General features: G+C 40.1%; 1 protein-coding gene across 1 annotated transcript; it reads right to left on the bottom strand.

Moving 5' to 3' along the window:
* Window positions 1-14,079: 14,079 nt before the first annotated feature.
* Window positions 14,080-57,913, bottom strand: mlycd (malonyl-CoA decarboxylase). Its single transcript, XM_087995754.1, has 5 exons — window positions 57,366-57,913; window positions 29,602-29,714; window positions 27,437-27,593; window positions 23,912-24,064; window positions 14,080-16,466 (listed from the first exon to the last, which is right to left on the bottom strand). Exons 1-5 carry the CDS (start codon window positions 57,861-57,863, stop codon window positions 15,933-15,935), a joined length of 1,455 nt encoding a protein of 484 aa, XP_087851880.1. The 5' UTR covers window positions 57,864-57,913; the 3' UTR covers window positions 14,080-15,932.
* Window positions 57,914-72,089: the final 14,176 nt, after the last annotated feature.

Below are 72,089 nucleotides of genomic sequence, written 5' to 3'. Positions count from 1 at the left end.
ATTCAAAACGGCACCGGAGCATGGCAACTGTTAGAGCTTCTCATTATATTTTCCCTAAAATACAAGTGACAATGAATCATCCAATTCCAATTCCTTAGTTGGGCATTTGATTAGCACAGGTTTAAGATATCTGCAATCATAGAATTGTGCATGTGAAATATGTGCAGTGACCAACTATATTGAAAAAAATCCTGACCTTAAGGAATGTTGACCATGTCATTTGACATTACCAATTGATAACAGCCATTTCTGGAAAGCAGATATGGTCACGTCATAGGTGACCTTAAAATCTTAGCACGTGGGCTGTAATTCAAAAACATAAACCGAGGCCTCATACATCGCAGAAAGACGCAGATCTGGTTTCCTTCCACTTTGAACTATAAGCATATGATTACATGTTCTTATATGAAATAATGCATTTCTTAAGTGAAGTGGGGAGATGGTGGTGATCAGAGATTCAGTAATCCCACTGGATTTACCATCTCCTACTGGATTGATTGTGGCAGTTAAGTAGAAAGGTAATAATGTACAATTTACAAATGTGCAAGTTTCCCTCCCACTATGTGTATTGCAATGTGTTTACCCTGGCTGGCAGTGCTTGACTTAGTACACAGCTGGGCTCTAAGTATGGTGCTGCCAGTGCTAAAAATGAAAGGTCCCATCAGTGCTGAATAATTCTACCATTAATAAGTGCTTTAATACCATGAGCATGGTGCCATACAAGTATGGTGCATAGAGGTGAGAATTGTACAGCTGCATGAGAAACTCACCAGAACTCTCAGAAAGAAATCCTCCACGAAACTTTGCTAGGTGACATGTAGACAATGTTTGGTAAAATTTAGTCCAATATCTTTGGTACAACATCCAAGTGAGCTTCTAAACCTTTGAAAATTCCTCATCCCAAAATGATAGGAACATACATTGCAATTATTTTATCACAAATAGCTCCTAAATTGTGGTCTGAATGCTACTTTATTTTTGAGTATTTGAGTTTTCACGGTTGTAAAAAAATTAGTGATTTCAAGGTCTTTTAGAGATACTTGAGTATTTTCTTTGAAGGTTAATGAAAATAAAATGTTTTCCAAATAAAACATTTCTTGTGCAAGGTTTCAGCTAATTGCTGGATTTGTTTGCTGTTGGTTACCTGACTGGGCGTTATGGCTGTTTTGTTTGAATGGTGCTTTGCGGGCAGTTGGAATTTGTTTTACTTTACAGTGAGGGAAGACATGGAAAATAGGCTGTTCATCCTGCTTCTGAAAAACCCTTTTCTGAATCAAGTATGAAACCTGAAGGTCCTCTTGATAAGAACCAAAAGACTTTGCAATGATTTGTTTTCTGAGCAAGTTGCATCTGCTAAGGCACCAGAGTTATTTCTTTATTATGCTCGATCACCAGGCATCTGAACATTCCACATCTTATCCTTTTTGTTTTTTTCAAGTGCTAATCATTATTGGTCAAAAGTATTTTATTTCCCCAAGTTGAATCTCTGTAGAAAGAGTATCATTTTTTTCTTTTACCCAATGTGTATATGTGTGCCTATTTGTTTTGCATTATTTACAGGGTTAATCATACATATTGTCACCATATAAACTGCATGAAATAAATAATTCTGCATTCTCATGGAATAGATTTTGCTTTATAATGAAACAATAATTTGTACTTATTAAAGAAACCTAATCAATGGATCATTTCATTCTCAGTCTAATATGGAGAAATCACATAATTGACCGTATCAGAACAAGTTACAACAAATAAATTTAGATTTTGCCAATTGGTGGTACCCCAACACACTGAATACAGAATGGTTCAGCCAACACATTGAAACAACACCACCACTGAGTGGAGAATAAACAGGTATGCCAGGTTGTAAGAACTTTGGGAATGAGAGAGATGGTGAGAATGAGGGAGGAAGTCTGGACACTTCTCAATTCCCAGATTGAACCTCCTACCATCAAGTTAACTAATACTGAACTATTCAGGAAGTTGAACACTATGCCTTCATATTTAGATGCAGAAGAATGATGGGATTGAACAAGGCAATTCTCAAAATTTTAAGGAGTCTGTAGGGATAAAACAGAATGTACAACATCAGTCATACATATGCTATTGAAGAATCTTGTCTTATAAAACAGTGTCCTTATTGTTTAGGTCCAGAATATAGGCCTGGTGAAAGCATAAATTCAAATTATTTTAGAAAATCACCATAAGAGGGCTCTTGCCGCATAATGGTAATATCCTAGCTCTGGACCAAGAGGCCTGGGTTCAAGTCCCACTTGGTCCAGAGATGTGTAATATAATCCCTGAATATGTTGATCAGAAAATATATAGAAAATCACCTAACCAATCGAGGTTAAAGCAGCTGCTGTCATGTTAGAGACCAAGACTGACAGTTCAACCAGATTTTGCAGAGACCACCAAAAAGTCAATGTAGAAAAAAGAGCCCATGAGAATACTGAGAACTGTAACTGCAGCTTTAAGGTCAAGTAAAAACCTTACAATGAGTGCAGGGGAGATAATTCAGTAATAAAGGCAAACACAAAATCCCAGACTGTTTCAGTGGAATTTGCTATTATAGCCACCTTTTCTTTGGAACCCCTTGTCACAGAGAACTGTGGGGCAGAGTCTTTGAGTATGTATAAAGCTGTGATAGATAAATTCTTGATCAGTCAAGTAAGCGAGAGTTATGAGGGAAGAGCAGCAAAGTGGATGTGAGGAATTTTGGATCAGCCACAATCGTACTGAATGGTACAGCAAGTTCGAAAGCCAAACAGCTTACTCCTGTTTCTATTTCCTGTGATTTTATTGCCTTAACACTTAAAGATTGTTCACTTTGTGAAAATAAAAACAATGCAGTTGCGGATGTTTTGTCAGTAAAATAATTTTGAATTATATAAGTGCCAAAAAGATATCAGAGACACCTGAAAAGGTTATACATAAACAGTGAATGAGAATCAGTTGGTTGATGCGTGTTCATTCATATATAATTTTTGTCTACATTTTGTAACGAATTGCAAGCTTCATATTTAATTTGTTGAAAACTTGAATTTTGAAGGATTGTAGAAAACTGGATGCATTTCAAGTTCTGTAGAGATACCTGGAATTTTTTTTTTGAAATTATACAATGGAATCTTGTTTTAACAAGACATTTCCTGAAACCACATGATGTCAACTAACTGCTGGATTTGTTTTCCAGAGATCACTTGACTACATTTTATGCCTGCCTTAATGGAACAGTGCTTTGCTGGTCGTTGGAGTTTGTTAAAGTGTTTCAGTTGAGGGAAGACAGCTGAAAAATAAGCTGGTCAGCTCATTTCTTCTGTTTCTGAAGTACAGTTGTTGTGAATCCAGTGGGAAACCTGATCTTGAAAAACGTTTAGTGTCTTTACATAATGATGGATAAACTTGCCTTGGAAAGAGTGCAATAAAACTCAATGGGCTGATTCCTTGGATGAGGGAGTGGTTCTATGAAGTGATGGAGTAAACTAAGCCTCTATTCCCTTGAATTGAAACATACTGAGTTGATGTCATTCGAACATATCCGTAGAGTCATATACAATTATATACAGTCATATACATTCCTGATGAAGGGTTTATGCCGGAAAGATCGACTCTCCTGCTCCTCGGATGCTGCTTGACCTGCTGCGCTTTTCCAGTGCCACACATTTTGACTATAAATATTAAGTCAACACTGGGGATATGAACATAGACATGGAAATTAGGAGCAAGAGTAGGCCATTTGGTCGTTCAAGCCAGCTGCCCCATTTAACATGTTTATGGCTGATCATCCAACTCACTACCAAGTTGCTGCTTTCTTGCCATACCCTTCATCCCTTTAAACTTAAGGACCACATTTAATTCCTTCTTGAAAACATTCAGTGTTTGTGAATTTCGAGAAGATTTGTAGCTCAGATTAAGGTTCTGGAGGTAGGTTTGCTTGCTGAGCTGGAAGGTTCGTTTTCAGACATTTTTGTCACCATACTAGGCAATATCATCTCTGAGCCTCCGGATGATGCACTGGTGGGCATGGCCTGCTTTCAATTAATGTGTATAGGTTTCCTTGTGTTGGTGATGTCAATTCCTGTGGTTATGTCATTTCCTATTCTTTTTCTTATGGGGTGGTAAATGCAATCCAAGTCAATGTGTTTGTTGATAGAGTTCTGGTTGGAATGCCATGCTTCTAGGAATTCTCGTGCGTATCTCTATTGGGCTTGTCCTGGGATGGATATGTTGTCCTAGTCGAAGTGGTGTCCTTCCTTATCTGTACGTCAGGATATTGGCATGAACAGTTGATGTTCATGTACCCTGGTGGCTAGTTTTCTGCCTGTTTGTCCAATGTAGTGTTTGTTACAGTCCTTGCACGGTATTTTGTAAATGACATTAGTTTTGCTTGTGGTCTATATAGGGTCTTTCAAGTTGATTAGCTGCTGTTTTAGTGTGTTGCTGGGTTTGTGGGCTACCATAATGCAAGAGGTCTGATTCTGGCAGTCATTTCTGAGATGTCTTTGATGTAGGGGAGAGCGGCTAGAGTTTCTGGACATATTTTGTCTGTTTGTCAGGGTTCACTGATAATGTATAGTGATGAAACGTCTGACAACAAACCTTCCAGTTCAATGAGCAAACCTACATCCAGAAAATTCAATGTTTGGCCACAACTTTTTTCTGTGGTAGAGAATACCACTCTCTGAGTGAAGGGCTTTCTCATCTCAGTCCTAAATAACTGACACCATATCCTTAAACTGTGACCTCTGATTCTCCCCAGTCTTTAGAAAGGTCTTTCCTACATTTATCTTGTCTATTATTATTAGAATTTTATAGGTTTTTATGAGATCATCCATCATTGAAGATAATCCTAACCAATCCAATCTCTCTTTATACATCATACATTGGATGTTCTTTGGAACATCATGTAAAAATAGTAGAAGCTGTAACACCAACGTGTTTACTTCCTCCCTCCTCCGTATTCAAGTGCACAAACACATCTTCCAGATGAAGCAATGTTGTACCATAATCCAGCCTGCTTTATTCTCTGCCCACAACATGTTCTTCTCTACACTGGGGAAAGAAACCACAGGCCAGGTGACCGCTTTACATAACAGCTATGCTCTGTCCACAAACAAGACCCTGAGCTTGCAGATGCCTGCCACTTCAACACTCTTCCCTATACCCTTGGTTAACATCTCTGCCTCGGGCTTGCTGCAGTGCTGCAGCAATGCTCAGTGCAGTCTAGAAGAATAGTACCTCATTTTTCACGTGGAAACTCTCCAGCCTTCTGGACTCATTATCAAGTTCAACAGTTTTAGAGCTTGAGGTGCCTCCTCCCATGTCCTTACAACGTCCACATACCAGGCCTTACTGTTGTATGGTCTGTTACTGCACACCACCTATTGTTAACCACTGATAAGCCCCATTAGCAGCCATTCATTCTCCTCAGCTGACCTTTGTCTAACTATCCTTTAGGAGAAAGTGAGGATTGCAAATGCTGGAGATCAGAGCTGAAAATGTGTTGCTGGAAAAGCGCAGCAGGTCAGGCAGCATCCAAGGAGGAGAATTGATGTTTCGGGCATGAGCCCTTCTTTTATCTTAGCCTGCTTGGCACACTTTCCTCATTCCTGAAGAAGGGCTCATCCCGAAACGTCGATTCTCCTGCTCCTTGGATGCTGCCTAACCAACCTTTACTCCTTTTGGGCTCTATCTCCACTTATCATTTACTCCTTACTCCTTCCCACCACCCTATCTTTCCTAGCTACCATCAGTTCTGATGCAGGATCTCAGAACCCAAAACATTAACTCTGATTTCTTTCCACAGATACTGCTAGACTTGTAGCAATTTCTGTTTTTATTTCTGATTTCCAGCATTCACAGTGCTTCATTTCTTGATCTATTAAAAGAAAGCCATTAGGAAAATGGCTAAAATTATATTTTTCAGGCATTGGTGTTTCATTTTGTCATTTATGGCATAGAATGTTGAACTATAAAGAAGTAGACATGAAAAACAGAACTTTGTTGTTTCTGAAGGATTCTCATGGTGAAATGTACTGGTAGGCCAGGGTATATTAGGCTCTCAACCAAACACAGGAAATGTGATTAATGTAGCTTGGCATTTGTTGGTTGGCACTGACATGGTTGGCCGAAGAGTCTGTTTCTACGGTCTATAACTCTGTGATATATATTCAAATCTGTGGGTATAATCACCAGTGGGAGTTGGCCACTCGTATTGTTAGGAGAAAGTGAGGACTGCAGATGCTGGAGTATCAGAGTCAGGAGTGTGGTGCTGGAAATCAATGATGGATAGCCAAGTGTTGAAACATCTGCAGAATGTGCTACAAAGTAATGATGTAGAAAGGATGATGCTGGAACAATTGGTAGAGGAAAACATGGTGAAGATAGACAGAAGACCAGATGTAGCGATAACATCAAGGAACTGATATTATGTCACACAGTCAGAAGTCAATATATTTTTGAGAGACTCCCTATGTCAGTCGACCTTGAAGAACCATGCACATGATATCATCACTGTGAAAAGTAAGTGAACTGAAGCTATAAAGTTCTCAGTATCCGCCTTAACTCTGATTATTTTAAACATGTCACATAATTGATGGCTGCTCTGTCCTAATCTATTCTAACTATGGCACCCAATTGATTGCTGCTGTGTTGTAATCTGTTAGTTTAATGATAGCCCAGACACTGATGTGCCTGTGAACATAATGTTTGTGTATAATAGTTGTTTGTAATTAATGTCTTTTGGATTTTTTCACATCATATTGTCCATGTGATAGTTCTTCTGTTATAAGGGATGAGATAAATATTGCTGCAGCAGGTAAAATATTCCACTGGAAGCAAAACACAAGAAATCAGAAATTACAGATTTAAGGTTCATTAAATTAATGAGAGGGACACAAAAGTAATGTTACAGGAGGTTGCCACAGTGATAGCCTCACTGATTTATCTGCGTCACCATATACACAGTTCTTAAGGATTTAGCAGGTTAGAATATAGGAACTGAAATGAGGGATATTTTCTCTCCTCAAAAGGTTGTGCATTTGTAATGCTCTCCTCAGATAGCTGTGAATGCTCAGTTGTTCAGTATAATTCAAGATAGATTGACCAATGTTTGGAATTAAGGGAATATAGGGATAGTGAATAAAAGATCTTATTAAATGCTCTATTCCTGCTCCTACTTTCTTTGTCATTAGATGCTCAATGGTTCCTTCAGTTCAATTTGTTGATCATTATAACACTCCTTTATTTTCGAATAAATGCTAACCATACGCCGCAGGGTGGTACAGTGGCTCAGTTGCTAGCACTATGGCCTCACAGCGCCAGGGATCTGGGTTCGACTCCACATTTGGACAACTGTGTGGGTTTCCTCTAGCTGCTCTGATTTCCTCCCACATTCCAAAGATGTACAGGTTAGGTAGATTGGCCATGCTAAATAGCCCATAGTGTATGGCTAGGTGGGTTAGCCATTGGAAATGTGGGTGATAGGAAGAAGGTGGGTCTGGGTGGGATGCTTATTGGAGTATCTATAAGGATATGTTGGGCTGAATGGCCTGTTTCCATGGTGTACGAATTCTATCCATAGCTGTTCTCAGACATGTGTTTCTGTTAAAGCATAGGCTTTATCAAGGCGTCTAGTAATCTGCACCAAGCACTGTGTGATGAGGCAAGTTTAGTAAATGATGTTGTGCTCGGCGAACAGAACCACAACAACGAGCACCCAAGCTACAAATCTTCTCACAAACTTAGTAAATGATCTGAGAGTAAAAGATCCCCAAGGGATCAGTGACCATAGCATGTTAGAAGTTAGCATTCACATTGTACATGCATCAGAACATTCTCAAGATCCTGGTGTACACTAGCAGCTTAGATTAAGTGTGTCACTGCTCCAGATACTGGAAAACCTGGCCCATACTTAGCTCAAATATACTTCCCGTTCCTTCAAGAACCATAATAGGGTTGCTGTTTTTCTTCTTAACAGGCATTTAAACAGACACATGAACAGGAAGGGGAGTTGGACCATGTGCAGGCATTAGTTTAAAATGGCATCATGGTCAGTAAAGACATGGTGGGCCAACAGGTCTATTCCCATGATGTAAAGGTTGCAGCCTCCTGTTGTGCAAAGGTCCTTAGGAGTGCTCGGACATGAACTGCTAAAAGTTGATTTGCAAATGCAACCACTAATCAGGAATATTGGCTTTCATCGCTAGAGTGAATTTATGAGCAAAGAGGTTCTGCTGCAATTCGACAAGGTGTTAGTGAGGCCATACCTGGAATATTGTACACAGTTCTGGTCTCCTTACTTGAGGAACAATATACTGGCTTTGGAGGTGGTGGAGAGAAGGTTCACCTGATTGATTCTGGAAATGAGGGGGTTACTTCATGAGAAGAGGTTGAGCTGCCTGGAGCTATACTCGCTAGAATTTAGAAGAATGAGGGGGGAATCTTATAGAAACATAGATAAGATAGAGGCAGGCAAGTTGTTTCTACAGGTGGGTGAGACTAGGACTAGCAGACATGGTCTCAAGATTAGGGGGAGTGGATTTAGGACAGAGATGAGAAGGAACTGCTTTTCCCAGAGAGTAGTGAATCTGTGGAATTCTCTGCCCAAGGGAGCAGTAGAGGCAGCTTCATTAAATATATTCAAAGCACAGTTGGATGGGTTTTTGCGTGGCAGGAGAACTAAGGGCTATGGGGATAATGCAGATAGGAGGAGCTGAGCAAATGGATAGATCAGCCATGATCATAATGAATGGTGGAGCAGGCTCAATGGGCCAAATTGCCTACTCCTGCTTCTAAGACTATGAAACTCAGAATAGTATAGCAGGGTCTCCTGCTCTGCTGAAACCAGCCTGAACAGTTGACTCTGTGCAACCACTCATTTCTAATAGCTACCTTTATTTTCACTGTTCTGCGCGGCTAAATTGAAAAAGTAAAAAATAATTATTTGCTTAAAATGCCTTAATTCAGAAATATGGCCTTCCAATCATGGTAGGGCCTTTGATAATCAACTTTCTGATGTTCTCTGATTTTTGCAAATGCTGTTGATACATAGGGGATTTATAAGACTATAAGATGAGGACACAGAAGTAGACTAATCAGATCTGGCTCTACCGTTCAGTGTGCTTATGACAGATCTGCTAACTCTCAATTGCACTTGCCCACTTTATCTTCATAACTCTGGATTGTCTCACTGATTAAAAATGACAACCTCAGCCTCAGATATGCTTGACAACCCAGTCTTGACAACACTGTTTGGTAAAGAATTCATGGATTAACTACTCCTGACAAAAAAAAACTAATTTCTGTCTTAAACAGGTGATCCCTTTCTCTGAAATTATTCCCTCTCATCCTTGACTTTCCCTCAGGGGAAACAACCACTCTTCATCTACCTTCTCAAGCCTCCTAATAAGCTTTTATGTTTTAATAAGGTTTCCCCATTCTTCTAAGCGCCAATGAGTACAGAGGTATGGCATTGAGGGTGAGTTGGAGGTTTGGATTAGGAGTTGGCTGGCTGGAAGAAGACAGAGGGTAGTAGTTGATGGCAAAGGTTCATCTTGGAGTGCCGTCACTAGCGGTGTTCCGCAAGGGTCTGTTTTGGGACCATTGCTGTTTGTCATTTTTATAAATGACCTGGAGGAGGGGTTAGAAGGTTGGGTGAGCAAGTTTGCGGATGATACGAAAGTCGGAGGAGTTGTAGACAGTGAGGAAGGATGTGGCAGGTTACAGCGGGATATAGATAAGCTGCAGAACTGGGCAGAAAGGTGGCAAATGGAGTTCAATGTAGCTAAGTGTGAGGTGATTCACTTTGGTAAGAGTAATAAAAAGATGGGGTACTGGACTAATGGACGGATACTTGGTAGCGTGGATGAGCAGAGGGATCTTGGTGTCCATGTACACAGATCTTTGAAAGTTGCCACTCAGGTAAATAGTGCAGTGAAGAAGGCATATGGCGTACTGGCTTTTATTGGTAGAGGAATTGAGTTCCGGAGTACTGAGGTCATGTTGCAGTTATATAAGACCCAGGTGCGGCCGCATCTGGAGTATTGTGTGCAGTTTTGGTTGCCATACTATAGGAAGGATGTGGAGGCACTGGAACGGGTGCAGAGGAGGTTTACCAGGATGTTGCCTGGTATGGTAGAAAGATCGTATGAGGAAAGGCTGAGGCACTTGGGGTTGTTTTCATTGGAGAAAAGAAGGTTTAGGGGTGACTTGATAGAGGTGTACAAGATGATTAGGGGTTTAGATAGGGTCGACAGTGAGAATCTTTTTCCACGTATGGAGTCAGCTATTACAAGGGAGCATAGCTTTAAATTAAGGGGGGGTAGGTAAAGGACAGATGTTAGGGGTAGGTTCTTTACTCAGCGAGTCGTGAGTTCATGGAATGCCCTGCCAGTAGCAGTGGTGGACTCTCCCTCATTATGGGCATTTAAGCAGGCATTGGATAGGCATATGGAGGATAGTGGGCTAATGTAGGTTAGGTGGGCTTGGATCGGCGCAACATCGAGGGCCGAAGGGCCTGTACTGCACTGTATTCTTCTATGTTCTATGAGTATTGCCAGTGGTTAGCACTGCTGCCTCAGTGCACCAGGGACCAGAGGTTTGATTCTAGCCATGGAAAATCATCTCTGTGAAGTTTGCACATTCTCCCCGTGTCTGTGTGGGTTTCCTCCAGGTGCTCTGGTTTCCTTCTACAGTCCAACGATATGCAGGTTAGGTGGATCGACTATGCTAAATTGCCTGTAGTGTTCAGGGATATGCAGACTAAGTGGATTAGCCATGGGAAATGCAGGGTAATGGGGAGAGAGTTATGGGTTGAGTCTGGGTGGGACGCTCATTGGAGTGTCAGTGCCACAGGGCAGCACAGTTACTCAGTGGTTAGCACCGCAGTCTCACAGCACCAGGGACCCAGGTTTGATTCCCACTTCCGGCAACTGTCTGCATGGAGTTTGCACATTCTCCCCGTATCTGCACAGGTTTACTCCGGGTGCTCCGGTTTCCTCCCACAATTCAAAGATGTGCAGGTCAGGTGGATTGGCTATGCTAAATTGCCCCATAATGTCAGGTGCATTAGTTAGAATGAAATGGGTCTGGGTGGGGTTGCTCTTCGGACGGTCGATGTGGTCTGGTCTGTTTCCACACTGTAGGGCATCTAATCTAATCAGACTCGATGAGCTAAATGCTCTCTATCTACACTGGAGGGATTCTATGAGAATAAATGCAACCTCTCCTCATAGGAAAGTTCTTCCATATTTGGAATCAACCTAATATACCTTCTTTGGACTGCCTCCAACAACAGTACATTTTTCCTGAGATAAGAGGACCAAAATCGTTTACAGCCTTTTGTGTGGCTTGACCAATGACTTGTACAGTTTTAACAACCTCCCTATTTATTCTTCCCAAAGCTCAAGTCATTTTGCCTTCCCTATTATTTGCTGAACTTGCATGCTAGCTTTTGTGATGGAAATCTTGCTGCCAAAGGTTACTCTCTGTGGAGGAATTCAGCAACGTGGATACTGGTCCTTCTGCTTTTTCTAAAGAAAGTTGGCACTATATTATCTTCAGTTGCTCTTTGACTTTTTACTTTGCCTTGCATGCTTTTAAAATCCAATTTGGAACCAATTTGCTGAACAGGCTCACACATCAATTACTCACAATTTCCAGATGGATTTTTTCTGGGGTGCTAGTGTATATGTACGACACTGATTCATGTCTTGCCTGAGATCTCCTGCAGTTTTGAACCTTGCATGACTGATCAGTGTGATAGTCATTGGTAAATAACGCAGATCACCTAGTTTAATTGAAAATCTCAAAATAAAATACCTGACAGCCCAGACTACAATTTGAAGTTACTAATACCTATGAATACATCTTGCTTCTCACAGGATTGCACATGGCAATTGGTCACATGGTCCTGGTCCTTTGTTTATCAGTGTATTCAGCTCTTAAAGCAATAAAGTACAGGAATTTGTCAAGGGAAAGGTGTTCAACAAAGTAAGACATTTCTGAATGGACAGGTTAAATTCCAGCTGGATGTCAGCAATCATAATTCAGAGTATACATATCATTGCACCTTTTCTTTCTAAAACTAATTCACACTTTCCAGTGGTTCACTCTTGTTAATGCCTCAATTGACTGCAGATATTTTCAGTACTTTTTAGCAGCTATACTCCACTCCAGTAAAGAGTTTGCCAGTTCACCAGAATAAAATAAGTAGCCTATTACAAAGTTTTCTGCAGCAAAATGAATTACTTTCTCAATCTCAGAACAGATGTATCTCCAAAATCTTCAAAACAATGCAGGAACAGTGGCTCAGTGGTAAGCACTGCTGCCTCACAGCACCAGGGTCCCAGGTTCAATTCCAGCCTCGGGTGACTGTCTGTGTAGAGTTTGCATGTTCTCCGTGTCTGCGTGGGTTTCCTCTGGATGCTCCGGTTTTCTCCCACCAGTCCAAAGATGTGCAGGCCAGGTGAGTGATTAGATTAATTACAGTGTGGAAACAGGCCCTTCAGCCCAACAAGTCCACACCAACCCTCCGAAGAGCAACCCCCCCCCCCGCGACCCATTCCCCTACATTTACCCCTTCACCTAACACTATGGTCAATTTAGCATGGCCAATTCAGCTAAACTGCACATTTTTGGACTGTGGGAGGAAACCAGAGCACCCGGAGGAAACCCACGCAGACACTGGGAGAATGTGCAAACTTTTGGCCATGCTAAGTTGCCCATTGTGTTAGGAGCATTAGTCAGAGAGAAATGGGTCTGGATGGGTTACTCATCGGAGGGTCAGTGTGGACTGGTTGGGCCGAAGGGCCTGTTTCCACACTGTAGGTATCTAATCTAAAAAAAAGCTTTTTTCCAGTTCCAGTTTCCAAATCAATCTTTGTCTGTGCTGCTCTACCAAAGCAGCAGCTTGAAATACAGCCAATTCAAACATTGTCTGGGCTCATTTTTTTATGAAACTGGATGACTTGGCAACTCTTTCATCACCAATAATACAAAACTTATCTATTAAGATATAATTCAAATAGGACATGAAGTTTGGACCTACACTGCCTTTTGAAGATATTAATTTCAGCTCAGACTTTAACTATGATTTCAGGAGGCTCAGCTAACTTGTGGTCAGCTGTTTACTATAGCCACTTTAATTGTCAATGCTTCCGTTTATTAAAGAAAATAGTTTATGAAAGTCACAGTTATTATTAGATGATGGAAATTGAACATTACTAGTTCGAATTTTATCACAATCACAAGTCAAGTTACCGTTTCAAGGCAGTAAAAATATAAAAGTTGTAATGCACAATCAATTTTCCTTTATTAAACATTCCTAATTGGATAACTTTGTTTCAATTACTTAGTCATAGAGATGTACAGCATGGAAACAGACCCTTCGGTCCAACCTGTCCATATTCACCAGATACCCAACCCAATCTAGTCCCACCTGCCAGCACCAGGCCCATATCCCTCCAAACCCTTCCTATTCATATACCCATCCAAATGCCTCTTTAATGTTACAATTGTACCAGCCTCCACCACTTCCTCTGGCAACTCATTCTATACATGAACCACCCTTTGTGAAAAAGTTGCCCCGTAGGTCTCTTATATCTTTCCCCTCTCACCCTAAACCTATGACCTCTAGTTCTGGATCCCCAACCCCAAGGAAAAGACTTTGTCTATTTATCCTATCCATGCCCATCATAATTTTGTAAACCTCCATAAGGTCACCCCTTAGCCTCTGACGCTCCAAGGAAAACAGCCCCGGCCTGTTCAGCCTCTCCCTATAGCTCAAATCCTCCAAACCGGGCAACATCCTTGTAAATCTTTTCTGAACCCTTACAAGTTTCACAACATCTTTCCGATAGGAAGGAGACCAGAACTGCATGCAATATTCCAACAGTGGCCTAACCAACGTCCTGTACAGCTGCAACATGACCTCCTAAACTCCTGCACTCAATACTCTGACCAATAAAAGAAAGCATACCAAACGCCTTTACACTATCCTACCTGCGACTCCACTTTCCAAGGACCTATGAACCTGCACTCTAAGGTCTCTTTGTTCAGCAACACTGCCTAGGGCCTTACTATTGCTTATTCTAATATTTTTATTCATTCCTGGAATGTGGATGCTTCTTGTTAGGCCATCTTTTTTATTGCACCCCCCCCCGTTATCATGAAGATGATGGCTGGGAGCTGTTGTCTTGTAGTTCTTAGCAGGGTATACATTAAGTGGCGGGTTACTTTCTGCAAGATTCCTAGCATCTGAGCAGTTCTTGTGTCCACAGTATAGATGTGGATATAAAGCAACAGATTTAACAGACATTTTATTTGTGCAAAACATGACTCTGGTAAAGTGTCTTTCACTGGCTGATGTCTGGAACCATATGATTATAAGACAAAATAGCAAATTTTCCCTGACTTAATTTCCCTTTTGATGGGGTCTGTTCAGTTGCTCTTTATTCCATTTTCCTGAAACTTTCGTAGCTCATTTCCATAGGTTCATGGGGACAAATAGAAGAGCTTTCACAAGTACTTAACTCTCTACCCCAACTGTCTAACAGGGAAGCATACTGACATAACTGGGAGCCCAATATATAAATAATGAAAGCAAAATAATTGTAGTGTTCATTGCAAATTAAGCAAACAACAATCAGGCTAAATATTTAAACTTAATTCAATTTGAAAATTCATCATGGCGTTAAATTCTCTTAGAAGAGAGGTAACGTATTTTATTCTCTAATGGCTATGTAAAATAGTATTTTTCACAAAAACCTAAAGTCAATTTAAATAATTTCCATAGGTAGGTTGTAGATTAATATAGTAATAAAAGAACTTTTTCATGGATTTAAAATACATGACAGTAGCTACAGATTAATATATGGAGATCATGTAGCATGTTATAGTGCCCGGATCTGTGAGCCAGAGATGCCAGATTTGAATTCCTCTTCAAGACTTGCCAGCTATTTAAGATAAGCTCATAATGTAGTCAATCAGATTGATTATTAGCCTGTAATTATCATCCAATAAAGCTGATGGTAGGCAGTATAAGTGAGTGTATTTCCTAGTCAACCATTCAGTAAAAGGAATTGGAAAGTCACTCCAGTACCTTGCCATAAGTAGAGACTATTCCAAAGGAAACCCACAGCCCAATCCTTAGGAACAAGGAGAAAGAAAAGACGGATATGTTTTTGCAAATAACTTGTTAAACTGTTTCGTTCAGTCAGTTATAAGGCAAGGTGCAAGTCCAAACATCAGCAGATAGTACTTTGTGTTAGACTAAAAAATGGCATAATGATATCCATGAGTTGGCAAGAAATCATCTAGCTAAAGCAAACATTAGTAATGACAAACCACCAATGAGGCAGACTGCTCAGCAGTGGTATACTGATTGCTGTCACCATCATAGGAGAGTTTATGTGAAATTGATCATGTTTAAACTAAAAATAAGATAAAGAGCAGCAATATAATTAACAGTAAGTTGGTTCTGATGGCTTTTTTAAAAAATTGAAGTAGTACACTGATGCCCTATTGAAAATAATTATCTCTTTCTCTCAGGTTGGCAGATGTTACAATAACACTGGATGGCATTCAGAAGGGACTACAAATCAATATTATTTCACTGGCAGCAAGACATTCTGTGCCATGAAAGTCACCATAAAAAGTTCATTCTTTCTTTCTAATGGCTGACGATTCATCAGTTCGACAATCATAAATTTTGTTTTCATTTGGAGACTTCCGTATTCATGTAAATCTATTTAATGATGAGCTACATGATATATTATCAATAAAACTGGCAAAATAAAATTGGTGTTCCACAACAAATTTCATGTTTAATTTTTTTGTTGTTGCAATTTCTTATCTAAACACTAACGAGTAATAATGATAGTTAAAATTAATTCATTATTTTCAAAACAGTTCATTTTCCTGTGAAGCTCCAGTTAAAGTTTGCTGATTGTCTGACATTGAGCTACAAGACTCAGAATTTGCTTAGATGCCTCAATCTGTCTTGTTCTCAAATATTGGGCACTATTTCGATTGGCATCTTCGAGGAAGTATCGATAGTTTGCCATAATTCCAAAGGATGATGAAAGACCACGAGGACTTGTGTCAGCCAGCCAGTTTATTCGCCATATCACAGCACCATTTTGAAGATGAAAGTTAGCTACTGGATCAAGGGCACCCCCTCGATGTTTTTCTCCATATAGGTACCAGGCACAAAGTCGCATAAATGGTGTCTCAAGAATTCGAACTAATTTGTCAGACTTCACCCATTCATTGTTAGAAAGTAAATGCTGAAGTTTTTCTAACATAGGTCCTTCAATGATGTCCTGGATTTCTTTGTATTCAAGTTCTGTAAAGATCTGGTTCAATTTCCCTTCCTTGATTTTGAAACTGAGGGTTCCACGCAGCCACTTCGTGAAGTCGGGAATAGGGGACAGACTGGAGAATTGGCTCATATGAGGAAACTCAATCTGTAGATCACAGACAAAAAAAAATGAATGTTATTGCTTTGCTTCACCAAGTCTGTTCTGCTATTCTATTCAACATTGTGAAAAGAAATTAGACCACGGTGCTATATGTAAGTTTCGAAACAAAATGTTTCTTAATGGAAAAATGTTCTTGCTATCTAATTTCTTATACTGAACTGCAAAACATTCAAATAGTAAAACTGGGTACATTATTATTCTGAAACAGACAATATTCTCAATGGATGTGCTTCTTCTCAGAATTAGCTCAAAACTTGTTCAAGTTCCAACATTTGTAAACTGAGAAGTGAATTTTGTGGATTTTTCCAATGTTGCAATTTACTAAAAAGATGTGGACATTAACTGAGCAAAGTAGTCAGTGATACACGTTTGGAAATCATGCTTTATAATATTAATAACAAATATGGAATAATGACTGCAAAGGGACATCATAAGAACAAGTCTTTTATCTATATTGGGTAAAACCAAGGACTGCAGATGCTGGAAACCAGAGTCTAGATTAGAGTGGTGCTGGAAAAGGTCAGGTCAGGCAGCATCCAAGGAGCAGGAAAATCGACGTTTCGGGCAAAAGCCCTTCATTCCTGAATACAACATTAAAGTGTTTTTTTTAGCAGCAGGATAAAATGCAACTGTAACACTCTTAAGTGCACTATGAGTACTGTATACAGATTTATTCCCTACTTATTTCTCATCTGTGTGAACTACAAGTGAGGACAAAATTAGTTAGGTGTTCGAAAATAATGGGACTCTACACAATATTTTTTTCTCATATGCTTCCTTAACTGGAACTCTAAGATGTCCATATTTTTCATACATTTAAAATAGGTTATGGATTTATCAACTTTTTTTTGAAACAGAAAACTCACCAACTATCTTACTCTTCCTGCAGCAAGTGCCAGTCTGTCATTTCTCACCTACTGGGATCCTGCAAATACTTTCCCATCATAAACAAACAAACTAGTGCCAGACTGGACAGTATTATCGTATTATTCTGACGACAATAAAGAACTGTGGATGTATGTAACAACAATAGAAACAATACTGAAGACTTGTGAAACAGAAGCAAGTTGAATCACATGATGATTTATGCTACCTATCCCTTTAGCCTTCCAGTATATTAAATTAACATTTGCATTATCTGGCACTTCACAGACCAGGATGCATCACCAACAGGCAACTCCAACTACCCACCACCCCACTGAAGAACAACTGTGTACTTCATTAATTGGACACTATACGGACAATAACCAGCAACTGAGGGTGGGCATGATGGCAAAACAAGCTTCAGCTGACTATTCTTAGGATTAATAACAGCACAGCCAAATCAACAAATACTCTTTATTGTGCTCACTTGCTGTTACAGTACTCACTCAGCCTTGCTTTTGATCTCAAACAGCATGCATGGCTCCCCTGGTCAATTAATGTGTTAGGATTCAAATGACTGAATGGTGCCTGGTTACTATGCAAGTCAGTATTGCTTCAATTAACCAGAATTCTCACTTTACTGTGTGCTCTTCAAACAGTGTGCCACATAATGTAAATTTTACTGTATGCCTCAATCAAAGTGTGAGCTAGTGACATTCCAACAGGTTTCTGCCAATGTTAAAAATCATGATTTTTTTTTTGCTCTGCATGTGTGGAGCTTCTTTCTTCATTTCAACATTACTTCATTCCCAACAATCTCCACATAACAGACACCTGAGATGAGGAATGAAACATTACATAAGATTGCTCTCTCCTTAGAAAAAGACAAGTGATGGTGGTTTAACCCAAGGGTCATTATGTCTCAGGCAAAGGGCGAGATTGAGAAGGCGGGGCCTTCATGATAACCTCAGCTAGTACAGAAATGCAACCTGTGCTGTTGGGATTGCTCTGCATTGCAAACCACTATCCAACCAACTAAGCTAATTGATTCTCCGTGGAAAATAATGGGTGCATGTTGGCACACTATTGATAATTTTACACTCATGAGCTGGTGATCCTTTAGAACAGCCACATTTAAGTAGTTTATCTACATTCTTAGAAAAGTTGCGTTCCATTTTCTTTTAATCTTCTAGCCTAAAGCAAAGTTGACTAAATAAGAACAGGTAAAACACAGATTTGCTTCAAGGTTTTTCAGCAATGGGGATGGCAAAATGTGTCTCTGCCTTTTGAGGTAAAATAAACCCCAGAGTTGTGATTATGCAAGGGCAATGACTGCGTTGAAATGGGAGACGTGTTTGTAATATTAATGTCCTGTTACATTAAAGGTCAACAAGGAAATTCAGCAAAATCTCCTTACCACGGATAGGTGCTGCAGATTGATGGGAGAAATATTGGGAATAAGATTTACATTAATTACATCACAAAAAATCAATCAACACATTGATTATATAATCTTATTAAAAAAACATTAGTTATGTGGTAAAGCTGCACTGAGATACAGTATCAACCCGAAGAGATGCAAATTTGAATGTACTGCAAGTCATAGCACTTTTACATATCCTGGGCAGATTGTGGGTTTGACGGTGGGGATTTTAATTTGTTGGGAGGTGGTGGGAAGGGGCCTGATTTGAAGACCATTTCCTCTCTTTTGCTATCAATTTTCCCCTTTTGCCAATTCTCATGAATGACATCCACCCTGCCTCCACACTCTTCTCGGAGAAAGCGAGGACTGCAAATGCTGGAGATCAGAGCTGAAAATGTGTTGCTGGAAAAGCGCAGGAAAGGTTCCTGAAGAAGGGCTCATGCCCGAAACGTCGATTCTCCTGCTCCTTGGATGCTGCCTGACCTGCTGCGCTTTTCCAGCAACACATTTTCAGCTCCATACCCTTCTCTCCTACCATCTTCAACGTCAGCTCGAGACTCACTAATCCTAGGACTCTGGTGAGTGTCATACCAGCAGTCATTACTTCACAGTTGCAAAAAGCTGCCAGCCTCTGATCCTGAGCAAAGCGCACAGAAGTGCTGCTAAGTGCCCCTTGCTCTTGCTGGTTCTGTAGCTAATAGATAGGACCTCTATAAATACCATCCTTTATTACAGAATAACAATTTATAAATGATGGACAAAATTCTATCAATTAATTTCCTACTTTAAATGTAATCATGTCGTAGATGAAACAAAGCTTCTCATTGATACTGGAGCTGCAGATATTCAGCCAACCAGGGAGTATTTCATTGCATGCCTGATTTGTTCTTTACAACAGCTCGAGAGGCTTTGGGGGTTCAAGAGGTGTGTTACTCACTGCAAGATTCCTGGCCCTTTCAGCCACTGTTTATATAACTAGTCCGGTTTAGCTTCTGGTCAAAGGTAACTCCAAGGATGTTGAAAGGGGTGGATTCAGTGATGGCAATACTTAAAATTGGTCAATAAATGCTTACCTAGCCAGCCTCATGCATATCATGACTGAATTTTTAAAAATGCCCTATCTCAAAATGTGATTCTTTTTAAAAGACAAAATAACTGCAGGTGTAAATATTGTGACTTGCTGCCAAAAAAAATTGGAGAGTGACTAATGGGATGTGATAACTAAAGATGGTAATGAATTTTAAACAGAGTAACTAATCATTGCTTGTGAGTACAAAGAAATCAAACAGTAGACAACTGCTCTGTTCAATAGCAAGCCACCCCTGCAGATTACACCCAAACCTGCAGATACATTGTGTTTTTCCCTTTGAAAAGGACTAGGTTAAAAAAAAAAGCTGTTTCAACTCTATAGAAGGGTATTGTTGGGACTGAATATTCTTGTATGCTGCAATCTGGGTTCAATTGTTAGACTGCTATGATGATCGCACTAGGAGGACCATCCTTCAGACACCCCTGTGCTGCAGGTAAAGGAACATGTACCTGCACTCAAGAGTGCTGCAAACCAGAAGGTTGCAGGATTCCCAAGGGGAAAATGAAGTGTTGTTCTTCCAGGTTGCACTGAGCTTCACTGGAGCAATGTAGCAAGCCCACGACTGAGATGCTGACCAGGGACACAATTCAGCCACCATAAAACATATATTCTCCACCCTTCACTTGTCAGACTTCCACGGGAACTGCTCCCTCCAGGACACACTGATCCATTCCTCCTCCTCTCCCAACCTCTACGCACACCCTCAAAGCACCGTCCCATGCAATTGTAAAAGGTGTAACACCTGCCTTTCTACTTTCTCGCTCCTCACTATCAAAGGTCCCAGACACACCTTCCAAGTGAAGCAGTGATTTATTTGCACTTCACTCAATTTAGCCCCATCTATTTGCTGCTCACAATGTTGTCTGGTCGATGGAGCGCAGACTGAGATCGTTTTGTAAAACACCTATACATTGTCATCAAAAATTACTGAGCTTCCAGTCGCCTGCCATTTCAACACATCACCAGGTTTCCTGGTCAACATCTCTGTCTCAGGCATGCTGCAGTGCTCCAGAGAAACTCAGTGCAAGCTGGAATAACACCTCATTTTCCACTTGGGAACTCCATAGCCTTTTGGACTCAATGTCAGGTTCAATGATTTTGATCACCACCTCCCATGTCCTTACCCAAACCCCAAACGTTGTCATTACATGGGCTGCTACCACAAACTGCCTATTGTCAACCACTAATAGTGCCCATTAGCAGCTATTCATTCTCCTGGGCTAACCTTTACCCATTCCTTTGTCTGCCCAACTGGTTCTCTCTCTGGGCTCCATCTCCACTTATCATTTGCATCTTCCGCCTCTCCCCACCCCTTCTTTAGCAATATACACCAAGCATATCCTCATTATAATCAGTTTTGAAGGAGGATCATTGAATCTGAAATATTAATTCTGCTTTCTCTCCACAGATGCGGTCAGACATGAGTTTTTCCAACAATTTCTGTTTTTGAGTATTGAGTTGTACGTACTGAATAAGCACAAATAGAAAGGTGAACAGTCTGCGATAATCTCGATGATTGCTCATTTGTTATTTCTGCACTCAAATTCAAAATTATGATATGCAAATAAATAGTCTGGATGGAAGAATGAGCAAAAACACACTGCACAGAACAAAGGAGGGACAATTTCATCTTCAACAAAGCAATCATTTACAGTAAGTCTTCACGAATTTCAGACTTGGACTTTTCCAGTTTATGTTCTACTCAACGCACATGTCAACTATACCTAAAGCATTAACTTTGTCAGTGTTTTGCAACTTTACTTGCAAGCAATATTGTCAGAACAGATATAGTTTACAAAAATAACTTGTCAGTTTCTAGACCCTTAAAGAGAAAGGTTATGCCCAAAGTTCTTAAAATTAACAGTGAGCCAAAAAAAACAAATTCTAAGGCAGGTCAAATAGTTTGTCAAATAGGTGTTTTAAATGGAGGATTTATTGGACCGGAAAATGGAAACATTTAAGAGGGAAGTTCAAAAGTGGGACCTCGGCCATTTAAGGAAGAATCAGTAATCATGTCAAGAAAAAAAGGACTGAGTTGCATAAAACGGAGTGAAAACTGCAAAGAGTTTCAACCACTAGAACACAGCAAACAGAACTTAAAAATACAACAGAAGAGACTGCCAGATGTTCAATTCAGAAAAGCGAGCAATGTTCACAACATACACTAGATTTACAAAATTTATTAGTTAGTTAAACAAGAATACAACCTAAAAACTGAGGCTGAGGAAATAGTGCAGTAACAGCAGCAAAATTCTTAATGTAACTGAGATGTCAATCGTCCAGTTTAAGGTGGTGGAAATTAGCAGTGAGGTTGGTGATGCATGAAAGTTAACTGACAACATTATAATTTGAATGTCTATCAGCAGGTCCAGAATGTCAGAATTTAAATTCAAAGCTGATTAGCTTGCAAAACTCAAATACAAAGACTGTTCTTTCAACACATATCTAAAATTCAAGTCTACTGAATGAACCTTCACCTTGAATAAATAGAAACATTTTACTGTCATCACATATTGCCTCAATACCCCAATTCTTTTTTTTAAATCAAATCGACTTTAGAAGAGTATTGTAACTCTGGCCCGCCAAAAGCAATTAAAGGAATAATCCAAGCTTCAGGAAACCTCTTGTCTCTTATCCTAGACAACTTGTGTTAATTCAATTTGACTTTTTCAAACAAAGTAAGCTAATACGTCAATTTTTTTTCCTCCAAGTTTAAAAAAATGCTGTTGACTACCACCTTATTGGGAGGTCATTTAATATGAGTTGGAATTAAATCACAGCATTAAAGTGCCAACTGACTGAATTGTTTAGGGAGCTGGGAAAAGTGACTGGTTCGAGAAATTTGAAATGTCACAACAGTGAAAGACAAACTGCTTTTGTAAAACTTGGCAGCTTAACTGTGAACTTAAACCTTTGTGGTGTCAAATTGATGATAGCTTATTGCTGGCTGCTAATACAAGAAAAATTGTTTTCACACTTTCCTCATTATGATACAAACAAAATTAGTGGATTGCTTCAGTAAAACTAAGTGAACACAAAATAATAACAGCTGAGACTGGAATCAGTGACAAACAGTTTTAGATTAGATTACATTTGATTACATTACAGTGTGGAAACAGGCCCTTCGGCCCAACAAGTCCACACCGACCCGCAGCAGCAAAACCCACCCATACCCCTACATCTACCCCTTACCTAACACTACGGGCAATTTAGCATGGCCAATTCACCTGACCCTGCACATCTTTGGACTGTGGGAGGAAACCGGAGCACCCGGAGGAAACCCACGCAGACACGGGGAGAACGTGCAAACTCCACACAGTCAGTCGCCTGAGGCGGGAATTGAACCCAGGTCTCAGGCGCTGTGAGGCAGCAGTGCTAACCACTGTGCCACCGTGCCGCCCACTTAATGTAGTCACCCAACTCCACCAGTTGGGTGACTACATTAAAGATTTTCATGGAAATAACTGAAAAAGACTATGTTTGAATCAAAACAAGTGGCACTGGACTCAACACGCTAACTCTGTTTTCCCTCCACACATTGTGCCAGACCTGCTCAGTTTCTCTGGCAATTTCTGTTCCTGCTTGTTTCAGAAGTGCAGCATCTGCAGTTCTTTGTTTTATTGAAGACTAGTCCCTTTCCCCACAACTATGTGACAAACTGTACATACATGTCCTGTGAACAGCACCATGGAGAAATGATGAACAGAAACAATTTGGTAAAAACTTCTGGTTTAGATTTTAAAAACAAAAGAGAATAATGATCAAACATTTAAAAATGTGGACAGATGGTGCCAGTACAAGTTAATACTTGAAAAAAGCATTTAAGTTCTTTTTTAAAACATTTCCTATGACATGAATAATTTTTAGCAATAGTTAAGTTTTGACATTCTCTTAGCTCCAGATATTAACTTTTCAAAGTATCGTAGTGTAATGGCTCCTGGTACAACTGTATTCATTCATTGTCACTGGTCTCAGGTAGTAGGATGTTGCTAATTCCAGCCATTTTCGATACAAGTCCTTATGGTATTTATACTTGCTGTTACTAAGACATACCTGAAGCTCTTTCACAACTCGTTTGATGAGGTAGGTTCCAAGCTCTACCCCCTGCAGTCCTCTCTGTGAAGAGCTGATGGAGTAAAAAATAGCTGTGGTGACCTTGTTCACATCCTCAGTCATCTCCAGGGAAGGATCTTTTCGGACAATAGCCTATGCAAAACATCCAGTTAATTTTTTTTTTAATTTGCAGTTCATTTTATAATCAGGTTTAGAAATATGTATTCAATCTTAAACAACAATTTATTGGCTAACAAAGCAGTTTTAATACACTCCTTCATGACGCCTATGACTGAATACAAATGCATTGAAACACTTTTTTAAAGCAGAATTTTATTTCTTCATTACTTAGAATGTAAGTAGAATACACACTAATTAGAATCATAATCAACTGTTTTACAAAAAAATGTTTCTCTCTTCTCTCAGTTAATATTCTCTAAATTGCAGGAGATTGGAAGAAATAGTACAAAAATCCAATTATATAAGCTTTGATACCAGCTGATGATACTACTGTATAAGTCAGATCCCAGAATGAAACATGGCATGGTAATTTTCTTTCTAAATTTAACTAGTTAACATGGTGGTTAGTTTGAGAAATAGTCATGAGGCTGTTAACAACAGATGTTTATTCCATTGTGAATGGGGAGCATTAACATTGGCCACTGAGAGTGGCTCAGCAGCACCACTACTGATCAAGAAGATTGACTCCTAAAGAACAAAGGTGCTCAACTGGGTCTGTGGCAGGTGGTCAAGGCACCTGCAAAAGACCAAAACATACTCCCTCCACCAACTATTTCAGATGGATTTGTCCGTGACAGTTATCGGCAGAACTGACCACTACATAGGTCTTGTGGAGACAAAGTCCACTCTGTGCAATGACAATCCCTCCATGGTGATACGTAACAATACCACTGTGCTAAATAGAATAGATATCAAATGGGTTTTGCAATTCAAGCCTGGGCAGCCACGAGAGACTGTGTGCCATAAACAGTAGCGGACTAATCAAGCACAATCTGCAACTGCATATCCCAGTATATCACCCCTTGTACTATTACAATCAAGCCAGAGAAGCAACCATGAAAATTGAAGAATGCAGATAGCATACCAGGAGCAGAACATTACAAGTAGCAAGTGACAGATAAAACTAAATTGATTCCCCAACCAACAGATCACATTCAAGCTCTGTGTCCCACCATATCCAGATGAGCGTGATGATGGAATTAAACAAAGCATTGAAGGGAGTGGTTCCACAAACATCCCCCATCCTCAATAACAGTGGAGCCCAACATGTTAGTAAAACTGATAAGGCTGAAACATTTGCAACAATCTTCAGCCAAAAGTATCAATTTGTTAATTTAACTTGAACTGCACTGGAGGCCTGCAGTATCACAAATGTCAGTTTTCAGAAATGCCATGTGATGTCAAGAGCTGAAGGCACTAGGTACTGCAAGGACAATGGGTTCTGACAACTTTCCAGCAACAGTACTGAAGATCTACGCTTCCGAACTTGACACTCGCCTGGCTGATACAGATACTGGCATCAACTCAGCAATGCAGAAAATTACCCACATATGTCCTGTAAAAAAAAAGGACAAATCTATCTCAGTCAATTACAGTCCCATCAGTCACGCTTGATCATTAGTAAAGTAATGGAAGGTGTCAGCAGAAGTGCTATCAAGCAGCAGTTGCTTAGCAATAAACTGCTCATTAATGCTCAGTTTGAGCTCCACCAGGATTACTCAGTACTTTTAAGTTGCAAAACTCTCCTGGTATTTCAGCTGTATAGCAATGTTCAACTTGTATTCCAGAAGATATTTCTCAGAAGTACATTACTCATGTCTACTTGTTGTGTTATGGAAGCTAAAGCAAACATTTTTCCATTAGGTGCTCTTCTCTGAAGGGAAAAGAAAACAACACCTTGCCAGGTCAATCATGATTTTACTGCAATCCTTAAGTGATCATAAAGCGATCACTTAAAAGTGTATTATACATTCCTCCTAAAAATAATTATCATTTTAACTGGTCATAAAACAGTACTAATAAATAAATTTACAGTTGCTTAAATAACTGAGTCATCAAAACCTGCTAAAATGAATCCAGTGGAGTTTGGAAGTCGACCAAGGATATATAATGAAACTCTGTTGAGTGGCTGTGTCAAAAACCGCTGTTGAGCTGATTTCATAGAGTGGTCTTGGAGTTCAGCTAAGCATTCATAATGGAATTGCATCAAACATTTACATAACAAAATCTCCAGAGCTAAAGACATTTAAATCTTTGATGCCTGTCATTTGCGTTGTTCTTGAAGGAGGGAAATAAATTTGTGAATAGTGCTTAAAAAAAATTAAATCACAGGGACTATTCACACAGACAAATCGGAATCACAGCACTTTATTTATTTCACGATATGAGTGCTGTTCAAGACAAAATGGAAATTCAATTCATTGGATAATGTAGTCTATGTATCTGAAACTTCACTCTCAACACTGGTCAATTTAATTATCATTTACTTTTTCATAACAAAGCCTTATCAATATTTTGTAAAGCATCACTAAGTTACAAACCATCTTTAACATATGTTACATCAAGACATCTGAACGTGGCAGCATGTTTTGAACTTCTAGATTAAGATTAGAAATCCCTGATGTAACAATTACCAGCAATGGAAATTAGGGATGCGAATCTAGAAAAAGGTCCTCCTCATTTGTAATGCCAGCCCGCCCTCCATTACAAAGTGGAAAGAAGCATGAAACTCTGCTCTCTAGTGCCTGTCATCAATGAAGAGATAAATGCATCCTTGAGCCTAGTTGATGGAAATCTGATTTACAATAGCAATTTTTTGCCACTTTCTAAATGAACTCTACAAAAAGATTAATGCGTGTTCTCAGACGGTGTTTCTACATATTTGATTGCTCTCTCTCATCATAATGCAAATGCTAAAATTATTCTCACAGTAGAGGTGAACTGAGCACAGTTTTCAAATCATCGTTTTCATTTTGCTAAATGAAACAAAGAAAGTATGTTATCTCTCTCACGTGGTGAGCTGGACGGTTGTTACCAATTCAAATGTTTATGTTTTGTAAATGTTATATAAGAGGTTCGTTAGTTCAAAGCTAACCTTCTATCCCAAAACAAATTACTCTCTCGCTCAGCTTAATGTAATTTTCCTGCCTCTCATACTCAAGACACCTTTTCCTCACAGAATTCCCCAGCTCTTTTGCTGAAGTGTCATGGGATCATTGAAAGTGTCTTTGGAAAGGTGGCACTTCCAACAGTGCAACAATCTCTCAGTGCTAGTCAGTTCCAATTTTTGCTCTTGGCCCTGAAGTGGGATATGAATTCAAAAACCTCTGAATCAGATACAAGAGTGTTATCATTGAATTACAACCAAACTCAAGCAACACTTTTCCATGGCAAATTACTCATCAATGCTTTCTGAACATTTAACTAGAATATTTACATAAATCTTAGTAAATATTAGATTTTAATTGATGTACATTGGAAGAAAATGCAATATAGTGAGCTTACCTGTATATTATTAGAGATGTTATCTGTCAGTGCCACATGTAGAACTATCAGAGGTTCCCTTGGCATAGCATTGTGAGTAAAAACATAGCACCTTCTATAAGGTCCAACTCGACGTTTAATATCTGCCCAGTTTCTGACAGGATGCACGGCTTCATACCTGAGAGAAATAAATGTGTTTAAACTATATTCGCTGGAGGACTGAAACTGAAATAAACCTTTCTATAGAAAGGATGTGAAATTAGAAAGGGTGCAGAAAAGATTTACAAGGATGTTCCTGGGACTAGAGGGTTAAGTTATAGGGAGAGGCTTAATAGGCTGGGACTTTTTCCCTGGAGTTTCAGACGCCCAGGGGTTTATAGAGGTTTATAAGGTCATGAAGGGCATGGATAGAATGAACAGCCAAGGTCTTTTGCATCAGGTGGGGGAGTCCAAACTAGAGGCCAAAGATTTAGGGTGAAAGGAGAAAGATTTACCAAGGAACTGAGGGGTACCTTTTCATGCAGAGGGTGGTACATGTATGGAATAAGCTGCCAGGTGAAGTGTTGAAGGTGGGTACAATGACAACATTTAAAAGGCATCTGGATGGGTATATGAATAGGAAGGGTTTAACGGCAAGAAGGATGGGGTTAGAATGGAATGGCACAGACAAGTTGCACCCAAGGGTCTGTTACTGAGCTGCATGACTCTGACTCTATAACATAAAAACAATTGTGCCCATGAAGTTCAAAAGGGCAACAATTAACTAGATCTCAAGAAACAAAAATGTTGTTCAGAAGGAAATAAAACAAATACTGCTCACTTAGATTTTGAGCACTGATACTTTATTAAAAATTCATTAAAAACAACTACAGGGATTGGAACTCTGATTGATTGAGCAATGGAACAAGTTAGAAATTCGCCCTAATCACAACAGATCAATCATTTTTAAAAAAACAACTCTAGGACCTAATTATAAATCACATAAGACCATAAGACATAGGAGTGGAAGGAAGGCCATTCGGCCCATCGAGTCCACTCCGCCATTCAATCATGGCTGATGGGCATTTCAACTCCACTTACCCGCATTCTCCCTGTAGCCCTTAATTCCTTGTGACATCAAGAATTTATCAAATCTCTGCCTCAAAGACATTTAGTGTCCCGGCCTCCACTGCACTCCGCGGCAATGAATTCCACAGGCCCACCACTCTCTGGCTGAAGAAATGTCTCCGCATTTCTGTTGTGAATTTACCCCCCAGGCTGTGTTCACGGGTCCTAGTCTCCTCGCCTAATGGAAACAATTTCTGAGTGTCCACCCTTTCCAAGCCATGTATTATCTTGTAAGTTTCGATTAGATCTCCCCTTAATCTTCTAAACTCCAATGAATACAATCCCAGGATCCTCAGCCGTTCCTCGTATGTTAGACCTACCATTCCAGGGATCATCCATGTGAATCTCCGCTGGACACGCTCCAGTGCCAGTATGTCCTTCCTGAGGTGTGGGGACCAAAACTGGACACAGTACTCCAAATGGGGCCTAACCAGAGCTTTATAAAGTCTCAGTAGCATAACGGTGCTTTTATATTCCAACCCTCTTGAGATAAATGACAACATTGCATTCGCTTTCTTAATCACGGACTCAACCTGCATGTTTACCTTTAGAGAATCCTCGACTAGCACTCCCAGATCCCTTTGTACTTTGGCTTTATGAAAGCTCTCGTACTCTATTTGCTGATGGGAGACATATCGTCTTAGTACATTTTCTGACAGGTCAGCATAGCATGTACACTGCATGTTAGCTGTAGCTGACCTGCAAGTAATTATTTTTCGTAAGTATTTTGCTGTGTCAAAATTAAAAAGTACAGAAAGTCAGAGGTATGTGGCTGTAATTAAATCTGGCTCACCTCCAAATATATTTAATTTGAAGCGTTGAAACACCAAGAAAATGGGACTCATTGCTTCGCTGTTTTAAGCAGTCAGCACAAGTACAATGGGATGAATGGCCTCCACTACTATGTATCATTTGATGATGAGTTTGGTCAGAAATTAGCTGACAATGAGCATTAAGTGAAATAATATCGTTAATTGAATTTGATTTTGGTGAGACTGATCACAAATTAACTTCTAAGTCTGCTGGCAAAGTTGAATTGCTGTAATAACTACTGCAAAAAGTTATTAAGAAACACTTACTCGCTAATTTTCTGCAGCAGATCACAAGAGGACTGCCAGGTGATACGCTCAAGGTTTAAGAATCCTATCGAAAACCAATCTGACAGCAGGGTCTTCAATATTCCATTCATTTCCTGAGATTCAACACAATGTCTGTAAATAAAAGTGACCACTTCAGAAGCTTAGAGCAATATTTATTTCTGATTAAACAATTCAGCAAAACCATGCAGACTGCCTTTAGGTGGCCCTGTCATCTCCATTCTCATTATTCCTACAATAAACAGCATTCAAATGTAGTATTAATCGACCGTACAGTTTGACTAATGGTCCCCATAAGATGCCATTACAATACTATATAGAACTGCAACTAATGGAACACTCCGATATAAAAAATTGCATTTTTATTTGAATATGAACAGATTGCACTGCTTCTTTCTAAACCAATATTTTAGTCATAGCTGAATAGGCAAATTTAGACAAATGCGTCTGGTTCCATGAGATCTGTATTCAAGATAGATTTTATTCATAAACGTACAGACAATAGTGCAACTTATTTCAGGTAATGGAAATGTCCAGTGAAGCTGGTCGGAAAACACCTGTATGATAGAATCTTGGAAAACTCTACCAACTAGGAGATCAATGTGAATAAATCACAAACATGGATCCATATGAGAGAATTACAAGCAGATTAAAGAACAGCATTTCATCTTTTTTGCTTTATATATCTTCATGTACATAACTAGGAATTTTAAAGATGACCCAACCGGAAAATCAATATATTTAATTAAAACTATTCAATGATTTGCAGTTCCATATATAATATTCAAAGGCATTGCTGATAAACACAAATACTTACATTTATTTTGTGTTTTTCATGACTGCTAGACAGCTCAATGCACCTTAAAGTCAACAAAATACTCTTTGAAGTGCAGACTCTGTTGTCATACAAATAGGACACCTAATTTGCACTCAGTAAATGCTCCAAAACAGCAATGTGATAATGACTATATAAAATCTGTTTCTTGTCAGATTGAATAGTAAATACTGGCCATATAAATACTAATGAATAAATTCTGAAAATCAGATGGTAGCACATTCTTAATTTTTTCATGATAACCCTGTGCACATTATGTTAGCAATGTCTTCTGACCTATGAATGATCCCTTAAAGAGTTGCATTATGTAACAATTTTCGAGAAAGGATTATTAGCAAAGGGAATGCTCCAAGCAGAGTTGAATCAAATTTTATGAATCTAGATAATCTGTTTTAGGTTATGAATTGCACACTAAGTTCAAAGTAGAAATGTGAATATCTACCTCCACTCCCTGTGCAGCGACAACGCACCCCCTGGCACACAATCTCTGGCTATGCATCTGGTGTTGCTGCCGATATGCAAAACATCAGTAAAATAGTCTATAATTATATTACCTACTGAATGTAATTTCAGGATTACAGTATGTGTAATTTTGATAATTGCATAGTAGAAACTAAGATAATGCCAAAGCTTTCTCATCTGCTCAAAATCAGAGCTATATGTTGACCACACTATTGTCATGGATTAGTGGTGCTGGAAGAGCACAGCAGTTCAGGCAGCATCCAAGGAGCTTCGAAATCGACGTTTCGGGCAAAAGCCCTGATGAAGGGCTTTTGCTCGAAACGTCGATTTCGAAGCTCCTTGGATGCTGCCTGAACTGCTGTGCTCTTCCAGCACCACTAATCCAGAATCTGGTTTCCAGCATCAGCAGTCATTGTTTTTACCTATACTATTGTCACGTGTTTAGTGCACAAAATAATCTTTAAAAGCTCCTTTAAGGAGATTGAAGAAAAATATTTCATTTATTTCAAAACTTATAAGAGGTATAGTTGTGAAATTTATCAGTACTAGCTGAAAAGAAACAATAAAAATCTCTCACAAACAAAGAAAGAAATTTCTGGAAAAACCCAGCAGGTCTGGCAGCATCCGTGGAGAAAAAGCAGAGTTCATGTTTCAGGTCCAGTGAACCTTCTTCAGTTTTGAAGACTTGCAGAGATTTTCCAGCAATTTCTGTTTTCATTTCGGATTTCCAGCATCCAGAGTTTTGTTTTCAAATACAAATCCTTTGTTCTTAGACTGTGTTAGTTATAATTTCAGCAGAAGTGGATGTGAGAAATGTTTCTACATGAACTGGAGGGCATGTCTTATGAAGAAAGGTTTAGGGACCAGGGCTTTTCTCAATGGAGCGATGAAGGCTGAGAGGTGTCTTGATAGGAGGTGTACAAGATGTTGAGAGGAATAGATAGAGTGAATAGAAAAACACCTTTTACTACGGTGGAAATGTCTATCATGACTATGAGGGGGCATAATTTTCAGGTAATTGGAGGAAGGTTTAGAGAAGATGTCAGAGGTAAGTTCTTTACTCAGAGTGTTGGGTGCGTGGAATGCACTGCCAGCACTGCTAGTAGAGTCAGATACATTAGGGACATTTAAGCAACTCTTGGATAGGCTCAGAGAAGATAGTACAATGAAGGGTATGTAGGTTAGTCTGATCTTAAAGAGTTGGAAAAAGGCCGGCACAACATTGAGGGCCAAAGGACCAGTACTGGGCTGTGTTGTTCTTTGTTCTATATACCAATGTTTTTTAAAAAAAGTCTGATAATACAATGATTAATTATAATCTGAACGAGTTACTTCCAACAATATATAGTTTCTCTGACAAATATCTATAATGATCTGGTGAGATTAAAAACGCTATGTGGTTTGGTTTCTTTTTGCAGAGTTTATTGACCTATTCAGTCTCACAGCTCTGATTCAACATCTTTTGCCACTGCTGTTTCCCATTGAAATGTGCCGCCTTGATCACAACCCCATCACCAAACCATCATCTCCCAGACCATCCACAACCTCATCACCTCTGGGGATCTCCCACCCACAGCCTCCAACCTCATTGTCCGTAAACCCTGCACTGCTCAATTCTACCTCATTCCTCAGATTCACAAATCTGACTGCCCCAGTTGACCCATTGTCTCAGCCTGCATCTGTCCCACCGAAATCATCTCTTCCTACCTTGACACCGTCCTGTCCCCTTTAGTCAAGGATCTCCCTACCTACATTCATGACACCACCCCTTCACCTCCTCCAAGATTTTCGTTTTCCCGGCCCCCAACATCTCATCTTCACCACGGACATCTAGTCCCTGTACACATCAATCCGCCACGACAAAGGTCTCCAAGCCCTCAGTTTCTTCCTCTAACGACCAGTACCTTTCCACCAACACCCGCATCCGCCTGGCTGAACTGGTCCTCACCCTCAACAGCTTCTCCTTCCAATCCTCCCACTTCCTCCAAACCAAAGGGATAGCCATGGGCCCCCGCATGGTACCCAGCTATGCCTGCCTCTTTGGCAGCTATGTGGAATAGTCCATCTTCTGCAGTTACACTGGCCTGTTCCTCCACTACATCGGTGCCGCCTCGTGCTCCTACGAGGAGGTTGAACAGTTTATCAACACCTCCCAGCCCGACCTCAAATTCACCTGGACCATCTCGGCAACCTCCTTTCCCTTCTTGGACCTCTCCGTCACAGTTTCTGGTAACCGACTAACCACAGACATATACTACAAGCCCACTGACTCTCACAGCTACCTAGACCACACCTCCTCTAAAACTGCCATCCCTTATTCCCAATTCCTCCACCTCCATTGCATCTGTTCCCTGGATGACCAATTCCATCTCAGAAAGTCCCAGATGGCCTCCTTCCTCCACGATCACATCTTCCCTTCCCTCGTGGTTGACGATGACCTGCAGCGCATCTCCTCCACTTCATGCACCACCGCCCTTGAATCCCACCCCTCCCAACACAACAAGGACAGAACCCCCCCCCCCGTTCTCACTTCAACCCACCAACCTCCGCATACAACGCGTCATCCACCACCACTTCCATCACCTCCAAATGGACCCTACCACAATAGATATATTTCCCTCCCCACCTCATCAGTGTTCTGAAAAGACCACTCCTTCCACGACTCCCTCGTCAGGTCCACATCCTCACCACCGCATACCTCACTCCTGGCACCTTTCCCTGCCACTGCAGGAAGTGCCAAAACCTACGCCCACACCACCTCCATCCAAGGTGCCAAGGGATCCTTCCACATTGGTAGAAGTGTAGGTGAATTTCTGATCAATGTCATCTACTGCATTTGTTGCACCCCCTGTGGTCTCCTCTACATCAGGGAGAAAGGACGTCTTCTTGCGGACACCCGCACCCACCAATCCCACCACCCCGTGGCTGAACACTTGAACTTCCCCTCCCACTCCATCAAGGACATGCAGGTCCTGGGCCGCTTCCACCACCAAACCATTACCAGGCGACGCCTTGAGGAGGAATGCCTCATATTCCACCTTGGGATCTTGCAACCACACAGGATAAATGTGGATTTCAACAGCTTCCTCACTTCCCCTCCCCGACATTATCTCAATCTCTAGCCTCCAACTTGGCACTGGTCCACCACTGCTCCCTCTGACCTATCACCTTTTCCCTCACCTTCATCCACCTACCTCCCTCCAACCCCATCCTCCTCCTATTTATCACTCAGCTCCGACTCACAAGCCTCATTCCTGATGAAGGATTTATGCCCGAAACATCGATTCTCCTGCTCCTCAGATGCTGCCTGACTTGCTGTGCTTTTCCAGCACCACACACTTGACTCTATCTCCAGCATCTGCAGTCCTCATTTTTCCTAATGTTCAAAGACCACCTGTTTTTTAAAACCTTTACAACAGCATTAACAAACCATGACCTCTCTGTGCACTGCTATCAAATGACAAACTAGGTTACATGCTGAAGCCTAAGATTGGGGATTGAATGAACAATTATGAATTACAGAGCAGAATCCTATCATTGACCAACAGCAGACATTGATTTGTTTGGCGCATGTTGCAACGTCATCATACAAACACAACAATGCACAAGCATACTTATGAACCTTTTCCACATGGCAGGTGTGTCTAAGAACAGAGGACACAAATTTATGGTGAGGAGTATATGGTAAAAAATATCTAAGCAAAACATTTTTTTGGTAGAAATAGGGGATGCACTGTCTGAGATGATGGTAGTGGCAGATACTCTTCAAACATTTAAAAAGCAGCTGGATGAGCTCTTGAAATGCCAGGGCATTGCAGGTTGGTAAATGGGATCAGTATAGTTTGACGTTTGTTAGTTGGCATAGACATGTTGGGCCCATGGGCCTGTTTCTATGCCGAATGACTCTCTGACCTCAGTGCATGAGAGACTGAAACCAAAAGAGAAAATGCTGGAAAATCTCAGCAGGTCTGGCAGCATCTGTAAGGAAAGAAAAGAGCTGACGTTTCAAGACCAACTGACCCTTTGTCAAAGCTAAAAAAGGGAGAAATAGGGAGGTATTTATTCTAGACTGAGAGAAGGTGAGAAGCAAACGTAGCAATAAAGCTCCAGAAGCAAAGGTCGCAATAAAGAGATGATAATGACAGTGCATAAAGAGATTATAGGGAGATTGGGAGCTGTAAATGACCAAGGCTGAAGCCAGTGCTAATGTGACAAAGTATGTGGGGGATGGGTGAAGCAGAGGCAAAATGGAAAACAGGGGAGAAGGGTAGCAAAGGGGGAAAATGAGAGGAAAAAAGTGATGAGAGAATGGGGAGCGAGAGAAAGAGAGACAGTCAAGAATCAGAAGTGAAAAAAATTTTTTTAAAAAAGAGATAAATAAAATAAATGAAATAAAATTACGGAGCAGAATGAAAACAGAGGGGTCGAGATGGGATAATCATCTGAAGTTGTTGAATTCAATGTTGAGACCGGCAGGCTGTAACGTGCCTAGTCGGAATATGAGATGCTGTTCCTCCAGTTTGCATTGAGCTTCACTGGAACATTGCAGCAGGCCAAGGACAGACATGTGGGCATGGGAGCAGGATTGTGTGTTGAAGTGGCAAGCCACGGGAAGGTCTGGGAGCTGATTGCGTACAGACCGAAGGTGCTCAGCAAAGCGATCACCCAATCGGCGTTTTGTCTCTCGACCTTTTTCCTTTTTTTAGCTTTGACAAAGGGTCAGTTAAACTCGAAACATCAGCTCTTTTCTCTCCTTACAGATGCTGCCAGCCCTGCTGAGATTTTCCAGCATTTTCTCTTTTGGTTTCAGATTCCAGCATCCGCAGTAATTTGCATTTATTTATTATATGAAAGACTGAAGTCAGTTTGTAGCATAACAAATCTCTATGAGTACATATCTCAGCTGGCAAATATACGCAGTTACCAACCTAAAGTGCAACTGCAGGTAGGAGAGAGCCTGGACTCCAGATGCTGGAGAGTCAGAGTCACATCCTTGGAAGAAGCTTCGCAGTATGGTTTTCAGCAGGAGTGCAGATGCTGGACTGCATTCGTTGCTCTCAATGTGGTCTCCTCTACACTGGACAGACCGACCACCAACTCACAGGGTAGATCAAGGAATAGCTCTAGTCCACATGCACCAAACAACCACGCTGCCCTGAGGCCATACACTTCAACTCCGCATCACACTCCCCCAAGGACATGTAAATCCTGGGCCTCCTCCACCATGAAATCAAAGCCACCCACCAACTGGAAAAAGAACACCTCATTTTCTGCCTCGGAACCCTACAACCACACGGTATCAACATTCACCAGTTTCCAAATCTCACCACCACGCATCTCATCCCATATCAAAACCTCCAACTCGGTACCACCTTCTTGACCTTACCTACCTGTCCATCTTCCTTTCCACCCATTCGCTCCACTCTCCCATCACAACCATGTCCAACCTGCACCCACCTCTCGCCATCCCTCCTACCTTTCCCCCAGCCCTACACCCCATCTCTCAGTCCCCTTCCCCCTCCATAGTCCTAACAAAGGGCTTATGCCTGAAACTCTACTCTCCTGCTCCTCAGATGCTGCCCGACCTGCTGTGCTTTTTCCAGCGCCACACGTTTTGACTCTGAATGCAGCCAAGGTAACAATGTGACTAAAAGGATTGTAGCACCCTGCTTCATCAACAGTTTCAATCTCAGCATGGTACGCACAAATTAACAGAACACAAATATAACAAAACAGATTAGACAACATATACGTAGTCAATAACATTTTAAATTGCCTTAACTATTACAAATAAATGCTCAAAATATTAAAACTACACAAGTGCTAATATGTATACCTACTTCGATTTCATGAACATGAACAAACAAACCTAAACTAGAAAGTCTTTAAAATCCCTACACTTGAGCAAACTTTTCATCAGATTCTTCACTGAATCCACACATTCATCATATCGCTTTCAAAATATAATAAAACTAAAAACAAGCTTTTTTTATTAATTTAAACCAATAATTCTTCCACATATTCTAGTGTTACATTGGAAAAGTCGTCATTGCACAACTATAAATCCAATTCAATTTTTTTTGTAGATTGGGTTCAACTTTGTAAATTCCCACAGTGCTGAAAAGAAAATGTGTACTTTGATAAGGCACACCATCAAGAAATTCTTGTAAAGTTAAAGGCTAGAATTGGACTATATAGCAAAGCTTCACCAAAAATATGACAGACAACATTCATTCATGGAGATAAACATTTTATATTTACAGTTAAGAATGCTTTGATATCACCATCTCAGCTTGCAGCAGGTTCTACAAATACCACTAGAAATGCGTTTAAAAACATTAATTTTTTTCGCTGGGAAATAAAGCCTGGCTGAGAAAAGGACCATGAACATTGTATGCCCAATCACTTCACTAATGTTGCCAATCAATTGGCATTGTTGATGTAGGAAAAAGATGAATACATCTTTGGGGCGGCAAGACCCTGGTTCAATTCCACCCTCGGGCAACTGTCTGTGTGGATTTTATACATTTTCTCCATGTCTGCACGGGATTCCACCGGCTGCGCCAGTTTCTTCTCACAGTCCAAAGATGTGCAGGTTAAGTGGACTGGCCATGTTGAATTGCCCATAGTGTTCAGGAATATGTAGTTTAGGTGCACTGACCATGAGAAATATAGGGTTACAGGGATACAGTAGGGGGATGGGTCTGAATGGGATGCACTTCAGAGAGTCAGTATTGGGCCGAATGGCCTGTTTCCACACTGTAGGGATTCTATGACTATCTTAGTGCAGCACTGAGTTTAATGGACACCAAGAATTTTATTAGCTTAAGATTACAAAATACCAAAATTGAAATTTCTACTTACCTTGATAATACAATGATTTGAGAAGCAGCAGAGATTTAGTAGAAAGATGCCAAGAAAAAGACTACATGTAGAGACTAGAGAACTTCAAGTTGTTCTTAGTACAGAAGAGACAAAAGGAAAGTTTTATAAAGGCATTTAAAATATAGCAGGCTTTAAAAGAATAAATAAGAAACTTTTTCAAACATGTGGTTGGTCAATAAACGGGAAACACAGATTTAAGATAATTAGCCAAAGAAAGAAGGTAAATGTGGAGAAAGTTTTAGCTCTTTCAAAATACAGAAACCAACGCATTGGTTGATCTGTGTTCTACTGTGCAAGGAGTTATGCTAATCTTGGAATTCACAAAGGAACACATCCATTTATTCCAAATACAATTTCCTCAGACGCAAATTATCCTGCAGTCACCTGGACTGAAAATACATAAATGTCACGCACAAAACTAGTTGTACTGGATGGTAATTTAGCACAGTGGCTAGCACTGTTACCTCACAGCATCAGGGACCTAGGTTTGATTCTAGTCTTGGGTGACTGTGTGGAATTTGCACATTCTCCCTGTGTCTATGTGGGTTTCTTCCAGGTAGTCGGGTTTCCTCCCACAGTCCAAAGATGTGCAAGTTAGGTGGGTTGGCCATGCTAAATCGTCCCACTGTATCTAGGGATGTGTAGGTTGGGTAGATTAGTCATGGTAAATGGGAGAATACAGGAGAGGGAAGGGTGTGGATGGGATGCTTTTCAGAGGGTCAGTCCAGAGTCAATGGGCCAAATGGCCCCTTCCTCCACTGTAGGAATTCTTAAAAAGTTACTCTTAAGGAGCCTTGTCGAGCAAACTTTATTCTACTCACAATGTTGAGCCCTACTTTAGTTATCTCACCAGGTGAGGTTGCGACAAAAGGTATGTGATTTTAGAATTTGGATTCTAAAACAGTGGCATGAGTGTTGGTCTATTTTTGTGAATTCTAATTAAGTTATGATTTCTAGAACCATGGCTTTAAAACCATCCTATATAAGAGAGAGCAATGAATTTTGAGAAGATTTGTAGCTCAGGTTGAAGTTTTAGATGTATGTTTGCTCGCTGAGTTGGAAGGTTCATTTCCAGGCGTTTCATTACCTGACTAGGTAACATCTTCAATGGGCCTCAGGTGAAGCAATGCTGAAAATTCCTGCTTTCTATTTATATGTTTGGATTTCTTTGGGTTGGTGATGTCATTTCCTGTGGTGCAGTCACTTCCTGTTCTTTTTCTCAGGGGGTGGTAGATGGGGTCTAACTCGATGTGTTTGTTGATAGAGTTCCAGTTGGAATGCCATGCTTCTAGGAATTCTCGCGCATGTTTTTGTTTGGCTTGTCCTAGGATGGATGTTTTGTCCCAGTCGAAGTGGTGTCCTTCCTTATTCGTATGTGAGGATACTAGTGAGAGAGGGTCATGTCTTTTTGTGGCTAGTTGGTGTTCATGTATCCTGGTGACTAGTTTTCTGCCTGTTTGTCTAATGTAGTGTTTGTTACAGTCCTTGCACGGTATTTTGTAAATGACATTAGTTTTGCTCGTTGTCTGTATAGGGTCTTTCAAGTTCATTAGCTACTGTTTTAATGTGTTCGTGGGTTTGCAGGCTACCATGATACCAAGGGGTCTGAGTAGTCTGGTAGTCATTTCCGAGATGTCTTTGATATAGGGGAGAGTGGCTAGGATTTCTGGACGTGCTTTGTCTGCTTGATTGGGTTTGTTGCTGAAATAATGTTCTGAATGTTATTTCAACGAGCCACAGGAAATAACATCACCACAGGAAATGACATCACCAACCCAAAGAAACCCAAACATATAAATAGAAAGCAGGAATTTTCAGCATTGCTTCGCCTGAGGCCTACTGAAGATGTTACCTAGTAGGGTACCAAAACATCTGGAAATGAACCTTCCAGCTCAGCGAGCAAACCTACAGAAAGCAATGCAACCTGAAATGTTCAAGGATGGTTTATATTATGGGTTCGATGGCTGGAGAGAAAGAAAATTAGCCCATTAGCTGCAACAGAATTTAAGATGAACAATGTTCTTTAAATTTAGTTCGAAAACTTGAAGAATCAGTCCAGGAGATCTGACTAAGATGAGATGGAAATATAATGTCTTCTAGAAAAAAGAGATTTTCAAACCAGATAAGGAAACAAGTCATGACAGTGACAGTGTGTTACTTGTGAAACTTCCGAACTCAGAGGATTCTGTTAGAAATTTGCATTGGTTGTTCAAAGCTGAGAAGGTCTAAGCTCTTGGTTGTGAGTATTGAAAAGTAAGGCCTCACAGCTCAGAGAATAGAAACTCAGAAGAAACAGTTAACTCAAACCCTACAGTTTGGGCAGAGAAGGAATGTGCAAAGAAAATTTATATTCACTCTGAGCTGCAATAGATGTCTAATTGGGTTACAGAGCAATTTTCTTTGAGATTTTTCATTCTTGGTCTTGCTCTGTTATCTGATGTTGTGGATTTTCTTAAGGTAGTTGGCGTGGAATGTATTTTAAAGTAGCTGATCTTGTTTGGTCTTCAGTATGCTTCATCCTTTAAAGCAAGATAAGAATTGCATGTGTCTTATAGCAAGGGTATCTGAGTTAACAGCATTACAGAGGCTTGAAACTTGGTGGTACATGCCTCATTAGTTTCACTGCTCAGCATGTAAAGTTGTTGCCATCATGTCTTTTACCATACCAAGATAGATGAATTCTAGTGCTGTTCTAATTTATCTCTGTCTAATTTTATAGTTTGAACCTTTGCATATTTTTAATTTGATGACTAGCTTCTGTGTTGATAAATTCAGGTTTCTGTGCTGTTTGATGAATTTCTTCAAACACTGCTGTTACTACAGATGTTGAGGTATGGATGCTACATTGCCTGTATAACCTACATCTTCAATCAACATGTCACCCAGCTGAACTACAGTTTTAATAACCATCTCTTCAACTTTCTAATATATGTAGCAGTTCAGCAGCTATACAAAATGAGACTATTGATAAGACAAGACACTGTGAATTAAGACTCATTTTCAAATTTATTTTCATGCATCCAACTTGCCAAAATGCTCCTTGCGAACTCATATTTTCTGCCATCCATAAACATAAAATAATCCATAATTCTGACAATGGTGTTTGAACTCCTGTTCACTTATCACCTGTGTGTTCGCTACCCTACATCGGCCCATGGTTAAGTATCAGTTTTTTTAAAAAACGAAATTTATAGAAAAAGTCTTGAATGGCCATGCTTTTCCCTCTGAATAACAAAACAACCTCTAACTTCAGAACCATCAGATATCTGTATGCCTCCAGTTCTGATCTCTTGAGCATTTCCAATTTTGATCACAAATTCTAACCCTTCATTTCCCAAAGCTCTAAAGCTCCAGAATCCTCTGTGTCTCTACTTCTCTATCTACTCTTCTTTACTCCAATAAGATGGTCCTTTAAATGTCACTCTCTGATTGAGCCTTATCTAATTTATCATATTTCTTTACGTGGCTCAATGTAAAGTTTTGATCTTAAAATGTGCATTGGAATATTTCAGTACATAAAAAGGTACTATATAAATACAAGCTGTTGTTGGTACACAGAGAAATTGCTAAATAGACTCAGTAACTTGTATGAATCTTTTCGGATATAATGATTTCAAAAATCAATGTATTTACATGAGAATTTGTTTCAGTGTTCAGTGCTTCCTCAGAAGTATACCTTCTTCATCCTTTGCAGCCAGAATCCTTAAATTTCATTCATACAAAATTATTTGACATCAAAATTGTTACTTCAAGTTTTAAGAAAGGAAACTGAATCTTTAATTTAGTGACATATAATTAAGATGTAAAGATTTGACTTATAAGGAAAGGCTGGACAGACTGGGATATTTTCATTGGAGTGTAGCAGGTTGAGAGATGACTTTATAGAGGTTTAGAAAATAATGAGGGGTATCAATGAAGTGTCCTTTCCCTAAAGTGGGGGACTTCCAAGACTGGGGCCATTTTTAAGGTGAGAAGAGAAAGATTTTAAAAAGACATGAGAGGCATTTTTTTTTCTAACACAAGGGTTTGGTTCATGTGTGGAATGTATTTCCAGAGGAGGTGGTGGACTATGTTTAAAACACATTTAGATAAATACAAGAATAAGTGTTTGGAGGGATATGGACGAAGCACAGGCACGTGGGACCAGTCTAGTTTGGAATTATGGTCAGCATGGATTGATTGGACTTAATGGTCTGTTTCCATATTGTATGATTTTATGACTAAATAAAGACTATTGTCAATGGGCACAGCAGAGGTGGATCTGGAGACTAGTCACTGAAAACATTAACTCTGTTTTGTCAACAAAGACACTGTCAGATCTGCTGACTTTATCCAGCAATTTCTATTTTTGTTTCAGATCTTTAGCATCTGCAGTCCTTTATTTTATTTTAGCACTTGCTTTGATTTGATATATTTCTAAAATTATTTATAACCATTTTGAGTCCTTTAAACTTCCATTTTTTCCCCCAAAGACAGTCTGTGCATGGTAAGGCTTAGAAGGTTCTCCTGTAGATTTAGAATCTATTAATGCCATACATTGCCTGGTGAATCAGGACAATCTATGGTCTTCACTGGCAGTATTGTATCACGTTGATTTAATAATGATTTTCCCCATCCTTATCAGTGTAGCTGACATTTTTTACCTGAGGCCTCATTTACACTGGGTTAGCAAGCTGCAGTGTACAAAATAGTCATTCAGATGTAGTTTGTTGGATTAAATTCTTAGGTCAGATTACTTTTACTAAGTCTATTTAAATGCCTATTCTTCAGAACTGCACACACTCCAATCAGTTTGGTCCTAAAATGATTCAGCAGTGTCCTAGGACTCCACTATTTTCTCTTGTAAGGGACCAGCCATCTGAATCGAATGAATACAGTACATGACACCTAGCATCTTTTAAATTGGTGCTAGCCACCTCTGTGCTGCTGAAAAAGGAGTAAAGCTTCAATTTTGAGCCCAGTTAATGCCAGGCCAGGCACGTTGAAGTAGATATAATATAAAAATAAGACTTATAGCATTTGCAATATTTTAAGTAAAAATGGAAACTGCTAGGTATACTCAGGTCAGACAGCATCTACAGACAGAAAAACAAAATTAAATGTTTTAAGACAATGACTGTTTGGTTATAATGACTTCAAAGACCAGTGCATTACATGGAAATTTGTTTCATTGTTCAGTGCTCCTCAAACGTAAATGTTTAGAGTCAGAATCCTTAAATGTCATCCACACAAAATTTTCTGACATCAAAAAATGTTATTAGAAGTTTGAAGAAAAAAGAATTTAATTTTAAACATGCAAGTGCAAACTACTGTCAACGGGCATTGCAAAAGCAGCAGCAAAACATTAACATGTAACACGAAGATGAAATAACATTTGAAAATATAAAAGTCACAGGGCTAGTGTTACATGCAATCTAGTGAATTATTTTTGATCTTTTAAAAACATTTTTTCTGAAGTCTATAAACAGTCCAACTATGTGTAAGTTTACATCAAGATCTTACATTTGTGAATCATGGTCACCAAGATACATAATTTATTTATTGAGAAAAGAAAATAAATATTTATGGCATTGGTATTGACAACCATGAACATCAAAATATAAGGTCCAAAATAAAAGGATCATAAGACCACAGGAGCAGAAGTAGGCCATTCAGTCTCTCCAGCATTTAGAGTCACAGAGATGTACTGCATGGAAATAGACCCTTCGGTCCAACCCGTCCATGCCGACCAGATATCCCAACCCAATCTAGTCCCACCTGCCAGCACCCAGCCGAAATCCCTCCAAACCCTTCCTATACCCATCCAAATGCCTCTTAAATGTTGCAATTGTACCAGCCTCCACCACTTCCTCTGGCAGCTCATTCCATACACATTCTACCCTCTGCATGAAAAAGTTGCCCCTTAGGTCCCTTTTATATTTTCCTCTCTCACCCTAAACCTATGCCCTCTAGTTCTGGACTCCCCGACCCCAGGGAAAAGACTTTGTATATTTATCCTATCCATGCCCCTCATAATCTTGTAAACCTCTATAACATCACCCCTCAGCCTCCAATGCTCCAGGGAAAACAGCCCCAGCCTGTTCAGCCTCTCCCTGTAGCTCAGATCCTCCAACCCTGGCAACATTCTTGTAAATCTTTTCTGAACCCTTTCAAGTTGCACAACATCTTTCCAATAGGAAGGAGACCAGAATTGCACGCAATATTCCAACAGTGGCCTAACCAATGTTCTGTACAGCCACAACATGACCTCCCAACTCCTGTACTCAATATTCTGACCAATAAAGGAAAGCACACCAAATGCCTTCTTCACTATCCTATCTACCTGCGACTCCACTTTCAAGGAGCTATGAACCTGCACTCCAAGGTCTCTTTGTTCAGCAACACTCCCTAGGACCTTACCATTAAGTGTATAAATCCTGCTAAGATTTGCTTTCCCAAAATGCAGCACCTCGCATTTATCTGAACAAAACTCCATGTGCCACTTCTCAGCCCATTGACCCATCTGGTCCAGATCCTATTGTAATCGGAGATAACCCTCTTCGCTGTCCACTGCACCTCCAATTTTGGTGTCATATGCAAACTTACTAACTGTACCTCTTATGCTCGCATCCAAATAATTTATGTAAATGACAAAAAGTAGAGGGCCCAGCACCGATCCTTGTGGCACTCCACTGGTCACAGGCCTCCAGTCTGAAAAACAACCTCCACCACCACCCTCTGTCTTCTACCTTTGAGCCAGTTCTGTATCCAAATGGCTAGTTCTCCCTGTATTCCAGGAGATCTAACCTTGCTAATCAGTCTCCCATGGGGAACCTTGTCAAACGCCTTACGGAAGTCCATATAGATCACATCTACTGCTCTGTCCTCATCAATCTTTTTTGTTACTTCTTCAAAAAACTCAATCAAGTTTGTGAGACATGATTTCCCACGCACAAAGCCATGTTGACTATCCCGAATCAGTCCTTGCCTTTCCAAATACATGTACATCCTGTCCCTCAGGATTCCCTCCAACAATTTGCCCACCACAGAGGTCAGGCTCACCGGTCTATAGTTCCCTGGCTTGTCTTTACCGCCCTTCTTAAACAGTGGCACCACGTTTGCCAACCTCCAGTCGTCCAGCACCTCACCTGTGACTATCGATGATACAAATATCTCAGCAAGAGGCCCAGCAATCACTTCTCTCACTTCCTACAGAGTTCTCGGGCACACCTGATTAGGTCCTGGTGTTTTATTAATGAAATCATGGCTGATCAAAATCCTCAACTCCACTTTATTGCCCTATACTCCTAGATTCTCTTACTGATTATCATAGCCTTGACTATACTTAATAATCCAGTTTCCTATGGTAAGGAATTCAAGAGATTTGCTATCTTCTGAGAAGAAAAAATCCTCGTCATCTCTATCCTCAATTTTGACAGCTTATTCAGAGACAAGAACCACTTTGTTGGGGTCATAGTACTGCTCTATTTTCTGGTCTGAAACTCTTGCACAAGGGGAAAGAAATTCTCAACATCTATCCTGTCATGCCCCCACAGAATGTCTTATGTTTCAATAAGGTCTTCTCTCCAAAGAGCAGAAGCTCAACCTATCCAAACTCTCCACTGAAGAAAATCATTCTATATCCAGAATCAACCTAGGGAATCTTCTCTGCACTGCCTCCAATGCCAGCATATCTTTCCTTACATAAGGGGACTAAAACTGTTCTTAGCATTCAGGGTATATTTTGACAAGTGCCTTGTATAGTTTTAGCAAGATCTCCCTATTTTTGTACTCTATTCCCATTGAAAGGAAGACCAACAGTCTATTTTCTTTCCATTTAACCTGCTGCACTTGGATGCTAGCTTTTTATCATTCATGCACAAGGACCCCTAAATCCTGCTGTACTGCAGTCTTATCCCAGTTAATATTCAACTCTTCTATTCTTAATTGCCAAATTGCCTAACCTTACATATTTTTACATTATATTCCATCTGGCAATTTTGTCCACTCACTTAACCTTCCTTTGTAGTCTCCTATGGTCATCCTCAGTATTTGCCTCTGACCTATTTTTGTGTCCTCCACAATCTTGGCAACAGTACATTCACTTCTAATATTTAAGTGATATATATATCATAAATAATTGTGGTCCTAGCTCTGATCCCTGTGCCACTCACTCTAAAATTGGCCCTGTTGGGTGATTCCCTGAATAGACTGTTAAAATAATTCCTGATGAAGGGCTTTTGCCCAAAACGTCGATTTTCCTGCTCCTCAGAGCCTGCTGTGCTTTTCCAGCATCACTCTACTCTAGATTCTGATCTCCAGCATCTGCAGTCCTCACTTTTGCCCTGTCAAATCATTTGGCAGAATGTCTCAATGTCAGAACTTTCCAACGGTGATGAGAAGGACACGACCTATGAGATCCTTCATGTACGCCCAGACTCTCTGCACCACGTGCTGCCTTGAAGTGGCTGCGGAGGCTACAGATTGTCACACATCTCCTTCCGGAACATGCCTTTGCAAAGGAACTCTGGAGAAATACAGAGTGGTTTCTGTTGAGGTTTGTCTGGAGCAGCTCCATGACACAGGACTCCATGCTGTTCCCCAGGACGCACATGGAGACAAAAACTGACTGCGCCTGGAGGACTATCAATTCATTGAATGACCCTCTTTGGTCTGCCCAAAATGTGTTGGTTTTCCAGAGTAAGTAGTTGACACTAACCGAGTGTTGCAGACTGGAACATTCCAAGGTTCCTCCTATCTAGTGCCTCAAATATATGTAAACATAGTCTTGTATAATTAAGAAATCCCTTTGATGTATTTGTTGGATAGAGTCAAACTCCAAAATTGGTTCGTTGCTTCATATGCCACTGTACAGAACCGAACTGCTTCATTGACTATGTATATAAAGAAATTTTATGAATAAAATATATTTTCAAAATTAAAAAATATTGAGCTGGAGTCTGAGCTTTAAACACTGCAAATTATCAGGAAGGTGGAGAGTTATCTGGACATTGTTTTTCAGGAGGTAGTCCCATTTCTTAGACTGACTACATCACATTCGGTCAGTGACTACAAGTGAGACAGGTAGAAGGTTCCAGGAGGTAGTCCTAAAGGAGCCTCAGCACTTGAGCTTGTTTAACAGGTTTGAGATTGTTGTTTCCCGTGTGGATGAGCACGGGGGTTGTACGGACGATGAGCAAATTGACCATAATACCATGGTACACAGAGCCATTCAAGAAAGGGGAAGAAAGGAAAAGAAAGGAAAAATGTTGTAACTGGGGATAGTGTAGTCAGTGGAATAGACACTATTCTCCATGGCCAGGATCGACAGTCCCGAAGACTGTGTTGCCTACCTGGTGCCTAGCTTCAGGACATCTCATCTCGGCTGCAGAGAAACCTGGGAGGGGAAAGATCCAAATATCATGGTGCACATAGGTACCAACGTTCTATGTAGAAAGAGGAAAGAGGCTCTGCAGAGGGAATATGAGCAACTAGGGGCTAAAGTAAAAAGCAGAACCAAAAAAGATAATAATTTATGGATTACTACCTCAGGCATGAGCATGGCTCCAAGATTTATGTGGGAGAAACAGGTTCAAAACCATGGAACAGCAGATAAGGGGTGAATTATGAGAAGGGGGCAGTCAACACAGTAATGAGGATGCTATGCTCAAATGCACACTTTTGGAAAACTGTGAGCAGTTTTGGGCCCCTATATCTAAGAAAGGATGTTTATTGGTCTTGGAGGGGTCCAGAGGAAGATTAGAGGAATGATCCTGGCGATGAAATGCTTGTCAGAGGAGGAGCAGTTGAGGATTCTGGTTCTGTACTCGATGGAGTTTAGAAGAATGAAGGGCAAATCTGATTGAAACTTACAGAATACTGAGAGGCCTGGATAGAGTAGATATGGAGAAGATGTTTCTACCAGTAGGAGAGACTAGGGCCTAAGGACAGGGCTTCAAACTGAAGGGACAACTCTTTAGAACTGAGACAAAGAGGAATTTCTTCAGGTTGTTAATCTGTGGACAGAGATAGATAGGTTCTTGATTGGTAAGGGGATCAAGGGTTAAAGGGAGAAAGCAGGAGACTGGGGTTGAGAAACATATCAACCATGATAGAATTGTGGAGTGGATGTGGTGGGTTTAATGGCCTAATTCTGCTCCTCTATCATATGGATTCATGGTCCAAAGTTCACAACTTATTTCTGGGGTTCCTTGATTCTTTTTACCTCATCTTCACAAGAAGTTTTTTTGAAAACTACAGGAGTTAAGTTCTCCTATTTTTGTTCTACAATGATATTATTTCATTCATACGTGATGCAGTTTCGACAATAGTTTCACCACACCATGCAAGATGGCAGAATTTTCTCTCCAATTCTGGCACTGGATATGAGCCAGAAGAGAATCGAAGCACAGAAAATGTTTTGTACCAGTCCAAGTGACTGTGCAAAATCATTTCTGCTAAAGTCATGTAAATTGATCAGTACAAAACAACATCCATCACTGACATCTCCAACAATTAAAAACTCAAAACTGTAGAAAGAAAGAGCTGTTTCTGGCTGAGTTCCAATTTGGAAAAACACTAAGGATGAAATGGCTTCTGAAAATTGATTCCACTGACTTATTTCATTAGTTGTGATGATGCTATATCAGTTCCTTGTAATCAGCTTATCTTGTAACACACTATTGACCTCATTATCCCACATACAACACTCACTCACATTATGTTAAAAGCAATTTGTGTATACGCAAAGTCGTTTCACCTACACAATAACTCAAACTGGGTAATGGAATAAAATAACAGTTTAGTCACCCCCATGATGATTTTGTGGAGGTAATTGCATGCAACTTTGGTTTCAAGATAGTATTTTTACATTTCTACATTCACAGTAATATTGGGTTAAAATGCATTGTGAAAAACTAGCGACAAATCCATTTATGTAAAATTCCTCTATTCAGTTTTACAAAATGGCATTAACCTATTCAAGCAAATATTGGCATTAAAAACCTATGCAATCAATAGTGATTCATAATCAATGATTAGTTTGAAATGCAGTCACTAGTTTCATGCAGATAAACATGCCAAGTTATGCAAAAAGTCTCACAAATAGCAATAAGACCAACGTTTTCCATGGAGACACTTGTTCCTTACATTGCCTGGAACGTCAGAAGTGGTTCTTTTGCTGCTGGCCATGAAAAACAGAAATTAATCTTACATTGTTCAGGCAGTTAGTCTCAGCATCCAATGCTCAGTCGCATAACATACCAGCCCTTCAGGCCCAGCTATGCCACTGAAAGCACTTATCGAAAAGACAGAGGTAGGCGAGGTTGCCTTGTTAGTTAAGAATGAAATTAAATCTATGGCAATGAATGATACAGGGTCAGATGCGGAGTTTGTGTGGGTGGAGTTGAGGAACCACAAAGGCAAAAAAAACCATAATGGGAGTTATGTACAGACCTCCCAACAGTGGCCAGGACCGGGGCATAAGATGTACCAGGAAATAGATAGGGCATGTCAGAAAGGCAAGGTCACGGTGATCATGGGGAACTTAAATATGCAAATGGACTGGGTGAATAATGTTGTCAGTGGACCCAAAGAAAGAGAATTCATAGAATGCTTACAGGATGGATTTTTTGGAATAGCTGGTGATGGAGCCCACAAGGGAGCAGGCTATTCTAGACTTAGTACTATGTAATGAGCCACATAAAAGATCTTAAAGTAAGAGAACACTTAGCAGGCAGCAATCATAATATGGTAGAGTTCAGTCTGCAGCTTGAAAGAGAGAAGGCAAAATTGGATGTAACGGGGTTACAGTTAAATAAAGGTAATTACAAGGGCATGAGAAGGGAACTGATGAAAATCAACTGGAAGCAGAGCCTAGTGGGAAAGACAGTAGAGCAACAATGGCAGGAATTTCCGGGTGTAATGGAGGACATTGCACAGAGGTTCATCGCAAAGAAAAAAAAAGATTATCCGGGGGGATTAGACAGCCATGGCTGACAAAGGAAGTCAAGAAAGTATCACAGAGAAAGAGAGAGCCTAGAAAGTAACCAAGAGCACTGGAAAATCAGATGATTGGGAAGACTTCAAAAACAAACAAAGGATAACAAAGAGAGAAATAAAGGAGGAGAGGATCAAATATGAAGGTAAGCTAGCCAGTAATATTAGAAATGATAGTAAAAAATTCTTCCAATACATAAAAAAACAAATGAGAGGCAAATAGAAATTGTGCCGTTCCAAATTGATGCAGGAAGGCTAGTGACGGGAGATAAGGAAATTGCTGAAGAACTTAATAAATACTTTGTATCAGTCTTCACAGTGGAAGACAAGAGTAATATCCCAACAATTAAGGAGAGTTAAGGGGCAGAGTTGAGTATGGTAGCCATTACAAAAGTGAAAATGTGAGAAAATCTAAAAGGTCTAAAAATTGCTAAATCTCCTGGTCCCAATGGGCTACATCCTAGAGTTCTGAAGGAGGTGGCTGAAGAAATAGTGCAGGCGTTGGTTGTAATCTTTCAAAAATCACTGGAGTCAGGGAAAGTCCCAGATGACTGGAAAATTGCTATTGTAACCCCTTTGTTCAAGAAAGTTTTCCATCTTTTGTCTGGATCCTATAAGCCGATTAGCGTAACCTCCGGTGTAGGTAAAATTCTAGAATCCATCGCTACAGACGAGATTTCTAATTTCAGTAGGGTCAGATTAGAACAAGTCAGCATGGATTTACTAAGGAGAGGTCGTGTCTGACAAACCTGTTAGAATTCTTTGATGAGGTAACAAGTAGGTTAGATCAGGAAAACCCAGCGGATGTTATTACCTTGACTTCCAAAAGGCTTTTGATAAGGTGCCTCACGGGACACTGCTGAGTAAGGCGAGGGCCCATGGTGTTCAAGTTGAGCTACTGGCATGGATTGAGGATTGGCTGTCTGACAGAAGGCAGAGGGTTGGGGTAAAATGTTCTTTTTCGGAGTGACAGCCAGTGACAAGTGGTGTCCCGCAGGGTTCAGTGTTGGGGCCACAGTTGTTCACTTTATACATTAATGATCTGGATGAAGGTACTGGGGGCAGTCTGGCGAAGTTCACCAATGATACAAAGCTAGGCAGACAGGCAGGTAGTTCTGAGGAGGTGGGGAGGCTGCAGAAAGATTTAGACAATTTAGGAGACTGGTCCAAGAAATGGCTGATGAAATTCAATATGAGCAAGTGTGAGGTCTTGCATTTCGGAAAAAAGAATACAGGCATGGACTATTTTCTAAATGGTGAGAAAATTCATAAAGCCAAAGTAAAAAAGGAATCTGGGCATGTTAGTCCAGGATTCTCTAAAGGTTGACTTGCAAGTTGAGTCCGTGGTTAAGCAAGGAAGTGCAATGTCATTTATCTCAAGAAGGTTGGAATGTAAAAGCAGCGATGTGCTACTGAGACTTTATAAAGCCCTGGTTAGGCCCCATTTAGAATACAGTGTCCAATTTTGGACCCCACACCTCAGGAAGGACATACAGTGGCGCGTGTCCAGCGGAGATTCACACGGATGATCAATGGAATGGCAGGCCTAACATATGATGAACAGCTGAGTATCCTGGGATTGTATTCATTAGAATTTAGAAGGTTGAGGGGAGATCTTATAGAAATTTACAAGATAATGCATGGCTTAGAAAGGGTGGATGCTGGAAATTTGTTTCCGTCAGGTGGTGATACTAGGACCCGTGGGCACAGCCTTGGAATTAAAGGGAGTCAATTTAGAATGGAAATGAGGAAACATTCCTTTAGCCAGAGAATGGTGGGCCTATGGAATTCATTGCCTTGGAGCGCAGTGAAGGCCAGGATACTAAATGTCTTCAAGGCAGAGATTGGTTAATCTTAATCTCACAAGGAATTACGGGATATGGGGAGAGTGCTGGTAAGTGGCGTTTAAGTTCCCATCAGCCATGACTAAATAGCAGAGCGGACTCAATGGGCCGAATGGCTTTACATCCATTCCTATATCTTATGGTCTTATAGGTAGGATTGCAGCATGTCCTCTCTGAGCAACTATTAAAGGAGGCCCACAGAAAAGTTAGGGTGGGGCTAGTGTTCACTATGAACGGTGATGCAGGCCCTGCTAAAAGAGGGAACACTCAAGGATATGGCTTGGAAGTTCTCGCAATTGCTTGCAATGGAAGCAATATTCCACACTGCTCCCTTAAAACAGAGTGGGGTAGGTTTGACTTTTTCATAAAATGCTGCATATACTCAGAAACATACTTGAGAGCCTGCATATGAATTATGATGAAACCGAAGTGTGAAGCAATACATTTTGATAAGAAAACTGAAGAAAGACAGTATAAAATATTGAATTTTAAAGGGGATGCAGAAGCAGTGGTAGCTGGAGTATATGTGCACAAATCATTGAAGGTGACAGAGTAGGTTGAGAGTAAGACTAAAAAGGCATTAAGGATCCTGGCTTTTATAACTTGATGAGGAGGTGTCAGTGTTGGACTGTGGTAGACAAAATTAAAAAATCACACAACACCAGATATAGTCCAACAGGTTTATTTGGAACTACTAGTTTTTGGAGTGCTGCTGCGTCAGGTAACTAGCTACCTGATGAAGGAGTAGCATTCAGATAGCTAGTACTTCCAAACAAACTGTTAGACTATAATCTGGTGCTCCGTGATTTTTAACTTTATTATTTGAAATGTAAAGCACTACGAAGTTATGATGAACTTTCATAAACACCAGTTTAGTTTGAACTGGGATATGTTTTCTAATTCTGGACACATTTTGGAAGCATGTTAAGACATTGGAAGGAGTCCAACAAAAGATTTTTGAGATTAGTTTCAGAAATGAGGGACTTCAGTAATGGCAAAAGTGGAATAGAATATTTGATAGAATTGCTCACAATCATAAGGGATTTGAACAAAATACATAGAATGAGAAAAACTGCTCCCATTGGTGGAAGTGTCAGGAACTAGAAGACATTGATTTGATTTGATTATATTCCCTACAATGTGGAAACAGACCCTTCTGCCCAGCCAGTCCACATCGACCCACCAAAGAGTAACCCACCCAGACCCATTTCCCTCTGACTAATGCACCTAACACTATGGGCAATTTAGCATGGCTAATTCACCTGGCCTGCACATCTTTGGATTCTGGGACGAAACCGGAGCACCCGGAGGAGACCCACGCAGACACTGGGAGAATGTGTAAACTCCACACAGATAGGCGCCCGAGGCTGGAATCAAACCTGGGACCCTGGCTCTGTGAGGCAATAGTGTTAAACACTGTGCCACTGGCAAAAGAACCAGAGGCAACACATGGAAATGCTTTCCTATGCAGTAAATAGTTAGGATCTGGAATGTATTGTGTCAAGAATCTGGTGGAGGAAAACTTAGACATGGCTTTCAAAAAATGGACTGGATAATTATAATGAAGAGAAAAAATGTTTCAGAGCTACATGCAAAAGGCAGGAGAAAAATTATTCTTACAGAGAACCACCATGGTAGGGTGGTCTGAATAGCTCCTTCTCTGTTGTACCTACTCTATGATTTTTTGCTTCTTTATCCTCCTCCTTCTCAGGTAAATATCCATCAATTTTGGTTCTGCTACTTCAAATTCCTATAACACTTATTTCGGCAGAATGATTAGCGTATTCAACTGTAGTTAAAATAATTACATAGAAATGTGTTAACAAACATTACTGATACATTATACAATACAATGTCCATTTATCTGAACTTAGGTGATGATTTTACACTAAGTTAATTAACAGGCATAAATATGCTCAAGCAGGCATCTTGTAGCATGTGTGTTTGATTTTTATTTTCTTGGCCTTCAGGTCAAAAAATGATTGCACTGCAAATTGCTGCTGTTATCAGCTTGCATTTGCAGTGAGCAGAATGGGGCATCTGGGCCTCGATGAATAATGGAACTAACTATTTGTGCCCTTAAACAATAAGATTCAAGGACAAGAATGAAACAGAAAAATGACAGGGAGGAAAATGAGGCAAATTAAAATTAGTTAGCAAGGGAAAGAAACTGTGAAAAGAGAGAGAAGATAGAAACAGCAAAGAAAATAAAAATATAAAAACCAAAGAACAATGTGGGCGGCACGGTGGCAAGCACTGCTGCCTCACAGCGCCAGAGACCCGGGTTCAATTCCCACCTCAGGCGACTGTGTGGAGTTTGCACATTCTCCCCGTGTCTGCGCAGGTTTCCTCCGGGTGTTCCGGTTTCCCCCACAATCCAAAAATGTGCAGGTTAGGTGAACTGGCCATGCTAAATTGCCCATAGTGTTAGGTGAAGGGGTAAATGTAGGGGAATGGGTCTTGGCGGGTTGCGCTTCGACAGGTTGGTGAGGACGTGTTGATCCGAAGGGCCGGTTTCCACACTAAGTAATCTAATCTAAAAAAATTTTTACTATCAGTAGGAATAAGACTTGACTCTCATATTTTCCTCCATTGGAGCAGGGAGATGGGACTAAATTTAGTGATCTTTCTTCACACTGGTGGAAATGGGACACTTCATCCAGGAGAAGGTGGCAAGTGGACCTGATCACTTCTTCACACTGCTCCAACTGCATCTGTGGTGAGGAGGTTTGTAGACAACCTTCTTATCTTGCTAATTGAGGGCCTTAGGTAGAACATCAACAGCAAAAAATGACGGTTAGTGCCTGATTTCATCCAGCGGAGGGCTGAGGATTTACAATGCACATAAACAGAGAACAAGCAAACATTTTAATCAAGCAGACTTGACAGAAGGCCTATGCTGGACCACCGGAGGTCAAACACATTCACTTCACACTTTGAAAGAAAATACATCCCTTGACGTGGATCAATCACATGCCTAATGGATGAATGATTTTACAATTGGACATCAAATATAAGATTTTGGGTATTCAATCAAACCAAACCAAGTATAAAATTGATTCAAAACCATTAGATGCCACTGTAGGGAAATCCAGAAATACCAAAAGTGCTGAACCACACAGAGGTTGTCAGATCAAAGGGTGTTGGATTAAGCAGGTATAGCCTGTCCTGATGTTGAAATCTGTATTTGCCACACTTCAGTCCTCACACTTAATTGAACATTTTTTCCTCACTTTATGCTGGCTTTTGGGAAACTAATGGCTGAGTGATTCAAAGTTCTTAGCAATTTACGGTGGATTTGTAACTCATTACTTATCTCCTGCTTGTCACAATGTTTTTTTTTAAAAAACAGCTAACTATAGTTCATTAATATCTTTAGCAACTGGTCCAAAATAAACCCCTACATCTAGCATATCAGTGTCTGTTCTTTGAAATGATGAGGATGTGTGCACATCATGTCCTTTGTCAACCATGTTTGTTACTGTCTTACTGCTGAGTCTCAAGATAACTAACTCCACAACTTGACAACAAATAAAAACAAGGCTGTAACACTTTAGTACAGTACTGACAGAATATTGTACTGTTAAAGGTGCCTTCTTTCAGATGAAACCTTAAACTGATACCCTATCTGCCTTCTTGTACAGATGAATTTAAAAGACTCCTATAGCACTATTTAAAAAAAAAAGTTAAACTTAGTGTTTCAGCCAATTGCTTATACCTCAATCAATACCACAAAAACACAATGTTGAGTTGTCTCACTGATGTTGGTGAGCACTTGCTATGTCCAAATTTCCATTCCCAGATCATGACAGAGACGACACTTCAAAAAGTACATCTTTGGCTAGAGTTAGCTTCCAGACAAACTGTTGGGGTAAAAGGTGCTATATTATAGTGGGAATTAAAGAAGATTGGATAAAAAGGGGTAACAATAAGAGTAAAGTGACACTCTACAAGCTAGTACTATAAGACACATTTTAGCAAGCATGACCTTGAACACCCTATGGGGCCACACCAGAGATATCAGCCTTGTGAGCAGGCGAGAGAGTATAAACAGATTCCTGAAGGCAGGAGAAGAGAAAGATTTAGGGTGGAAGCTTTCTTTTATAAAAAAATTAATTTGTGGGATGTGGGCATTGCTGGCTGGCCAGCATTTATTGCCCATCCCTAGTTGCTCTTGCGAAGGTGGTGTTCAGCTGCCTTCTTGAACTGCTGCAGTCTAGCTTCAGTGGGTTGACCCACAACGCCATGTGGGATGGAATTGCAGATCTTTGACCCAGTGAGTGAAAGAATGGCAAGCTTTATGGTGGCAGTGTTCCTATGTATCTGCTGCTCTTGCCTTTCTAGATGGAAGTGGTTGTGGGTTTGGAAAGTGCTGTCTGAGGATCTTTGGTGAATTTCAGCAGAGCATCTTGTAAATAGTATACACAGCTGCTACTAAGCCTCAATGGTGGAGGGAGTGGATGCTTGTGGAAATGGTGCCAATCAAGCAGGCAGCTTTGTCGTGGATGCCATCAAGCTTTTTGAGTGTCATTGGAGCTGCATAAATCCAGACAACTGAGAAACATTCCATCACCGTCCTGACTTGTGCCTTGTCGAGGTTAAACAAAGTTAAAAATCATATATCAGGTTATAGTCCAACAGATTTATTTGGAAGCACTAGCTTTCAAAGCAACTTGAAGAGAGTGGACAGGCTTTGGGAAGTCAGGAGGTGAGTTACTCACCAGAATATTCCTAGCCTTTGACCTGCTCTTGTAGCCACTACATTTATGCAGGGAGTCCAGATGAGTTTCTGGTCAATGGTAACCCCCAGAATGTTTATAGTGGGAGATTCAGTGGTGGTAACACCTTTGAAGTCAAGGAGGGGTGGTTAGATTGTCAGTTATTGGTGATGGTCGTAGCCTGGCACTTGTGTAGGGCGAATGTTATTTGTCAGCCAAAGCCTGGATATTGTCCAGACCTTGTTTCTATTTATAATACAAAGAATGAAATATAAACAATGCACATAATCGCAGAGGATAAATATTGATGGCTTTCTGTAACGTACCAAGTTCTGTTCAGTCTGCCTTTGGCAGACTGCATTGGTTCGAATAAACAAAAAACACAGTCTGTAGGCAGTCAATCCACCTTGGATTTAACAAATTCCTCCTTTGGAAGTAGAACCAGTCTGACTCAAGCTTGGAATACAGAAAGACTCTAACCTCACAACTTTAACGTATTGTCTGAGCTGAGACATCACCTTTTTAAAAAAATAAAACCTTAAATTATCTCAGGAATAACTTGAAAGAAGTTCTGGGATTTAGATATTAATACCTACAACCCATTCTAAGTGAATAAAACTTAACAGCAAACTAGGTTTGTTCAATACATCGCATCTGTTGTACGGCACTTTGATATTTTACTATGAATTATATCCTGTGATCCTGCCCCACTAGCTTCATGCCAAAGGAGCAGCGCTGGGAAAGCTTGTACTTCCAAATAAACCTGGACTACAATCTCTTCTTACGAGAGGTTTAACTTCGAATAAACAAAGTGAACCTGATGATCCTCCCACAACAAAAACGGTAGTTGCCGGAAAAACTCAACGGGTCTGGTAGTATCTGTGAAATGGGAGTTAACGTTTCGGGTCCAGTCACCCTTCCTCAGACCTTTCTGATGATCCTCCCTGCGGTTTGTATATCAGATTAATCACAACAACATGAATGCAAGGTAATGGTTTTTGCTATATAGCCCCCTCTCCTCCTTACCCTAAGTTGAGGACTGTCTGCTGTTTTGTTTTGCAGGAACTGTAAGATATCGGCCCGCAAGTCAACAATAAACTTCACTCCTCCCTCCAGGCGGCAGATGTGGCTGATAAGGAATTTATAGCGAGGAGTTAGCGAGTATCGCAGCCTATCCTCGGCCTGCAGCAAAGTGCCCAGATCCCGGCTCTGGACCTCTTTCACCCGGCCGTACAGCTCGGACACCAGGCCGTGGTCGGTGCCGTAGTCGGCCGCCAGCTTGGTGAGGAACAGCGGCCTCTCGGCGGCTCCCAGGCCCCGGTAGAACTGCACGAACTCGCGGCTCGACGCCTCCTGCAGCGCCGGCTTCTCCCGCATCTCGTAAGGGGGCACCGCCGCCACAGTGCGGCGGAGGACATCGTCCATGTCGGGACCCGCAGTGCTCGCCAAGCCTCCTCGGGAGGACAGGCTGAGCCAAGTCGCCGCCTTCCAGCGCTGCGCCCACAGCAGCGGCCATCGCACCATTTTCCCCAGGCGCCGAGGGCTCCGCTGCGCCTGCGCTAGGCCCGGTTACCCTGACAACAGCGGCCTAGTCAGGCCGAGCTCCCTCTGAGGCTGAGGGGAGGGGGGTGGTGACCTTTACCAAATGTGACAACTCCTCCTCAAACTGCTCCTTAAAGACACACTCAGGATAGCTCCCAGGTTAGAGACAGGTGTTACAGCCACCTGTTTATTTTATTGTCTGACTTGAATTTTCAACCCTTTTGGCCCAGGCCCCCACTTCACAGAGACCCAAAGCCCTCAAAATACCCAGAGAGACATGGAAAGGAAAAGTCAGGGTTTAAGTCCCAATCATTAAAAAAATAATAAGCGAGGCTGCAAAATAAGCCCAATGTTAATTTGATTAAGTAACAAAAGCAAGAATGGTGTGCCTCACGGATCAGTGTTTAGATATCGATTGCTTACAATTTTTATCAAATAGTTGAGGAGCAAGTCTCAAAGTTTGTAGATGACACTAAAGTGAGTGGTAGGTTTAGGTGTGCAGAAGACTCTGAAAGTCTGCAGATAGGGTTAAGTGAGTGGGCAAGATTGATTACAATGTTGGTCATCCATTTTATTAGGAATTTCAGCAAGATGGACTGTTATTTAAAAGGTGAAAATTTGAATTGAAGTATGCTGCGGTGCAGAGGGACCTGGGTGACCTTGTGTATGTATCACAAAAAGTTGGTTTGCAGGTGCAGCAGTGAATTAAGAAGGCAAATGGAATATTGTCCTTCATTACTACAGGGATGGAGTTTGAAAATAAGGAGGTTATGCTGCAGCTGTACAGGATATTGGTGAGGCCACACCTGTTCTGTCTCAAGACTCCAGTCATCCTCACGCTCCTACCTCATCATGAATGCCTCTGCTGTTTCCTGTCCAACAGCCAGCCTGATCTTTTGCTGGTCCTGCCATGTTAGTGTTGTTTATTGCTGGATCTTCTAGACCTATGATTGCTCAAGATTGTATTCTGAGGCCATCTGTCACCTCAACTGAAATGCAGCAGCTTTCGCCAATTCTGCTGCAGGCAGAAGTGTAACACTGTCAGAGCACAGGATGGGCAAAGACACCAGCAAGACTGACAATAAGCAAATGCATCAGTGATAGTCAATTTTTATTTGAAAGCTAGGATCCTTAATTGATAAATTTAATTTGGAATGTTTCATTTGTGGTGATTCTTACTCTTATATTGTAGCAATGTTTGTGGTGTCGATGACAGAGGAAAGGAGTTGATGACAGAGGAAAGGAAATGGGACTGTTGGTGAATGGGGAATTAAAGCTTTGTTTACTGATGCAACATTCAGATGAGCCCCTCACAGTCTGGGCAGAAAGAGGCTGTCTATATTGCCTCCTCTTTTCCAATTTTTCTTCTTTCTCCTCTTCCTTCTCAAACTCTTGCTGTGTTTTGCTGGTTTCGAAAACTGTTACAAAGGAACATGAGTAGCCCCTTGCACCTGTTTCACCATTCATTTGAGACCAAGACTGATCAGTGACTACTCTCTCAAGAAAAAGAATGTTATCACATATTTCTTAAGACTTTTGGTTAATATATTAATCTCAAATTTAAAATTAACAGTTAATCTGGCATTAATTATGGCATTTGATTCAGAATTTCAAACCACCTTCCTGTGGCGAATAATTTCTTAATTTTACTGCTGAAAAGTCTGACTCAATTTTTTTTAGGCTTTGCCACCTGGTCCTAGACTTCCCAAGTATGGGAAATATAATTAGTGGGAAGTATAATTAGTGGAGAGAAACTCTGTTCCCCTTAAAATCAGGAGAGGCAGAGAATACAACTTTAGTTTATGTAATCTCTCCTCTGAGTCTTAGTATAATCCTGATAAGGATTCTGAGGAAGGGTCATTCAACCCAAAATGTTAACTCTGATTTCTCTGCACAGATACTGCCAGACCTGCTGAGCTCTTCAAACAATTTCTATTTTTATCTATAATTCTAAAGAATCCATGTGAACTCTCCTCCAATATACCTTTCCTAAAACATGGCATCCAGAATAGCTCATAATATTCAGATGTGGTCAGACCAGGGCTTTATATAGCTGTGTACCTGTTTGTGCACTGATATTCTAAATATGAAGGCCAGTACTTCATGAGCTTTTGTTACTTATTTTCTCTACCAATTCATAAAAATATGATCTTTGTACTTCGACCTCTCAAGTTTCTAGATTTTCATTATTTAGATACTATTCTGTTCTATCTTTTTCATATTCAAAGTGAATTTCTTTATATTTGCCTTGATTGAAATACTCTTTTGCAGTTTTAGTCATTCATAGTCATAGAGTTCATAGAAATGTACAGCACAGAAACAGACCCTTCGGTCCAACTCGACCAGATATCCTAACCTAATCTAGTCCCATTTGCCAGCACTTGGCCCATAACCTTTTAAACCCTTCCTATTCATATACCCACCCAGATGCCTTTTACATGTTGCAATTGTATCAGCCTCCCCAACTTCCTCTGGCAGCTCCATACGTGCACCACCCACTGCGTGAAAAAGTTGCCCCTTAGGTCCCTTTTAAATTTTTCCCCTGTCACCCTCTAGTTCTGGACTCCCCCACCCCAGGGAAAAGACCTTGTCTATTTACCCTCTCCATGCTCCTCTTGATTTTATAAACCTCTATAAAGGTCACCCCTCAGCCTCCAAAGCTCCAGGGAAAACAGCTCAACCCTGGTAATTAACGGATCAAAATCTCTTTATAATGTTAATCTTCTATCAATAGAATACTGACTGTTGTGTCATTGGCAAGAATGAATATGTTGTTCTATTCCATCATCTAACTTCTTAATAGATACTTTTTAATCAACCTGTTCAGAAATGTAATTACACACCTCTGGAATGGGTGAACTTAAGCCTGGACTCCTGACTCACATAGGGACATAAGAAAAGGAGTCGGTCATTTTGCCTGTTCTACCATTCAATGAGATTATGACTGAGCTGTGGCTTAATTCCATATACCTGCACTTGGCCCATATCCCTTAATACCTTTGCTTAACAAAAAGATATCTATTTCAGACTTGATAATTAACAACTGATCCAACATACATGCCGTTTGTGCAAGAGTTCTAAATGTCTGCCATTCTTTGTGTGTAGAAGTGCTGCCTAATTCTCAATATATTCTCAAATAGTGACACTACCACTGTGCCACAAGATATTTATAAAATGCCCCCACTGCAGACCATTAGTCACTCCCTGCCAATTTGAGGACATACCTATATCCTCAATTGTCTGTCTTCTCCCACACCGCCAATTTTCCATGAAAGACAATAGTATGCTACCAGTTCAATGTGTTTTAACTTTTAGCTTTGTCAAATGCCTTCTAGAAGACTTTGAAAATATACATTACTTCAATCATTATTGCTAAATTTTTAACCAGGTTTATCAGGCATTACGTGCTCTAAATAGATCCATGTCAAATCTCACTCATCAGCTGGAGATTTTGGTGTCATTATTAACTGTAGATTCTATTCATTTTCCAACAACAATTGTGAAGCTAACTGATTATGATTCTTTGGTTTCCATTTCTCACCTTTCTTAAACAGAAGAGTTAAACACCATTTTTCAACCTAAGTAATGCTCCAAATCAAAAGAACTGTAACGTTAACTTTAGAATATCGTCACTGTTTTCATGTACTTTGAGGTAGCAGTAGAGGAGTCTCCTGGACAAGAGTGAGGATTGACAGCCCAGTGTGCCACGCACTTACTGACCGGTGGTGTTGAATTGTTAACTGTATTTCTTTGTTTCTCTAGTCTGTAGTAAGAAGGACTGCAACATTTAACATTTTAAACTTTGTTTTATTTATTTTTCTGCTTTGTATCAAGATTCTGTACTAGGAACTTTTGTACCTAAGTTGGCACCTTTATATGGCAACTTGTAAACTTTTCACTGTTCTCATGTGACAATAAACCTAATTAAAATTCAAGATCAGAGAGGGCATAATGAGAAATGAGAGAGAAGACAGCAAAAGACGCATTTTCATGGATAGAACAGGGGACGTACTGGAAATTTGGCCTGATGGTATAAGGGAAGGAGAGAAACTGCAGTTAGTTGATAAAAATGGTCTCCATCTCAGCTGAAAATACTGTATTTAAAATATGTAGCTTAGGTTCAGGGCAATTAAATGATCAATTTCACTTTGGAAATATCTATTATACCACACCATGTCATATCCTCTATTACATTTGTTCTACTTTTTTTTTTACTGGAACACAGACAAAGCAAAGTACAGGGGTCTTTAAAATCAAACTTATAAGATATTGGAAAATGTGTTCCTCTGTGAAATTGTCCATTAGAGAATCGTATGTTAATACAAGACTGACTTGAAAATGTACTCAATCAATCATTTCTCAGTCAGTAGTCTACAGTTTGCAAATCAACAGGGACATCCTGCAATGTACACTGAAGAGATTTCAGGACTTGTCATGAATGATTGAAAGTGTATGAAGTAGCTTGCTACTTTGAGGAAAGACAAATCTGAAATAAAATATCAGACAATAAAGCAACATTTAAATTCTGCCAACATGTAACAGAGAGATATTGATATGTCACTTCCTTTTCACAACAATTAATTACAGAAAACAGGCATTTCTTTGCAACACAAAAATTGAATAATTTAACTTACTAATGTCTTTGCATAACTACCAGGAGGCAGTTGGACAAAAAATGGAAAGTAAGAATCAGCCTTCAGCTAGAAAAATGGTTTATTTGTTTTTAATTTTATCAAGGAAGTGACATGGTACAGAAGTAGTGCTATTTTATCATAACAGAAGTGTTATGGTACAGAAGTAGTCCATGACTATACAGTCTCCGTACAAGCAATGTGAATAGTTACTTTACCTCCTATATTTCTTCCAGTTAAACCCTTTAATTCTGATATGGTTAGAAATGTTTTCAACATGGACCATAGATTGCACCTTCAGCTTTCTTTATCTGCCTACTTAATTTCGAAATGAAGAAATTACTTTGAAACAACTCTGTTGAGGGAATCTTATTTATAGGATCTCCTATTTCTGCACCTAATAGTTACTCAATGGAAAAGGTCTGCTGTCACGGTATTGTCGCCAGACCAGCCCTTTAAGTTGATGAATTTATGAAGGATTTACAAAGATTGGACAATAACTAAAGCATGCTGGGAAACTAAGGCATGCCTTGGCCAAAGTGACTGTGTTAATAAACATGCTACAGAATCCAGACAGGCTGCCGCTAGCAACCGACAGTTTGAAATCAACCTGGTAGCTGCAAATCTGACAGGACACACCTGAATTTGGGTTTGAATAGAGTCAACAGAATATCATCCTCCAGGCAATTGAAAGTGTGTACCAGACGCAGGGGTGCCTCACACCCTTATTTAGAGGAGGCTACGTGCATCCAGCATCTCCAGGAATCGATGCCTAAGGACCAACCTACCATCAACATGCCAGTGCCTGGTTGGGTCCATCGATCAGGGTGATCAAGCCTGATCAATCCATTGGTGGACAGTAAGGACCGTCCCAAAATGGTGCAAAAAATTTCAAAGTTAAGAATTACCACAACACCAGTGTAAGGAGTGGTAACTTGAGCCCAAGCACCCAGAAGAGAAGACACTCCTGAGACTACTGGGAGAAAACCAGATGATCATTGCCAAATGGATCAAAGTCAAGATCTAGTGTGGTGGTCCATGATCATCCGGAGTTAAGTTAAAGCACAAGATAGATTTGTAGTGTAAATTGTTTGTTTATAGCGTATTTTGTTGTTAGACTATTAATTGTGTTAATAATAAGAAACTATAGTATTTGTTTTTTTAAGAGTTGACTAGCAGTTTCTTTGCTCAATATATGAGTTAAACACACTGTGTGGCAGGAACAACAATTCATCATGCTTATCTGTCTTGTACCATCTCACACAACTGTAACATATCTCAACCACTCTGTAACATGCATGCAGGGCATTTTCACCAATTACAGGCAATGCATTTCTGGAGAATGTCGCAAATGAAAAACATGTTTTTTAGTAGGAAATAATAGGACAGGTCCCAGCCAAACAAAATTTTGATACCTGAAAGCAATATTTTTGTTAGATATATAGGTTTCCAGTGGAGAAATAAATTATCTTATTAATGAGTCAAATCCTTGGTGTGATCAGTCAATAATCCCTTTAGCTGCCTATTATAGCCTCATTAAGTCCAGACGTACTTTCAGTGTCTCACTGATTCGTTCTATCATCCCCAATCCCACCTATTGACATTATCTGGCTTTCAATCCTCTGTTTCACACAAGGTGGAGCTTCTCCAATTTTTTTTGCTGGCTGGTGCAGTGTGTTTGGATTGGCTGTTTAAGCAGTTTTGTGGTTGTCATCTGAATACTGGCACAAAAACAAATGAGCTATCCTCTTAATTCATCAATCATGACTTAATATTATTAGCAAATGCAAATTAGTGCACAATCAACTGGCATTATTGAAAATTTTCCAAAATACGATGCTGTTCAATTTGTACTATATTTGTACTATATTTTGATTGGACAGTCCGATATAATGTAATTACTGTCATTCCACAACATATGTTTAGACTGAAAATATGTATTCCTATACAGTACCCTTGAGGCAAACATGGGTAACAGACAAACAGGGTGAATACTGTGCAGAGTATGTCGCGTAGCAAATGCAGTTAAGGCAGAGCCCACAGATTTCCAGCAGCCTCTATTCTTCAGATGTCAATGACACTGTGGACCACCAAGTTTTAAAAGAACTTGAAATGGATTCCAATTTCTGATTTTTAAAGCTTTGAAACACTCTCAAAAGTCATTACATCATGAATTGCCTCAACACTTGCTCACCTAGTTCACTCCTGTTTCTCGGGACTATTACCCTGCATTCTGGATCTTGCACTGTAGCCATTATACATGAGCAGAATTCCAGTTAGTCTGCAGACAGCTAACTTCACCAAGCTGGTAGTGCACTTGAGTTTCTCTGAACTTTAATCTTGGTCAGGTGCACCAAGACACCCAATCTTCTTTCCATAGACAACATGGTGGGTAAGGTGTTAGAGGGGATTCTGAGAAACAGGATCTACAACATTTTGAGAGGCAAGGGCTCATTTGAGATGATAAGGTATGGTTAATAAGTTTGCAGATGACAGTAAGATTAGTGGTATAGTGGACAGTGAAGAAGTTTATCTGGGAATGCAGCAAGATCTTGATCAGCTGAGGAATGGCAAGTTGCATTTTGGTTAGACAAGATTGATACAAGTGTTGCATTTTGGTAAGACAAACCAGGACAGGACTTGGACTCATAGAGATATATACACAGAAACAGATCCTTCAGTCTATTTTGTCCGTGTTGACCAGATATCTTAAATAAATCTCGCCCCATTTGCTAGTATTTCACCCATATCCCTCTCCACCCTTCCTATTCATAAAACCATCTGGATGCCTTTTCAATGTTGTAATTGTACCAGCCTCCACCACTTCCTCCGGCAGCTCATTCCATACATGCACCACCCTACTATAGAAAGGATATTAATAAACTAGAAGGGGTGCAGAAAAGATTCACTAGGATGCTGCCTGGACTGGAAGGTTTAAGTTATAATTGGATAGGCTGAGATCTTTTTCAGTACAGCCTCAGAGACTGAGGGCTGACCTTGTAGATAAAATCATGAGAGGCATAGATAGCCAACAGCTTTTCCTCATGTTAAAAGAGTCTAAACTAGAGGGCCTAGGTTTAAGTTGAGAGGGGAGAGATACAAAAGTGTCTGGAGGGGCAATTTGTTTCACAGAGGTTGAGGAGTTTCTGGAATGGGCTGCCGGAGGTAGTGGTGGAAGTAAATCCAATTTCGTCATTTAAGAAACATTTATATAGGAACATAGGTAGGAAGGTATGGAATGATATGGACCAAATGCAAGCAAATGGAACTAGTTTAAATTGTGAAAGCTGAGTGGTATGGGCAAGTTGGAGTGAAGGGCCTATTTCCATGTTGTAGACCTTTATGACTCAATGACTGTAATAGAAGGAATGCTATGAGAAATACAAAAGGCAGAAGATTGTGCCAGACATCAGAATGCAACAGCATTAACAATAAAAAGGAACACAAAATAACTCAATTAAGCAAACTGTAAGAACTAAAGCATTGTCATCAATTTGATATTGGAATTCCAATTTGTGACCTGCTCATGTGGGCTCCTTTGGTTGCCTACTTCAGAACTCCATAGCTAAAGTTCAATCACTAAGTATGTCATATTCAGTTCAGGTTCATATTTGAGCCCACCCAGTTTCAAGTGAAACCAATTTCCAAGCACATTTCAAACCCACCCAGAAAACTGGTATTCTTCATCATCATTGCAAAGTTCAGGATCTCACTTTGTATTTTGTATTTAGGCTTTATACCACTTGTCAGCTATTGCAATATTGTTTCATGATTCGTTCTTACCCATAGATACTGCACTTCAGGAACTGCAGTCAAGTCTTCAAGTCGATGCCTTTCTACCATTTTCATTACATTTTCAATGACTACTGAAGTTAAACTCCATAAGTGCCAATCATCTTGCAATAACCAGCAGATAACAAGTTCCGACAGGCATATAGTTTACAGAGAAGATTACACCCAAGCTCTTCTTATCACTCCGTAATATCTCATACATACCTTTTAGTGGGGTTAGAAGCATAGTCCTTGGATGATTTTCCTCCTTAGCTTGGATACTGAGACCAATGTGAACACTTTACTGGCATACCCAATGAGATTGGTAAATCCATAATGGATTGGAATAAAATCTAAAATATTCTGATCTATGAGACTGTGTCATGTGTTCTCTTTATCAAATGAGCCATTGACGTGCAATTGAAAACCAGAAGTATTTTGGCACAGAAAGAGGCTACTCATTGTGACAATTACTAAGAAAATTAAATGATTGAACTTTCATGGCCAACATTTTCAAAAACTCTTTGCACCTCTAAAAATGCAATCTACATTGTTCTGTAGGGATTGCACATGAAAATGAAAAGCATGGTAAAATACATTATATGGGGGATATATGACTATACAAGTTCTCTGACATACCACTCTGTGGTAAAAAAGATCTACAAACGTTCTGGAAGAATTATTTAAGTGCTGCTTATTTGTCCAAAGTCTCTGCAGCTCTTCAGAGAAAAAAAAATTATGCAATCAGGTTTTATACATTTATGTTAAGGACTGGTTTGCACTGACCTACTAGGCACTCATGCCAACTCACTTGAGATCACTTGATACCTATAAGTTCAGTTTGTAAAATGTACTTGCTTTATGTGAACCTGGGAAGAGCTACATTGCTCCTCTCTGACCTGTTCAAGGAAAGAACACAGGCTGCTAGTCCCTTTTGACCTGTCTTCATTGCTACCTTCATCACTTCCCTGGCCTTGCCTTCAGCATACCCTCCAATATCTGATGCTCCATTTCTTGACAGCAGCTTTCAATTCTCACCCCAAGCATCCAACCAATTGCCCTCCACCCACTTGCCAACTCCAACAACCTTCTAACTCTTGACCCAGCCTCTGATCTCCCTCAGTTTCTGTTCCTCAGCCAACTATCCCCCTTTTGTAACCCCATCCCGCATCCTCAGATGCTCCATCAAGCCTAGACACTGGCCTAACTTCATTCCCTCGCCTTCAATGCTCACTTTTACCATAACATTTAACACTTCGCACATGCTTTTACTTATCTGAGAGTAGCTGCTAGCATCATAACAATCTGATCTTGACTCCTCCTTTACCAACTAGCTGTTTCCATTACACCAGGAACAGTCCCAATATCAGGGGTGTGTTGGCCTTCAGCACTCAAGTTGAAGGATTGTACTCCCGGCACACCCTACATTTCTACATCATAAGTTTTTAGAATTAGCCATATAGACTGCTGACCTCTCTAACCCCATGCTTTCAATTTTTATAATGCAGGTAAATACTTTAAATTTTGTTTTTACAGCAGTCTACGAATAAGCTGAAGTATCTAAATTGAAGTTGTGTGAATCATTTATGAACAGCAAATTAATTCTACAAGAAATCCAACTAATCCATTAATGTGTAATACTAAACAAAGAGCAATTTGGTATTATTTTGCAAAGCTACAGTTCAGAAGATTCAGATTGTGCTTCAAGTTATGTTTGCCAATCTAATTTCATACAAAATAAATTGCCCCTATAACTACATGTATTTGTTTTGAGTTTACTTCTTAGGAAGTCTAATCTTTAACTAATCTTTAACTAACACGATCTAAGCATAGGTCATTTTTCTTGTACTCTGCTTGTATCAAGCTTGTATTTAAGTTATAATTTTCCAGTTGTAATATCAATGCATCACAATTTATCATTGATATCATACTATCAATTGAGCTGTTTAGACCACTTTGTTCAGCTTTATTAACTTGCTACAATGTGTGATTGTAGCAATTAAATCACTGAGGCATGAATCAATCAATGTTTAATTTGTACAAAACTACAATTACTATGGAAGAACAATCTTAACTGTTCTTGTTGGATGTCTGCCGAGACTCAATAACTACATTTCCAGTTTGTCAATTTGATTTTTGTCAAATTTTATGTATTCAAAAGAGTGTGATTGTAGAACTGTTTCAAGATGGTAATGGGCATTGCAATGCAAAGAAGTTATGATTCATCTTATTCCTGCACACTTAGCATTGCTCCAAGTCGCTCAGACATGTTTCATAGCTTGCACACAATGCCAGCTATTCAACCATCACTGACGTATCACCCAAATAGATTTCACTACACCGGCAGCATGCTTCCCTCTCTTGTACAGGAAAAGGTGACACAAAACTGGAGGCAGCAGGCCTTAGCCATTAGGGAACAGGCTTGGTTGTATGTCCTTACTCCAGTGGAGGAGACAGTAGCATGCTGTGGGATCTGATCAAAGGCACACGTATCAAGGATTGAGTCTTGTCAGAGGAGATCTCAAAGTGCTCCTTCCAATGAGTGCTTACTGCTTCTGCACCTTTGTTGAGAATTCCTGTCTTGTTAACTCTCACACGGAGCTAGGTCCTTGGGTGCCTGGGCCATTGTTAATGTTAACTGTGCTAGGAATTACATGCATATCAAAGCTGTCAGTGAGTTGATGTACTTCTTGTGCTCCTTCTGCTAACCATGTGTTCTTTAAGTCATAGGTCACATGACAGAACAAATACATGTGTAAAATGGGGTCAAACAGGGCTGTATCATTGACCCAATTATCTTCTCCACCTTTCTTGTGCACAATACTCCAACACATCTCATGAAGCTTTCTGTTACTGTGGACCACATACCCAGAATGAGTGGGAAATTCTTCAACGTGTGTCACCTCCAATCCAGAAGCAAGACAACTTCAACCGTTGTCATTGAGGCTGTGGTATGGAGACAGTGTTTTTGACATTCAGAGACCAGACTTTATACTATCATTAATGCATTCACAGAGGCTGGATGACAAAGATTCTCTACCAGCTTGCTCCCCCTGCACAATGCTGTCTGCTGACTATCAAATCCATAGCAAGTCACTGGACAATAAGGATCAATTTCCATGCCTTGAGAGCCTCATCTACGCAATCATCTAATATGAAATTCAATATCACGTCCATATGTCAGAAAAGGTTTTGTTCATCTGAGAAACAGTGTGCTTGATGACTGAGACTTCAAAGCCAACATCAAGCTTATGGTCTACTGGTAACAGCATTATTAGCCTGCTCGAACCAAACACTAAACACAAACTTGGGTATGTTAAAACTCAGAACCAACATAAGTTAAAAATGAATTTACAGATACATTGCAATCAAACGTAAGTTATAAATTAAGTATGAAATGGCAGATACAACAAAGCCAAATCTTAACTAAATCTCAGTTTCAGCATTTAGAGCCCATCCAAGGATAACTGTCAAATGTTGATGGTGAGCTGCCTTCTTGAACTACGATGTGAAGATGTCGGTGTTGTCCAAAATGATATTGTGTGATTTTTAACTTCTTGAACCACTGCAGTCTTTTTGATGTTGGTAAACCCACAGTTTTTTTGGGAATGAAGTTTCCTTGAAACTGGAAGATTCACTTTACTGTCTGTGTTCCCATTTTTGGATTTTTCTTTTCAGTTAGGTTGTGCCTCAAAAAAATGCAAGCTCTGAATCCACAGATTCTAACCTTTCTATCCTCCTTACTACCAGGCTGCATATGAGCTGTGAGAGATAACACAACAAAGAGTTAATCGCATGGCTGTGTGTCAAGAGTACATTGTCTACCAGACCAGATAAGGACCATGGATTTGCTTCCCTAAAGAGCATTAGCGAGCCAGATGGATTTTTTCAACAATTGATGATAGTTTTATGGCCCCCATTACTGAGACTAACTTTTAATTCAAGATCAATTAGTTGAATTTAAATTGCACCAATTGCTGTGGAGGGATTTGAAGTCAAGTCCACAAAGCATTACTCTGGGTCTCTGGATTACTGGCCCAGTGAAATTATCTTTATACTCCAACTCCTCCTTCTCCACCTCCTTCTCCTCCTCCTTCTTCTCCTTGTTCACCTTTTTCTTCTCTTTCTCCACGTCCTTTTCTTCTTCTTCTTTTGCTTTTTCTTCTCCTCCTCCTCCACATCTTCTCTTCCCCATCCACGTCATCTCCTCCTTTTCTGTTTTCCACCTCTTTTTCTTCTCCTCCTCCTTCATCTCCTCCTTCCTTATTCTTTAAAAAAAAATCACAAAGTACCACAAAATAGACATGTTAACTAAATTCTAGTGTGTGGGATTAGAGAAAGACATAGAATTAGCTGAGGAACAGAGAAAAGAGAATAGTGCTTTATCAAACTGGAGGACATATTGTGTGATGTTTCTGTGCACTTATAGTGTCACTGTTCTTTACAATTTATATTCATGACTTGGATGTTGGTGTACAAGACATACTTTTAAAGCTTACAAATGATATAAAAGTCCAAAATAGATTAAATAATGAGAAGAATATGCAGACTTGAAGAAAACATAGATGAATTTTTCAGATGATCACATGAGATTTAATCAGAGAAGTGCAAACTCCTGCATTTTGATTAGCAGAAAGTGAGGACTGCAGATGCTGGAGGTCAGAGTCGAGAGTGTGGGACTGAAAAAGCACAGCAGGTCAGGCAGCATCCGAGGAGCAGGAGAATCTATGATTTGGGCAAAAGCCCTTCTCCTGCTCCTCGGATGCTGCCTGTCCTGCTGTGCTTTTCCAGCACCACATTCTCGACCCATTTTGGTTGGAAGTTTTAGAAAAGACAATATGTAAATATTCTAGATGATACAATGTTAAAGTCCTGAAAAAAAGAGACTAGGATATTTACAACCATTTTAGTGCCCTTTTGGTCAGTTGCCACACTGGGTTTTAGGGCTTCCTCAGAGGAGGAAAGGTAGTTTAAGTAGTTGAAATATACAAGATGAGTTGAATGTATGTCTAATTCACATGTTCTTTTATGTTTATTTCCTCTGCATCTTGGAATTCCAAGGCAGCTGGCTTCATATATTCTATGTGGGTTGCCTGGGCTTGTTAGGTGATCACAGCAGCTATTTTAGGTCAGTGATGTCATTTTACAAAACCATTTTCATTATGATTGTAATAATATGTATCTTTTTGAAGGTTGGAGGACAAACTATGAAGGCTATTTAAAATAAAATTTTGGGATCCTTGCTTTCTTAGTACAGGTATGGAATATAAAACACAGGAATTTATCTAAAGCCTTTATAACACTCCAGTTAGACATCAGCTGGAGTATTTTGTTCAGTTTTGAAGACAGCAATTTAGGAAGGACACTTTGTAGAATGTACAAAGACATTTATTGGAATGGTCAAGGGACTTCAGTTGACTGGAGTAGCTGATGTTGCTATAGCAGGGATGTTTAAAAAAATTGATACAGGTAATCAAAATCATGATTAGTTTTGGCAAAGTAAATGAGAAAAAAATGTATCTATCAGTTACATGGCAAAAATGATAAGATTGGATATCATATCTAAGTTTAATTTTTAGTTATAACAGTGTTTACTTATTGTTCTCCTATGTAAGTCATATTTCAATTGTTATCGTGTTTTGTGTGTGCGAATGTATGAAGAAGATAGACAATTTTACTTTTAAAGAGACAGCACAAAAATTGGACAAGTTGTCTTCACCCAAGATCAACTCCAGGAGGATCAAGTGACTTTATTTGCTTTGCACCGACATAGGGACTGATACATCTGAGTATATGTCTGGAAATT

The sequence above is a fragment of the Chiloscyllium plagiosum genome, unplaced genomic scaffold, assembly GCF_037043375.1.
Source record: "Chiloscyllium plagiosum isolate Xiang-an unplaced genomic scaffold, Cpla_swu_hap1 HiC_scaffold_17, whole genome shotgun sequence".
Classification (NCBI taxonomy): domain Eukaryota; kingdom Metazoa; phylum Chordata; class Chondrichthyes; order Orectolobiformes; family Hemiscylliidae; genus Chiloscyllium; species Chiloscyllium plagiosum.
This window is presented reverse-complemented; position numbering and strand designations above follow the sequence as displayed.

Excerpts from the sequence above, each read along its gene's own strand:
- mlycd (XM_087995754.1), bottom strand. The coding sequence starts at position 57,863 with ATGGTGCGATGGCCGCTGCTGTGGGCGCAGCGCTGGAAGGCGGCGACT. Across the intron at positions 29,715-57,365 it reads CAGACAGTCCTCAACTTAGG|GAAATGAATGGAATATTGAA; the intron begins GTAAGGAGGAGA and ends GTTGAATCTCAG. Across the intron at positions 27,594-29,601 it reads CTGCTGCAGAAAATTAGCGA|GTATGAAGCCGTGCATCCTG; the intron begins GTAAGTGTTTCT and ends TATTTCTCTCAG.